Source organism: Oryctolagus cuniculus, chromosome 12, assembly GCF_964237555.1.
Source record: "Oryctolagus cuniculus chromosome 12, mOryCun1.1, whole genome shotgun sequence".
Classification (NCBI taxonomy): Eukaryota; Metazoa; Chordata; class Mammalia; order Lagomorpha; family Leporidae; genus Oryctolagus; species Oryctolagus cuniculus.
The window spans coordinates 117,188,418-117,249,365 of NC_091443.1; the positions used below are offsets into that span (position 1 = coordinate 117,188,418).

At 45.9% G+C, this 60,948-nt stretch overlaps 1 protein-coding gene and 1 long non-coding RNA gene across 9 annotated transcripts; one reads left to right on the forward strand and one right to left on the reverse strand.

Moving 5' to 3' along the window:
• Nucleotides 1-5,031: 5,031 nt before the first annotated feature.
• LOC127489700 (golgin subfamily A member 2-like) lies at nt 5,032-17,626 on the reverse strand. 5 transcript variants are annotated; one of them, XM_070054823.1, is made up of 14 exons: nt 17,480-17,626; nt 16,039-16,161; nt 11,560-11,667; nt 11,240-11,283; nt 11,056-11,119; nt 10,431-10,487; nt 10,188-10,268; nt 9,301-9,339; nt 9,136-9,194; nt 8,687-8,828; nt 8,079-8,145; nt 7,397-7,725; nt 7,035-7,112; nt 5,032-6,530 (listed from the first exon to the last, which is right to left on the reverse strand). In XM_070054823.1, the coding sequence occupies exons 1-14, from the start codon at nt 17,564-17,566 to the stop codon at nt 6,273-6,275; spliced, it is 1,536 nt and encodes a 511-aa protein (XP_069910924.1). In that variant the 5' UTR covers nt 17,567-17,626; the 3' UTR covers nt 5,032-6,272. The 5 variants fall into 5 exon arrangements, with proteins under 5 accessions (XP_069910924.1, XP_069910923.1, XP_069910925.1 ...); XM_070054822.1 differs by having other exon boundaries at nt 7,035-7,148; XM_070054824.1 differs by lacking the exon at nt 17,480-17,626 and adding an exon at nt 16,470-17,460 and having other exon boundaries at nt 7,035-7,148.
• A 2-nt stretch (nt 17,627-17,628) lies between these two features.
• LOC127485349 (uncharacterized) lies at nt 17,629-53,153 on the forward strand. Of its 4 annotated transcripts, none has more exons than XR_011381178.1 (8): nt 17,629-17,933; nt 18,248-19,448; nt 19,628-19,844; nt 21,927-22,052; nt 47,281-47,993; nt 49,072-49,150; nt 51,365-51,397; nt 52,470-53,133. It is a non-coding gene; the product is annotated as an uncharacterized lncRNA (long non-coding RNA). The 4 variants fall into 4 exon arrangements; XR_011381180.1 differs by having other exon boundaries at nt 17,631-17,933; nt 18,248-18,293; nt 49,113-49,150; XR_011381177.1 differs by having other exon boundaries at nt 17,631-17,933; nt 18,248-18,293; nt 52,470-53,132.
• Nucleotides 53,154-60,948: the final 7,795 nt, after the last annotated feature.

The window sequence follows — 60,948 nt, forward strand, 5'->3', positions numbered from 1 at the left end:
GTCTGTGTTAAGTGGACTGCCTGCTGTTGGAGGAGCCTTGGAGGCTTGAGATGGGTGCAGCCTGAGAGCTCTGCCTGGTTCTTCCTGGTTAAGGGTGTGCAAAGGTGACACCCTCAGGTTATGCGTGGTAAATCTCTCTCTTTTTATTTATTTATGTATTTTATTTATTCAGGGGGTAAGTAACACCGCACGGCACGGCTGTGCAGAATTGATGGTATTTCGCTTTCAGTCTTTGGCTTCTACCCGCAGAGTCCCAGAGTCCCTTTAGTCTCCTCTGGACTCCCACTGGGTTGCCTAGGCTACTGAATTGTAGTGACTCAGTTCCTTAGCTCTCCCCCATTGATATGTAAATCCAGAGAGGGGGCCTGCTCTTTGTCTCTTGGGAATTCTTCAAGCCTTGCAGCCTTGCAACCTTTGCAAGGTTAGGGGGAAGAGAAACCCCGAAGCTTTTTTTTCCTTCTTTCCGGTAGTGAGTTTGCTGCACTTTCCGGCCCCCCTCTAGATTCTGACCCCCGTTTCCCCACCAATGTCTCGGGTTATTGAGCTCACCTCCCCTTCCAGCGCCGATGTGTGGACTCAGAGCCCTGAGCGTCCCAAGTCTCCCCGCTGTTGTCTGTGTGGCATGCACTCCCCTTCGAGCACTGGCGTGCAGACCCTGGGGCTTCCGCGGCTGGGTCCCGCAGCTTGGCTTCCGCGCGGTGGGCGACCTTGTTCTCCCAGTAGGTCCTCCGATTCACGGCCACTGGATCCAGAAGAGTTTCCCCTGCAGTATTTTCCTGGTTCTTTTTTCTGCGGCTACCGTAACTCCCCTTTTATTAAACTAAATTTTCCCAGACTATCGGTGCGTGCCCTCACTATTCCGCCATCTTCCCCTTTTTGTTTATTTTCGAGCAACAGGAGGCATGATTCTTGGCCATACCATTGTTGACCCCGTTTCCATGTGGTCTCCGTTCATGGCTGTGCCTGTCTTAGGTTGTCCGCCAGGGGATCTTACCCGTCATTGACTAACCAGCACTCAAAACGGGAGACCATAGGAGTGCTTGCTCAGATGGGGGTAGGAATGAGGAACAATGGTAACCGCATGCAGGCTGTGGGCCATTTGAGTGGCTGACCAGAGCTAGTGGGGGTATAAAACAGTAACAAATATGGCTATGGGCAGTTCCTCAGGGTAGGATGATAGGGCAGTAGCTTGACAATTGGTAGCAGGTGCATCCACTAACAAGGTGGACTCTGTCTTGTTCAGCTAGTTCTGGTTGACTATCAGTTGCAGGCTTGATGTTTCTGGCTGGTACCCAAATGGGCTATCCCACATTCTCTGGATAGACACAAGCATATCCTTGGCCCTTGGTCAGCAAAAGCCTTTCTATGGGTGTTGGAATCCAGGGCCTGAATTCCACATCTGCTGCTACATTTAGGGCAAACATGCAGGTGGGATGGGGTCTAGCAGCTGCTCTGAGAGCCTGGGGTACCTGGGAACTGCCACAAACATGGGGACCCTCACTGGGTGCAGATGGGATGACCTCACATGGGTTATTGCCTCAAGGTCGTCTAAGTTCATCCCATGGGTATCTGGGGGGTGTCTAACTAGGCATTGCTGCGTTGTCTGCTGACACGTCATTTTCACTGTCAGAGCGCTCTCTCCCTAAGTCATCAACTGATGTCTGTGAGACAGGGACCTGCAGTGACAGGCTCTCATCACTCACAGATTCATTATGTTTGGTCATCTGTGTGGGTTTCTGAGAGGGGGTATCTTTCCCATGTTTGAGTGCTTAAGAGCAGAACGGCACGCCAACTCTAGCCAAAGGAAAGACACGCACAGCACTGCTGCCATAACAAAACAAATTCCTAGCACCTCAGTGGTTGATGGCATTATGCAGGGGTTCCCTACGTTAGACAGACAGACAGTGGTGTATCAGGTCGTACGTTTGTCCTGTGCTTAGTGGGAGACTTCCTTGATTCGTTAGGTCAAGGCCATATGCTCACACGGTGTCTCCGGAGCGTCAACTCTCTCAAGGGAGGGTAGATGACTTGGTTCCAAATTCTGGGATGATCAGTCCCTTATGTGAATTCACCAGGTGAACTGAAAGTAAGAGGAGCTGAGAAGCGGCGTACACTTCTGGGAGATGTGTGCTTAACCTGGGATCACTTAGACCGAGAACAAGGACAAGGAAAGGGGCGTAGGAGGGGGTTTTGTGCTCACCCTCACAGAACCGAACAGCACACAAAACACCGAGGGGCCTACTTGCCAAAATCAAGGGAGGACCTCACCGAGTCCGACACACTGTCTCTCTCTCAGTCACATTGGTGCCAGATGTTGCTGTGGATTCATTCTGAGAGGAGGAGCGTGGTGGGGGCAAGAGGCACGGAGTCACCACACAGATCCCAGGAGTTGGGTGAAAGTGGGTGAGAGGCGAGCAGCCTGCAGACTTGTCTATTTCAGTTGGTACAACAGCTTATATAGTCGAAGCAGCCAATCCAGTCAAGGGGCGGTTTATGCCCTGACCAATCACAGCCTGTTGCCAGGCAGGCTCCATTGCCAGGTGGTTTCCCAGGGAGTTTCTGAAGCAATTCCTGAGTAACTGATGCTTTCTTGCCAGCAGCCATCTTGGCATGGCCTTCTCATTATACCACACGATCCCTTAAGGGTGCAGGGGCCCCGACATGTGGTGCCAGTGCCCCCCGAGCCATGAGGGTGCCAGCATCCCCAGCCCCATGAGTGTGCCTGAACTACCAACCCCATGAGGGTGGCTGCTGCCCCTGACCCTGTGAGGATGGCTGCCACCTGACCTGGTCAGGGTGGCTGTGGCCACCGACCCTGTGATGGTGCCCATGCCCCCTGACCTGTGAGGGTGCCTCTGTCCCCCGACCCATGAGGTTGCCAGTGCCCGCCAACCCCTGTGGTGCCAATGTCCTCCATCCCCCATGAGGATTTCTGAGCCCACCCAATGGGGAGAGGTTGTCTACATGCCCCCCCACACAGTGGCAGTCACAGCTACCCCCAGCCCTCCCCCACCCCAACCACAGCCCACAGTTGGGCCTTCCTCAGTCTTCCTGGGCAGACAGAACTCCAGGAGGCTCCCGAGCTGTCTTTCAGAATCCCTCTCAGTGCCCCCTGAGGAGAGTCAGCCAAGGTAGGCACCTGCCACTCTACCTGCCTCAGGACCGCATCTGCCCCACTGCACCAGCCCCACACTGGGGGGCGCCCCTGTGACCTCAGGGCCAGGCCCCTCCCTCTCCCTGCAGCTCCAGACTCCCTCTTTCCTGTTTCTGTCCTTGGGCCAGCTGGCTCTCTCCTCTCCCTTCCCAGGCAGCCTCGGGACTCAGTGTTGCTGCCCAGGGCCTCCGTGGCTGAGCCTGGGGGTTCTCGGGACAGGATCCACACCACTGGCAGAGAGGCCAGGGAGCTTGTGGTTGATGGTGTAGGGGCTGGGAACTTGGGGGGTGTTGTTGTGGAACAGCCAGAGGTCTTTGAACTTCCTCCTGGGCGTGCCACACCTGCCCCAATCTGAGTTGTGCTGCTGGGGGCAGGGGGCAGGGAGTACTAAGCCCCCCAGCCTGGGAGCCCCAGCACAGGCCAGGGTGAAAGGCTGGGGGTCACCTCGTCCCTTGGGTGTGCAGTTGAGAGTGGCCGGGGGTGAAGCCTTCGGTTGCTTGATGACCTCAAAGCCTGAGAATCCTCTGCACCCATCAGCCCAGGTGAGGCGGGGACACACAGCCTCCTGCCTCCCATCTGGGCATTGTCACACCTGCTACTGGCTGAAGGCAGGGTCCTCAGCCCCAGATGAAGCCCCGTAGCCAGGGCAGGTCAGCTACTCTGAGTTCCGCCTGGCCGGGCCGCAGAGTTGGCCTAGGGCCCCACCTACCACTCTTTGCTGGCCTCTGACTCTCCCTCTTCTGCTTTTCCCCAGCAGGGAGGGCCCAAACTCGCCTCCACGACCTGCAGCCCCCAGACCAGCCGAGGCTCCCTCTTAGATTTATGAGTCTGTGGCCCCCTGCCCGCCCTGCCTCCTCAGGGTCCCCTCAGAGGACTCCTGGGGTTTTTGAGTACCCGAGGGGCCTCCAGCACCCCCTCCAGCCATCTGTTTTAGCTGCACGCTCCTGGTTCAAGCAGGGTTCTTCCTCCTGTCTTTCTCCATCAGGCCTGCTGGCTGCCACGTGAGCCTCCCAGGCTAGTGCTGGCCCTGGCCAGTGGGTCCAAAGGCAGGGCCATCAGTGAGGAGGGAAGCCCGAGAGGGCCAGGCAGTGTCAGGACTGTGGCACTGCTGCCTGGGAGGTGAGTGAGAGGTGGCATGAGTGGCAGGGGAGGCCCTCTCCAGCCTCGACTCCCCGGAAATTCTGGTCATCTACTCCAGCTCCTCCTCCCATCTTTCTTCCCCTTCCTGTCCATGGCCTTTTCCAGAAAGCTCACCCACATGCCCACCTGCTGCTGCTTCCCACCTCCGCCCTGCCCACCAGTGCCATGGCCTGGCTGCTCTTGCCTTACCACCTGTCTCCCTCCTCTCTCTCTACTGTTCTCTCTGCTTTCTCTCCCACTGCCAGCCGATTGGGTCAGGCAAGGCCGTCCCATCCTGAGAGCCCCAGGCCCCCCTTTGACATCTAACCAGATCCTTTCTCTTCCTCGGAGACCTCCCTTTGCCAGTCTGTCCAGAGAGCTGTTCTGTGACTTGACAGTGGTCCCTCAGCCCCTAAGCCTCCCCCTCATCTGTGACTTTCTGTTGTCTGGTGAGCTCACACCTCCAGGCATGACCTTGGTGAAAATTTGTGCCCCTCTGCGGTCCTACTCCTGCCCTGTTCTATAAATATAAATACTCATAAATACACACACACACACACACACACACACACGTGGCAGTGCCCCTGGAGTTGCAGTGTAAGGAGACCAGCCTGGAAGAGGCCTCTTCACCCCACTGAACGCTCAGCACAGCACAGAGGCTGCCCACTGCTGGCAGGCCCTGCTGCCCTGTGCAGTGCCCACCCGCAGCAAAGAAAACCCTGGGCCCTGTGACAAAGCTGCTACACATGGGCCAAGCAGTATGGCTCTATCTCTTTATTTCAAGATAATAACAGGAGCCACATCACCATGGTGCCACAACCCTATCTCCGCCTCTTTCCTGGGCCATAGACTGTCAATAAATAAGTTTCCCAGCCCCAAATAATTATTATGACCTCCTCCTCATTTGCGAGCTCCAGCCTCAGCTATGATACAGGGGAGGCCCTACCCCCAGCATATACAAAATATACACAAGTACAATATGTACGTGGGGGTGGGGGTGGGGAGGCCCACTGGAGGCAGCCTCTTCCCCTCATCAGGCCTAGAGTTAGCCCCAACTGTCCTAGGGCCTGACAGAATGCTGCCTACTGCCCTGCCCCAAAGTGCCTCCAAAGAAAAGGGAGTCCCCTGAATGCCTGCCTAGCCTGCCTCGGCCCTGCCTGGCTGGTGTGCCTCTCTTAGTAAGGGGACAGGCGCCCCTGCATCGCCTGCTCCAGCCTACCCTTTGAGGGCTGTTGACCGTGCCTCCCAGCTGGCCTGCCTGGGGGCACAGGCACGGAGTAAAGAGCTGGACCACGCCTGGCCTACCATGAGCGCCACCTGTGGTAAGCACCCGGCCTCCCATTAGCCTCAGCTTGCCCAGGCCACCCTGCAATTTGGGACCAGGAGCCCAGAGAGGACCCTCATCCTATTGTGCCCTCCTCGCCCATATACCCTTACCCATGATGCCCTGGCCCAGAAGTGACCCTTACCCATGATGCCCCTGGCCTGGAAGTGACCCTTGCCCATGATGATGCCCCTGCCCCGGAAGTGACCCCTGCCCAGCGATGCCCTTGCCTGGGTGCCCCCGCCCAGCAATGACCCTCAATCAGATGCCCTCCTCGCCTGATGCCCTCATGTCCATGCCTGCTGATGCCCCCATGTGATGTTCCTGGCCAGATTATGCCGGCCAGGCTGACACTTAGCCCCAAGAGGGGCGATGAAAACTGCCTGGCTGACTTGCCCAAGTGGTTGAGCATCCCCTGTTCTTGGCTGTTCTGGGGGCCACACAAATGCTGCCTGTGTTGGTCATGGCCTCTAAAGATGGAGCTGGAAATGAGGGGGCCCCAGGAGCCCCCGGGGTCCTCCAGAGAGGCAGCCTAAAGAGGCCTTTCTCTCCCCATCAGGGGTTCTGGCTAAGGAGGGAAGGGAACTGGGAAGGAACGGCAGGGGATAGGGTGGCTAGCAGGGGTGGAGTGGCAAGGATGGGGTTGGGGCTCTCCGGGCTGACGGCATCTGGTGTTTAGACGATAATTTCGTCATGCTCGTCAGCCTGGTAGAAGAAGGGGATGCAGTGGTTGGTGCCCAAGCCTGGGCGCTCCCAGGGGTTCTGCATCTCCTGTGGCTGCTTCCTGAGCTGCTGCACAATAGGGTTCTGCTTGTGCAGCGCCTTCTTCTCAGAGTGCAGCTGTTTGTAGGCGGCAACGTGCTGCTGCAGGTGGAACAGGCACTGGTCGCGCTGTTGGTGCAGACCCTGAGCCTTCTGGCTCTTCAGCTCCATCTGCGGAAGACCAAGGCGGGTGGGGGGAGCATGAGGGCAGGTGGTGGCTTGCTAACTGATTCCACTGGTTGCAGGGGAGTGGCGCAGAGCCCTGCGTCTCCTGCACCCAGCCTCACACCTCATCCCCTTCTTTCCCATCACTTTAATTTGAGGCCACACACGAGAGGGAAGGCATCATCTTTAGGGGAACACTTGTGCCTAATACTTTACATGCACAATCTCAGCTCATCCTCAACACCTGTGTAAGGAAAAAATGCTAAGTTCCTTTGTCAGGAATCTGAGGCTTAGCAAAGGGTAGCTAAGGTGGGTGAAACGCCTCTCGTGGGACAATGATGTCCAGGCCTGGGAGGATCCCGGGGCTACCAGCCCTAAGAGAGGCAGGACAGTCGATATGGAGGTCACCTGTCACTCCAGACTGGAGCGGCCTCCCTCCTGGGCCTAGCACTGCCCTCCCCAGAGACTTGTCCCCATGGCCCAGTCCTTCACAGTCAGGCTGAGCATTACCGTTTCCTTCAGCTCCCCCAGCTTCTCCTGCAGCTGGCCGAGTTCCCTGGCCAGCTCGTTCTTGATGTGCTGCTCTGCCTGCAGCGAGAGGGTGAGCCGCATGTTGTCATTGCTCTGCACAGAGAGAAGCAATCCGTTGCCACCCAAAGCGGCTGCATCCGGATCCCAGCACCAGGTGTCCGCCTCCCATAGTGCCTGGAGGGCTGGAAGCTCAGCCCCTCTCCTCCGACAGACATTTGAGCAGGGTCCTGGCTCACAGGGCACCTGCCTAGGTCATCACCGTCCCCTTTGGTGGGGGGGGAGTGAAGGCCCAGAGGGAAGTGTTTTGTGCCAGAGGCCTTGCCCAGGGAGGCCGAACGCACCAGTCTCACGAAGCCATCCTGCAGCTCAGCCAGCTGCTCCTTGAGCTCCCAGTTCTGCAGGAGCACGCGGCTGATAGTCACGCGGTCGCTCTGCTTGCGCTCCTCGGCCTGGCTGCCCCACAGCTCCACCTCCCGCTCCAGCTGCAGCAGCCGCTGTTCCTGCTGCTGGTTCAGGCGACTCAGGCCTGCGTTGTCCTGCACCTGGGCCTGCAGCTGTCCCGCCAGGCTCTCCAGCTCCTTCTGCAGCTGCTCAGCCTGCGCCTGCAGCTGCTGTTCTGCCTCCGACGGCCCCATGGGGGAAGCTGGGGACTCTGGGGTGGGAGGCTCAGCTGAGAAAGGAAGCAGCCATCAGGGGCCCTGGCCTCTGGGTTTTCAAAAAGCTCCTGTCTTGGTCCTTAGCTCCTCAGGCCAACTTCTTGCCCCCACCCCGGTGCTGGCTTTTTGGCTAACAACTTTCCATATTCAGATGGTCATTACCCTTCCAAGCCAGGACACAGAGTGCTTGACCGTGCATGGTGGACAGTGGGTACACCACCCCTATTTACAGATGAGGTCACCTATGCTCAAAGAGATAACAAGACTTGCCATCCACCGGCACAGACCTGCTTCCCTCTGCCACAACACCCCTCGCCGGGGCACCTGACACCCATCCGGCTCCCAGGCCACCTCTGCCCCTGCTTACCCATCTGGCTCTTGAGCTCGACCACGGTGGTCTCCAGCTCCTGCTTCTCCTCCCTCAGCGTGCAGAGCTGCCCAGAGCACAGGGAAAAGAGCCATGAGCAGGGGCCACTGCCTCCCTCTGCACCGACGCTGCCCCCAAAACCCAAACACGCAGCCACCTCTGGCTGCAGGCCTCAGCAGGTGCACTTGCTGTACTGTGCAACTTAGGAAGCAGCAGGGGACGGCCTCCTGGGATCCCGACACCCACACAGGAGGTCTGGATTGAGTTTCAATCTCCTGGCTTCAGCCCTGGCTGTTGAAGGCATTTGGAAAATGAACTAGTGGATGGAAGATCTCCCTCCATCTCTGTCTGCCTGCCTCTGCCTTTCCAACGGAAACCGAGATGCTTAAATACACATTTTTGAAAAGCTGTATCACTGAGATTCTGATTGTGTAGGTCCAGGCAGGGACTCTCTCTGCAGAATTCTAGCAATTTCTGGAGGATTCTAGGGCAGGACCAGAATAAGGATTCAGAATTTCCATCTCTTGGCTGGGGGCCTCCCTGACAGTCCCTGGGGATGGTGGCCCCCGCGGGCTAGGGCTGGGGCTCCGTGGGCTGCAGCCTCTTACTTGTTGCAGCAGCAGCTCAGACATTTCCAGCTTCTTCTGCAGCTCCTCCGTGCCCAGCTGCAGGGTCTTCTTTTCGGTCATGAGGACTCGAAGCCTCTCTTGGAGCTCAGAGTTCTGCTGCTTCAGGTCCTCATTGTTTTTGCTGTAGTGAGAGGAATGAGCAAACAGAGTGGACCACTTTGGTGACCAACCCACCTTTTGCTGCACCTGCCAAGAACCTTGGTGTTGGAGGGGTCCCCAACAATCAGGTCACTCCCGTGGCAGGCCAGAGAGAGGACCTGAGCTGCCTGAGGCCATCGCATGAGCTGGTGGCACAGCTGGGACCAGAGCTTGGCTCTGCACACGTCCCAGCCTGTACAGCCACTTCCTCCTCATGCTCCCCGGCACCCCTCCCCTCGTCACCTGTACTAAGGTCCCCCAAACTCCTCCCGCCACCTTCCCCTTCTTACTTGTTCTTGTATAACAGCAGTTTCAGAGCATCTCGCTCTTTGGTCAACTCCTTGGTGTGCTGCAAACACAGAAAAGCTACGTCAGATCTCAGGGACCCTGGAGGGGGAGGGGGTGGGGTGCAGACACAGCAGCCGTGCCATGAGCAGACACAGAAATCACATTACTTTTTCCGCTTGCTCCATAGTTTCTTGGTTCTGTTGTTTCTGTGGGGAGAGTCAAAGAAGGGAAGGTGACTAAGGATGTCCCCTCTACTCCACTCCCAGAGCAAGAGGGGGTGGGCAGGGGGCCAGGGCGGGATGGGCATGTTCTCAGACCCTATGGGCACAGGACCTGTCCCGAGGCTCCCAAGGAAAGAGCATGTGGGTCTTTGCTGGTTTTTGCTCACAGCTGTGGAACCGCGTCTGAATCGGGATTCTTCTTAGGGGACAGTAAGGTGAGCCTCCAGAAACGGAATGTGAGAAAAGACGGGCCTTCCACTAGGTTTGGATTTACAGGGGTGTGCGCATCGTTCGACGGCTCAGCACATGTTACATAGGGGTTGGGGCTGCTCTTAACAGCGGGGATACAGGAATGAAAAGCACAGGTAAGATCCCTTCTCGCCCTAAGGTTGACGTCCCAGGGAGCCTGGAAATCTTGGATTCTTAGAGCTAAAAGAGACCTTTGACAACTGCCATTTCAACCTCCTTGGGAAACTCAAGCCCAGGGTGGAGAGGCGCTTGTCCAAACTCAAAGCTCAAGTCAGGGCCTGAGTCAGGGCAGGGACATGAGGCTCGTGGCCAGCGCTGAACGAGAGGCCACAATCCCAGGGCCAGTGTGGCCAGGGTGCAAGCAGGGGTGTCTGGAGAAGAGAGGAGGCGGAGAGGGCAGTGACAGGACGAGAGCCATGCTGCATGCTCCATGCTCTGGGGTCCCTCCAGCTGAGACCTGGCCCACCCAGCACCCCACTCTCCCTCGGCACCAGGGGGCCCCCAGCCCCTTTCTTCAGAGCCCATGGGGAAGCGGAAGCCCAGGGTGGGCAGCATGGAATCAGGGGACCCCACTGGGCTCTTACCAATTCCTCTATGGTGTTACTGAGCTGTTTGTTTGTTAGATAGCTGGAGTCCAGGGCTACTGCCAGCTCTTGGTACCGGCTCTGAGGCGCATGCAGAGAGGAGGAGTTGCAGGAGGGTTGGGGGAGAGGTAGAGAGAGCAGTCATTAGGGCTGGTGGGGGGGCATGGGCTATCTCAGCTGGCAGTGGGGCACTCAGCCCCCGCTGTGGGAGAAGGGGGGGGCTGGCCCTGCAGAGCCACTCACCTCCAGATCCTTCATGTAGGAAGATGTGAGGCCCTCTCCACCGATGTAGGACGTTGACTAGAACAGACAAGAGCTCCCATGGAGACGCTACGTCCTCTACCGCCAAGTCCCTACCCTTGGACTACTTCTCTACCCCACCTCCACCTGGCAACTCCTCTGCCCAGCTTGGCCTCTTCCTCTCATCACCCTCTATGCCTACCCTCAGACTACCTCTCCACCCCACCTCCACCTGGCAACTCCTCTGCCCAGCTTGGCCTCTTCCTCTCATCACCTTCTATGCCTACCCTCAGACTACCTCCCCCCCCACACCTGGCAACTCCTCTGCCCAGCTGGGCCTCTTCCTCTCATCACCCTCTATGCCAGCTTCTCCTGGGTCTCATCACCATCCCCCTCCCTTCCCTAGTGATGCTCTCCCTATGCTTCCTGCGCTGAGATACATTGTCACCGTTCTCATGGCCATGTCCTTCATCTGTATGGCTTCCAAGAAGAAGCCATCACCCAGCCTGCCCAACACGGCCCAGCAGGTCAGTCTATTCCAGGATCTCCCCATCTCTCAGGAATCCCAGCCTCCATTTCTGTCCTTTCCTCTCTCTCCTCCCTTCCTGAGTCCCAGTGTCTGGGGTACCTCGGAGACAAGACCATTGAGCTGCTGAGCAGGTTGACGCAGGCTCTCCGTGGAGGACAATGTCCTAGGGACAGACACACAGAGGTTAGGGGTGCAGGGGCTTGATGCAAAAGAGGTCCTTGGGCCGTGGCCTGCCCTCACTCCCATGGCTTAGGGACTGCTGCCCGCACAGGAAGACACTCACTTGGTCTCATCTATGAGGACAGGGCCATAGTCAGCATCATGGATCTGAGGGAGAAGAAAGAAACAGTGATCACCTGATTTCCAGTAAGAACCACCCAGGGGTGGCAGGGGCCCAGCTCCTTCCAGCAACCTGCCACTGCCACAAGCTCAAGAGAAAGCCCCGCCTTGGCCTCCCCCACCCCAGTGCCGGGAAGGGTGCCTGGCATTGGGAACCAAGCTGCGGGAAGAAAGGAGAAGAGAAGGCACAGCAGGCGCAGTCCTCTGGGAAGGGAGATGGTGCAAGCATACGGGGGTAGCAGGCACAAGGACAGAGGCACAAACCTGAGTTGGTGCCATGCTAGTTAGACTAGCGCCAGGGGACGCTACACCTCCAGGTAACACGGTGGCATCAGCAGAGGGTGGTGCAGGAGCAGCGCGGTCTTTGGGCGCCTGTCAGGGAACAGAGCAGGGGGTTAGGGGGCCATGCAGGAGAGGAGGTGCCTCGCTGCCATGGACACAAGGGCGCAGGGCAGGTAGGAAGATGTTGTAGCAGTCAGAGTGACAGTCACACATGCTGGGAACCACAGGGGTTGTGGGAATGGCTTGCCCAGGCTTGGGGACACGTGGCATCTTTTCAGGTGGCCAAAGCTCAAAGGAAGGGGGGGCTACGACCTCCATGGACACGAGGCCCTGGTTCTCCCTGGACCTCTGCAAGGGCTCTGACCTCCGGCAGCCACAGCAGGCAGAAGGAACGGGCACCAACATCAGGGAACACGGCAGTGTTCTTCTAGAAAGCCAGTCTCTGCCGCACAGTGACCCTAACTCTAGGCCCCTGCTGGGCCGAGGCTGCTGGTGGTGACGGGGCTCCCTCCAGGTAGCTCTCTGCCGCTGCCCTCTCCTGCTCTCCGCCCTTTCTCCCTGCCCTCCTCTCTGCCTCAACCATCAGCTGCATTTCTCTGATTCAGGCCTTTCCAAGGAGAAATGTTGCCCAAGAAGCCCCTCCCTGCTTTCTGGAGATAAAATCAACCACAGCCGCCTCATGGGCATACCTCTCAGCCCAATCCCGCAGCTCCAGAAACACCTACTCTACCAAAAGAAGCCAGGAAATCACAGGTAAGACATCTGCTCTTTGACTTGGCACATGGAGGTCATGGCGCCTCATTGCCAGAAAAACTACTAGGGAACAATGTGGGGATCTAGCACTTGGAGCCATGGAGAAGCCTCTCCTCCTTCTCCCGCAGCGGGACCCCCTCCCTCGGCCAGCCCCATCCAGCTTCTTCCCAGGCTCAGGCCTAACTCTCGGTCCAAGCATCTGGCTCTAGAGACCACCTCATGTCAGCAGGCCAGATGGCCTCACACAGCCAAGATGGCTGAACAAGTGACAGTAGCCAGAGGAGCTGAGTGGAGGCAGGCAGTTGCTGGCTGCTCTCTGGACCCTTCAGCCCTGGCCTCTGAAAACCCCAATCGGCTGCCTCCTTAGAGTCCAGGCTGCAAAGCCTACAGATGAGGATGAGGCGTGCTGAGTCTGCAGTTTTACCGTGACCATGGCCTGGAACCCACCGCCCACAGCGATTGTTGTCCTCAGAACCCACTGTTGCCTTGACAACGTCTGTGACTGCATCTATCAGGTAAGAGCAGCGGGCCAGGCATGAGACTTTAGAGAGGCTGCACTCCCAGCCATGGACCCAGGTCCCTCTTAGCATCTTAGTTCCCACTGAGCTCTATTTTAGACACAGAAACAACAGGGGAGTGAGGAGAGCACTTCTCTGAGCAGTTTCCTTGACTTGTTAGGTTTATTTTATTTATTGGAAAGGCAGAGTGACAGAGAGAAAGGGAACTCAGAGAGAATCTTCCATCCACTGGTTCACTCCTCAAACGGGCACCATGGGCCAGACTGGGCCAGGCCAAGCCAAAGCCCAAGAGTCAGAAACACCAATCAGATCTCCCACATGGGTGCAGGGGCCCAAGCACTTGGGCTACCTTGTGCTGATTTCTCAGGCACATTAGCGGGGAAGTGGATCAGAAATGGAGCAGCTGGGACTCAAGCACTCATATGGATGCCAGTATCATAGGAAGTAGCTCAACCCACTGTGCCACAACACCAGCTCCTCTGAGCAATTTTAAATATAGGTACCGTGGCCAGTGCTGTAGTTTAGCAGGTAAAGCCACCGCCTGCAGTGCCAGCATCCCATATGGGCACCAGTTCAAGTCTCGGCTGCTCCTCTTCTGATCCAGCTCTCTGCTATAGACTGTGAAGGGAGCAGATGGCGGCCCAGGTCCTTGGGCCCCTGAACCCATGTGGGAGACCTGGATGAAGCTCCAGGCTCCTGGCTTCCGATCAGCCTAGCTCCGGCCGGCGCAGCCCTTTGGAGAGTGGACAGCAGATGGAACACTTCTCTCTCTCTCTCTCTCTCTCTCTCTCTCTCTCTCTCTCTCTCCTCTGTAACTCTGCTTTTCAAATACATAAATAAGTAAATAAAAATTGAATCTATGTATCGTGATTATTTTGTGAACAACCAATTCACAATTCTAAGTCTTAAGGTGGGAGCTTAGCCTAGGTGTCGGGATACCAGATGAGAAGGCTACACCTCACTTCAGAGTGCCCGAGCCTGATGCCTAGCTCCAGCTCTAACTCCAGCTTCCTGCTCATGCCAACCTAGGGAGACACGGTGATGGCTCAAGTACACTGAGCTCCTAGAAGTCATATACACAGCTGTCAGGACTTCTCCGTGCCTGGGCCCTGCCCAGACTATGCCACTTGGTGTCTCCTCTGAGGCCATAGAGTGAGTCACGGCCCCTGGCCAGACCTAACTGGGTGGGAGCAGCCATGATGGTTGACCAGCCACCTGTCCCTTTCCCCAGGCCCATCTCTGGATCAGCCCTGCTACACTGGCTTGGCTGAAGGCCCTGGGGCAGTTAGACAGGAAGTGCCAACATCATCTGCAGGTTATGGCCTACCTAGCCCCATGTGCCTGTGCCCTGCCCCTCCCCCAACCCAGGCTCCCTGCAGCCCTGAAAGGTGTTCTATGACCTCACAATGCTGCCTATGACCTCTTTGCTCCCTCTGCCTCCCCCACTCACCACGTGGATGAATATTACCCACTTTTAATCTTCACACTGGCCTCAAATGCCACCTCCTCAAGCTGCAAGTCCATTCGGAACCCACCTCCCTCACCTAGCCACGCAGCTGGCCTATTGCCGCCTTTCCCCTGCCCCTCTCAGAGGACTCTGTCACCCCCACGGTGTCTCCTGTCTTGTTCTTCTACTTCCACCACTGTGCAGCCAATGCCTTTGCCGTCCACGGGCCCAGTGAATACGGTTGAGCGTCCCATCTGATTTGTCAAAGAGATGAGGGGCAGGCAGAGTGTCCTAGCACTGGTCTGTCTGGGTAGCCTCACATCCTTGCTGGTTAGTTCCTCTGAAAAGCTGACCTCCATCCTTGCGATTATAAAGCCAATTCATTTTCTCTTAATTCTACCTTCTCACTCTCAAACCAAAATGGAATTCATCAAGTTGAAAAATCACTCACTTCCATCTGGTCTACTTGCCCAGAGGGCAAAATGTAACAGAGTTTGTATTTTTTCAAATATCTCCTGGTCTGACCGCACCGGGCATTCAAAGCCCAAAACCCCACAGACCTGCTCTGAAAGTTATTCCCAAATTACCGAATCTTTGAGGTGTGCCTTACCCTCTCCAAGATGATAAAAGACACGAGGGAAGGGAAAAAATGCAATTAACCAAGCAGGGGAGGAAGCAGACATAAGCAGGCCGAGGGTTAATGGCAGCAACATAAAACAAGCCAGGGGCAGAGGCTCCCCCAAACGAGACAAGCCTCAGGGACATGCACACCTGCGAGGCAGCAAGCCAGAGAGGGGGTCTCGGCACTGCCTCCCCTTCCACTTGTCCTATGGGGCAGCGCTACCCCATCGGAACGGTTAAGGTCAGACACCAGCACCTTCAGTATGGCCTGCATCTAGAGGCGGTGAAAAGGGGAAAACAAGGGCAGGGGAAGACACAGAGACGTGGCTTAGAGAGAGGCGAGGATGTCGGGGAAGGAAGAGGTGGAGTCAGGAAACGGAGGCTGAGGAAGAGCAGAGATCCACACCGTGGCCCCCCAGGCCATCCTCTCAGACTGGCCATTGCTGCCTCACCAGACAGAGGGAAAAGTCCCCAGGCCCCAGAGTCACATGAAGCGCAGTCACTGACCAGCACGGCTCTCAGACCCTCCCCCAGACACGACCCCCACTCTCCATGTTAAAACCAGACTTCTGCAGAAGGGTTCTCTTGAACAAGGGAGGCTACAGCTCAACAATTAGAAGACACTGTTCCAATCCAATAATATCTGACAGCCTGAAACTGAAGCTCAGGGGAGGCTGTGACTTTTCTGAGGTCACCCAGAGCCAAGGCCGAATCCCAGTGCCTGGGGCTTCCTAAGGGGACAGCCTGATGGCCAGGCTGCTCTCGCTGACCTGGCTTTTCCTGAGGCCAGGGATGAGGAAGTCGCAAATACCAGCGACTATGAATGTTACAAGACCCTGTATTCTGGATTAATATGAGAACAGCAAAAACTCTCAAACTTTGTGAGTAAAACATCAGCCCTATCTGTTTCACAGATGTGGAGAGAGAGGCCCAGAAAGCTTGAACAGTTTGCCTTACATCATATCCCTAGCAGAGGGAAAGGGAGCATTCAAACCCAGAATCCTTGACCAGTAGCTAACACTCCCTTCCACCATCTTCCACTGTCCTCTGGATCCCCAACCCCCCACCCCCCATTGCCCCTTAGCCCCCGAGCCCCCAGCAGCCTGTCCAGCCAAGACTCACATCCTCAGTTGAGTGACAACCCCGAGAAGTGGTTGTCTCAGGGCTACTGCCGTTTTTAAGGTTTTTCTTCTTTTTTCCTCCTGCAGGACCACCAGGCCTGTTCTTCCGCTGATACTCTCTTAACTGTGGAAAGGAAAAGCAGTTGATTCTCTGGAATGCCCTAAGCCCCTGCGGTCACATCCTACTTCACAGTGTTCACAAGAGCTCTCATGTCCACCACTGACTTCATGCCACTGACAACCCTTCAAGGGGCTGGAATGATCAGTTAACGTCTGAAGAACTGACAACATGGCTTCAATAAAAGGGAATGATGGAATTTAAAATCAGCTTCCAACTCTCACTTCTGGGGTTCTGCCAAGAATCAGCAGCTGCTGGGAGCAAAACCAGAGGTAGAGGTAGAAGGTTAAACATTATGGGGTCAGGAATTGTACTTTGTGTGGTTTGGAAACAAGACATTGGGTCCTTTCTTCCATATCAGAACCTCACAGAACTTCGAGGGGCACCCCGAGGAACCCTGGACACCGAGGAGAAAGAGTAGAACCCAGGCATTATTCCAGCCAAGGGCCCATTATGATGTCTTGACAGGTTCCGTCCCAAGCCACAGGATGGCCTCACCAAGCTGCTCCCTCGCTCCTCTGTGGCAGTGCCCTCACCCAGCTTCAAAAACTCCCCTGGGGAGGGTTCAGGCTATAAAGTTTAGTCTCCCAAGGTCTGTTTCACAGACGGTCACACAGCTGTCACTCCAGAGAGCCTGAGTGTGGGGCACTCTGCTCCCAGGGTCAGGGAAATTGAATGGGAGCCTGAGAACTCGCACACCCCCCAAAGTCTCTGGAGAGTAGAAACCTGGGGGAAAACCAAACCAGTTTTCCCGCGGTCACCCAGAAACACTGCCCACACTTCCAGCTCCCCGGGAACGGGACACATCTCACTGTCAGTGTCCGAGCTGAGGAAGGGGGTCCCCAAGTCCCCAGTCCCCTTGCAGGCGGAAGCCGAAAGGGGGTGAGGACTTAGGGGACTGGGGCGGGAGATCAAAGCCCGAGCTGGAGGTAATGCCAGTCCCCAGGGGGATTTGACCTCACTACATCCCACTCTGCCCTACCCACGCTCTGCGCAGGGGGAGGTGGGGCACAGGGTAGGGACCCGAGTCCTTGGAGACTGAGCCCACAGACCCCAAGGAGGTCCGGCTTCGGGAGGCCAGAGGTGAGGTCTGAGGCTGGGCCGAGGAGCCCCAGGAGCCAATGGCCCAAAGTCACCCAGGGGCGACAAGCCAGGGCGGGGGCTGGGTGCTGAGGGGGTGGTGCTGGCTGAGAGGACTTGGGTGGGGGAAGCCAAGGGGCGCTCGGGCTCGACCCGAGTGTCTGAGGAGCCGCACAGACCCCGCCACGGACCGACAATCAGACGGGCAGTGGGCTGGGCCGGGGGGCGCGACCCGATGTTTTACCTTTTTCTTGGCCGCAGCCAGTTTGCTCTGTCGAGTTTCCTCCGACACCGCGGGGCGGGGAGGGGTCGGGGGGAGGGGGGGCCACATCACCACGATCCCGGCAACCAATGCGAATTGCTCCCAGCAGCTACCGCGCAGATGTGTGACTGAGCCAGGAGACGCCCGTTCAGGGCAGAACTAGGCGGGGCTGGGTGGGCGTGGTCGCCACACTTCAAGCCCATTGGTCAGTGAGAAAGATGAAACAAAGAAGGGCGTGGTCCGAGGCGTCAAAATGGGAGCTGCGCGTGCAGCTGTCACCGCCCACTCTGGGGGCGGGGCGATTTCCCTTGGGTGCGCGCGCAGCTTTCTCTAGTTAGTCTGCGGACCCCAGAGGCCGCTCTCCGGCCCGCGCCCTGGACCCCCTTTCTCCACAGGCGCCCCCGAACCGGGGCCTTCGGAACCCAGGGCTCAGGAGGTGGGCGGAGCGCAGAGCAGGGGACACTGCATCAGTTCACGAGCCCTTTCTGACTCCTCCCAGATGTGCCCCAGACGTTCTCGTTTCAGAAATCCCCTCGGGGGTCCCTTTCACGTCCTCCATACACTGCCCCTCTCACACCCAGCCCTTCCTCGAGGGGCCCCACACTGATCCCGAAAGCGCGTCTGTCCCCGCCCAGCTGGATCCAGTCGGGCGCGCCCAGTTCCCGGCGGCTCCTCCTCCCGCGCCCCCACGGGCTCCCTTTCCCCTCAGAGCAGCTCCGGGGCCTCAGCCTCTCCCACGCTTCCCTCCAGGGCTGAGCAGACCCGGCCGCAGCTGCCGCGGGGCCTTCCGGTCACGGTGAGTAGCCCGCGCCCCCCCGACCCTGTGCGTGTGCCTGCGCCCCCCGACCCGTGAGGAAGTCTGTGCCCCCGACCCATCCGTGTGCCTGCGCCCCCCGACCCGTGTGGATGGTTGCAGACCCCATCCCGTGAGGTTGTCTGTGCCCCCCGACCCGTGTGTGTGCCTGCACCGCCCAACCCCATGAGTGTGCCTGCGCCCCCCTATCCGTGAGGATGTTTGCGCTCCCGAACCGTGAGCATGGCTACGGACCCAGACCCCGTGAGGATGCCAGCACCTCCCGACCCCGTCATGGTGGCTGCACCCCCCCGATCCGTGAGGAAGTCTGTGCCCCCAGGTCTCTTGCGTGTGCCTGCGTTCCCAGATCCGCGCGGATGTCTGCGCCCCCAACCAGTGAGGGTGCCTGCGCCCCCTGACTCCGTGCATGTGCCGGAGCCCCCAGACCCTGTGAGGATTTCTGTGCCTCCCGGACCGTGAGGGGGCCTGCGCCCCCCGACCTGTGAGGAAGTCTGCGCCCCCCAACCCCATGAGTGTGCCTGAGCCCCCCGACCAGTGAGGATGTCCAGGCCACCGAGCCGTGAGCATGGTTGCGGACCCCGACCCCGTGCGGGGGGCTGCAGTAGACATCAACCCGTGAGGGTGCCAGCGCCTCCCAACCCCGTGAGGGTGCCAGCGCCTCCCAACCCCATGAGGGTGGCTGCACCCCCGACCTCTTGAGGTTGCCTGGGCCCCTCGACCCGTGAGAGTGCCAGCGCCCACCGACCAGAGAAGATGCCAGCACCCCGACCCTGTGAGTGTGCCTGGGCCCCCAACACTGTGAGAATGTCCGTGCCCCCCGACCTGTGAGGGTGCCCGTGCCCCCTGACCCGTGAAGTTGCCAGCGGCCTCCAATCCGTGAGTGTGCCAGCACCCCCGATTCTGTGTGGGTGCCAACGCCCTCCATCCCGTGAGGATTTCTGAGCCCACCCAATGTGGGGAGGATGTCTATGTGCCCCCCCACACAGTGGCAGTCACAGCTACCCCCAGCCCTCCCCCACTCCAACCACAGCCCACAGGTGGGCCTTCCTCAGTCTTCCTGGGCAGACAAAACTCCGGGAGGCTCCCGAGCTGTCTTTCAGAATCCCTCTCAGTGGTCCCTGAGGAGCGTCAGCCAAGGTAGGTACCTGCCACTCTGCCTGCCTCAGGACCACATCTGCCCCACTGCACCAGACCCACACTGGAGGGCACCCCTGGGATCTCAGGGCCAGGCCCCTCCCTCTCCCTACTGCAGCTCCAGATTCCCTCTTTCCTGTTTCTGTCCTTGGGCCAGCTGGCTCTCTCCTCTCCCTTCCCAGGCAGCCTCGGGACTCAGTGCAGCTGCCCAGGGCCTCCGTGGCTGAGCCTGGGGGTTCTCTGGACAGGATCCGAACCACTGGCAGATGTGGGTGCCTGTTGCTGTTGATTTCTCAACAATGTTGCAGTGGATTCATTTCTGAGAGGAACAGCGTGGTGGGGGCAAGAGGCGCGGAGTCACTACACAGACCCCGGGAGTCCAGTGAAAGCAGGCTTGAGGTGAGCAGCCGGCAGACTTGTTTATTTCAGTTGAAACTACCTCTTATATAGCCAAGACAAGCCAATATGGTCAAGGGGCAGTCTATGCCCCATCCAATCACAGCCTGCCAGGCAGTTTCCAAAGCCATCCAATCACAGCCTGCCAGCAGCTTCCAAAGCCATCCAGTCACAGCCTGTTGCCAGGCAGTTTCCAAAGCCATTCAATCACAGCCTGTTGCCAGGTGGGTTTCAAAGCCATTCCTGAGTAACTGATGCTCCCTTGCCAGTGGCCACCTTGGCATGGCCCTCTCATTCCACCACACCAAGCCATAACAAAGAGCTGGATCAAAAGTGGAGCAGCTGGGACTCAAACCGGTGCCCATATGGAATGCTGGCACTGCAGACAGTGGCTTTACCTGCTACACTACTGTGCCAGCCCCAGAACAAGCATGTATAACACAGCAAGTTAGAATATTGGATTTTGAATATGAATTCACATTAGGATATGCTTTATATTGTAGGAGTTTATGGATAGAGGTTATGGGCAAACACAAGACTTGTGTAGGTAAGTTTTACATAGATACTTAGGCATGAAGATAAATTTTTCATTACCTACACAATCATATTATTGAAAAATAAAAATAGAGATAAAGGATGGAAAAAGAAAGCAGAGGAGTCATATGTGATTTTTTTTCAGGGCCCATATAAATAGTGACACTTTGGCAAGGGATTTTTCATGAGATTGTTTTAAGGAAGAAATTTTTCTGAAAAGGAAACTCAAATGTAGCACACACTTATTTTCTATGATATTTCTGCTTAAGCAAAGTGCTTATGCATGTATTACTTTCTTGTAAATTCAAAATTACCGGACAGTTCATCGGGAAAAACAACAGGAGAAAGTCAAAAAATTGATTTAGAGTTCACTTTTCTTTTACAATGTAGACTGACAAAATATTTTTAAAATAAATGTAACCCTTGATATTGTAGAAATATTGCCATATTGCAAATGTGTGAAATATGGGAAATACTTATAAATAGTAAAAACACAAAAAGACACACACACACACATAAACTGTACACATACTAGGGTCTATTCTTATCTTTAGGGGGAAAGGACTCAAAGATAAATGTCTCCCCAGTTTTTTAACTCAGAACTACTCTCAGTGGTTCACACATTTTACTGATGAGTAAACTTGCTTCAAGTTTTCCATGAATAGAAATTGAGAAATTTGTCAATTGTACTCTATGGAGCATGTAAGTGACCATACCATAAACTCTCAAATGCAATGGTGTGTTGGAGTTCTTTCCTGGATATTGTTCCTGACCTTGTGGGCAGTGAGAGCCACAGGAGAGTCAAAGGTACTTCAACTGACAGATCTGTTACTTGGAGGCTCCACAAGGAATCAATGACATCTTTGTGCAACTTGAGGGCTTGGCTGCTCCTCTTCTGATTCAGCTCTCTGCTATGGCCTGGGATAGCAGTAGAAGATGGCCCAAGTCCTTGGGCCCCTGCACCATGTGGGAGACCTGGAAGAAGCTCCTGGCTCCTGGCTTCGGATTGGTACAGCTCCAGCTGTTGTGGCCAATTGGGGAGTGAACCATCAGATGGAAGATCTGTCTCTTTCTCTCTCTCTCTCTCTCTCTCTCTCTCTCTCTCTCTCTGCCTCTCCTCTCTCTGTAATTGAGACTTTCAAATAAATAAATAAATCTTTTTAAAAAACTGTCAAATAACCCAGCTTACAGGTCTTAAGAGTACCTGAAGATGTAGAAAGAGAGAATGGAATAGAAGGCCTATTTTTGTGAAATAATCACAGAAAACTCCCCCAATTTGGAGAAAGAAAAGGATGCCAAGTACAGGAAGCACATAGAACACATAAGAAACATGACCTGAAAGGATCTTCACCATGACACATTGTAGTCAAACTTTCCACAGTAAGGCATAAAGAAACATGTTCGTATGTGTTTTCTGCTGTAATCAATTTCTAAAGTGTATACACTGACAAGAAGAACTACACAGAGTACGGTCATCGAACAAGGTATATCTCCTGAGAGGGGCTCCAGGCGGCTCAGCCAGTGCTACTGTTTGTGTTTCCCACACCGCAGGAGCCCTCAGGAGGATGCTAGGACTCCGGTATGCAGTGGGCTGGCCGTCAGGACCACGGGGTGGTGTGCAGTCCCCGCCTGCAGCTTCTTTGAACCCTGGGGCATCAGCTTTCCAATCTCTGTGTGGTGAGGAAGAACTTGAACTTACTGTATGACCCGATTTCCTTGAGTGAGGCAGCAGATCTCAAGCAGGCCTCTCGGCGTAGGGGTCTGGGTCAGTTTTCTTGTTGCTAATCGTGCAGCAGCACAGGCTCGGTGTGTGAGAAGGAAGCAGTATTATTGACCTCATGGTTTTGGTGCAGGGTCTAGGGGCAGCATCCGGTGATGATCTTCTTGCTGGTAGAGTCCTGGGGTGGCACAGAGACCAGCGGACAGACAGAAGGGGTGCAGAGGGGGCCAATCCAAAGTGGTCTATGTTGCGGTCCCCTAGGGATAAGGCGTTAATCCATGAACACATGAATGGATTTATCCTGATCACTTCCTGCAGGGCCTCACCTGTTCTCACTGCTGAATTTCTCATCACTGGATTAACTGCGCCCATGAGTTTCAGAGGGGATAAACCATGTTTAATAGAGAGCATGCAGGCTTGCAGGAGGTCCCTAAATTTCCAGGTCTCCTCCCACCACCTAGTTTTGAGATTTAGTGCTTCTGCCCCTCATGTGGAAGAAGGCACCCTTTCTTAGGGCTTTCAAGGAAAGAAGGAAAGGACTTCAAGCTTTTCTTCCTACTAGGATCACCTATTATTTTCATTGCTTGCAACCTCATCTGATTTTCTGAATCACGAACATGATTATTGCCTGAGTATTACCAAGAAAATCTTACAAGTTGTCATGTGACATGCTAGAAAGGACCCGTGTGTGTTGAATGTCCTTATGTACTTCTGTTGCCATGTCAGGGATTTTGTGCCTCAAAAAATGTTCCCAAGGTCGTATGTTTATATTTGTTTTTGACAGGCAGAGTTAGACCTCGAGAGACAGAGAGAAAGGTCTTCCATCCATTGGTTCACCCCCCAAATGGCTGCTATGGCTGGCATGCTGCGCTGATCCAAAGCCAGGAGCCAGGTGCTTCCTCCTGGTCTCCCATGCGGGTGCAGGGCCCAAGCACTTGGGCCATCCTCCTGCCTTCCTGGGCAGCAGCAGAGAGCTGGACTGGAAGAGGAGCAACTGGGAATAGAACTTGGGGCCCCAACCGGGACTAGAACCCAGGGTACTGGCACTGCAGGCAGAGGATCAGCCAAGTAAGTCATGGCGCCAGCCTATGTACTTTTTTTAAGCAGTTCATAGTGAACAACATTTTCATTATTTTCAGTTCAGGAGAGCCAAAGTGTTATCTTGTAGTTTTTTTTTTTTTTTTTTAAGAATAAGCTAAGAAAAATCCTGTAGTACTTATAATATACAAATGAACTATACTATTAGATATAAATTAAATGTTATATTTTTATGAAGATAAATGCCTAGTAATAAAAGCAAATTTTAAGTTTATTGATTTATAGAATTTCTCTTTTGGAAGGGAACCTTCAATATCAGCCATTTTCATTCAAATTATAATATTTTTTCACTTTTAAGCAATCTCTGGTGTTATTAAGATTTCTTCACTAAACTTACACATTAATAGAATTATCTTAAAATACATTATTAATTACTTAAATACATTAATATAACACATCGGAAAACAAGTCTTACTACCTGCTATTGATTATAGTTATCAGAAGTATTAAGATGTTGTCACAAATTTGAAACAAATAATTGTTTTTTCTCTGAAGTGATTTTTCAGGAATAATGAATAATGGAAATCTATAAGAGATGTTTGGATAACATCTGCCTCATGGACAATTCATAGAAATATAGTTATTTATCTCTAGTTGTAGGCTTAATTTTGAAGTTATCATTTTTATGGCAATTGTGATAATACAAATGACCACAAACCAAATAATAAAATAATTGAAATTCCTATACTTTGAGAAAATGGATAGCTTCTGTTAATGTACCAAACATAATTTTTCTATACTAATTTATTAGAAACATTTCAAAAATATTTCTTTCAATTTGGGGAGAGGTAAAATAATGAAAAAAATCAAAATTTCTGAAAATTAAAGTATTTGCATTTAATTTGTTCATTTTCTGCCTCATCACCAATGTAGTTCTTTAATTGGATAGAAAAAAAGTAGATTCAGAATCTACATTTGTTGACCACTAATAACAGAGTAGGGCAGTGAAGCATCATTAGCCCAATGAAACTTACAGGATTTCAGTGGTGGGGAAATCAGGACTCTTTCTGAATTTTGTTAGGGAAATGTGTTCTCATTTTATGTGGAGCTGTCTACTTTTGGTATTTTTATTTTAATATATATTTTAAAGTTTCAGCAGAACTCAGCACTAGGAGTGTCTACCTTATTTTTTGGGGAAAAATCTGACTAATTTTTAAGAATGGGGCATCAATATTGTTTCATTTTCTCAGTTTTGAATATAGTGTGTCATTCTGTGAAAACCACCTTGCCAGTGTGCTTTTTGTTTAGTTTGCTTTTTAAGTGCAAACTTGAAAGTTTTACTTATAAAAAGTGACCTTTATGTTTTTCCATATGATTGACAGAGCTTTTACCCAGTTATCTTCATTGTATGACAATAAATCTATTCAATAAAGATTAACAAATGCATTAAAAGTGCAAATAATCACTATGGTATGCTTGCTGGTTTTATTTATGATGATGTATTGATCATCTCTGTCAGGTACTGTGATAGATATGTCTATTGGAAAATATAATTTCATTTCCCAAAAAGGCAAGCAAGTTAAAACCCTTCTGCAATTATGAAGTCATCCTCTGATAACTTACTGATTCATTTCTTGGTGTCAAAATCAAGAACCAATTATCTGTTTGACTTGGAGATATTAGGTCCCTGTGGTACTATGAAGAAAATTATTTAGTGCCTTTCAGCTAGTGAAATGATGATTGGTGGGTCTGTTTGTTGAACAAAAAGGGGGAGGGGAAGAGCACACATTAGCTATAAGGCTGTAGCTATCTCATTGGAGGTAGTCATTTCAGTCTTTGGAATTAATTCTAGAATTTAATGATAACTTTAAGTTTGTGTAAAAAGTGGTTAGTAAAAAATTTATTTACCTCATTATATAAACATAAGACTATGTTTTAAAACCTTCTTTCCCAGCCAAGATACTAATTTTAATACAAAATGGGAAAATATTCAATACAGTGTCTCCTTTTGGAGGCTTCCTACAAGTGAAAGCAGATTTGTGGGGGATGATTGAGTTTTGAGCAACTTCCTTGCTTCCAAGACAAAACCCACATTGCCTTCGTCTGTCCCTAAAGTGCCAGACCCAAGCTACTTTTAAGAAGCTACTGTACTCCACCTGCCTTGGATGAAGCAAGCAGCCCCTTTGCTACCAGAATTCCCCAGAAACAGCATGGGCATTTTCCATGGTAGAGACAGCCCTTGTGAATTCTGCAACTGCAGGAGCTCTGGAGCTCTACTTGCTTGCTCTGTACAATATAGAGAAATTCTCACGGCCTCATATGGCCGTGAGAACCAGTAGCATCTCATACAGAATTCCAGAGTACCAGAACTAAAGAGGCCTCTTCTGAAACTCTTGGCACATGGTGCTGGAAGGCAGGACAGTGCATCATTTTTGCATGCCTTGTAGGCACAAAGGAAAGTTCTCTCCACTATCTGAAGCTCTAGGATTGCTGCTGCTTGTGTTATAAACCCTGGAATAACACTCATCTGTGGGAGTGATACAATCCTATCTTTGTATGCTTCAGGCTGGAATTCAACCCTGGAATAATTGGCAGTCAACCTGAGAGACCTGGATAAGGACCCCACTGTATCCCGTATCTCCAGGGCTGTCACTCTGTGTACTGTATTTCAGAGAGTCATGTAAATACACCTAGACCCTAGGGAATGGAGCCTATAAGCATTCCAGTGCTCCAGACCCAGACCTGCTGATACACAACCCTCAGCATAAACTGTATTCACCCTGTAGGACTCAGGGAATGTCTCCTTAACATTTCCCAGCTTGGGACTTGAACTCATGATGCTAAATTTCTGGGTATTAGTCAGGCTAACATATCAGGATCTGGGGAATGTCTTATCCACATAGTATAGTAAAAAGGCCATAAATTTTGCTGCCACAAACTCCAGAAATATTCATATTTGCCTGGTAGAAAAGGGTAGCATGACCAGAAATGTGGATACGGACATCACAAACCCCAGTATGGCTGACAACTCTAGGGACTAAGAACCTATGGAAGCTCATGCCACTTCAAAGTCATACTGTAACATCCACAAAAGGCTGAAGAACGGAAACCTGTGGCACATGTAGACAATGCTGACACTGATTACTAATGAAGAAATCAAGTCTCAAAAACTTCAAAAGATTGAAATCATACCATGCGCCTACCTTCTCAGACTGAAATCAATCTAACTAGACATCAATAATAATAAAAAAGGGCACTGGAAAGTTCACAGGTACATGAAAATTAAACAACATGATGACCAATGCATCATTTTAAAAAATTAAAAAGAGGTCAGAAAATTTCTTAAAACAAATGAATATGAAAACACAACATATCAAAGCATAGAACACAGCAAAAGCAGTATTAAGAGGAAATTTTATAATGACAAGTGCTTACATTTAAATTTGAAAGATCTTAAATAAATGGTCTAATGCTGCATCTCAAAAACCCAGAAAAAGTGGCCAGCACTGTGGTGCAGTGCTGCTCCTCCGCACGCGGAGGAGCCGCACCGGACCGGGCGCTTGTTGTTCCCTTTTTTTACAAGTCCTTTCTATAGTAAAGTAAGAATAAGTAAACAGCAAACTCCCAAAGCAAGAATGAGTAGAGAGAAATGAGAAAGAACGAAGTAACGAACTTCCCCGCGAACTCTCCAACGCACTCTCCAACCAACCCACACCACCATGCCGTCTCTCTCCTCCCATATAGTCCTCTCCACCAATCCCAACTCGGCTGCCCACACGCCGAGCACGCCGCTCTCCTCCAATCAGGAGCAGCTCCCGCAGCCTGTCAAGTTGGTGAGAGGCAGCTGGGTAGAAGCCGCCTACTTCTCTCCCAGCGCCATATTGTGGGAGAGCAGATGCACAGAATAAATCTTAATTCCAGTAACAGTATAGTCCGAATTGCTCCCCACAGATCCCCCTTTCTTTTTATTTTTTGGCGTTGATACGCGCCTGTGTAAAGTTCAGTGTGATCTTCATGCTATTGACTCTTGTTTGTCGTGCTACTTCAGAGTTTGTTGAAAAATGTCCCGTATTCCAAAGATCCCAGGGATTGGTTATTCATTGTTTTCTTCCTCAAATGGAGTTTTCTTCTTCTAGATCTTCTGCTGGCAGGTTTATCAACCGAATTCTTCTCTCAGGGGTCCATATTGGTTGTGCCGCACCCTGTGGAAAAAAACAAACGGCGCCTCGTACTCTTCTGAGTAAGGGGAACGGGCCTTTCCATTGGTTGTCCTGTAAATCCTTCCACATTACCCACTGTATTGATTCCTTATCAACTGATTGAGTATGCATTTCTGCAGGTGTTTTACCGTTCTTTTTCTTGTTCAAAAAATTAATTGTATAAAGAGCTAGGGCCAAGACATCCTTGTTGGATGTGGCCATTTCCCCTATTCCCCCTTTTTGTTTAATTATTAAATTTTTTAAATATAAGTGAGCGCGTTCTACCACAGCTTGCCCCTGTGGATTGTATGGAATACCGGTAATATGGGAGATTCCGAATTCTTTCAAAAATGCAGCAAAACGATTTGATGTATACGCTGGGCCGTTATCCGTTTTGATCACATGAGGAACTCCCCAGGCTGCAAAAGCCTGCAAGCAGTGTTGGATTACTTGTTGTACTCCTTCTTTATTCATGGCTGTGGCCATAATTACACCTGAGTATGTATCTACAGTGACGTGAACACAGCTTTGTCGCCCAAAAGAGGGGATATGTGTAACGTCCATCTGCCAGATATGTCCTGGTTTAAGGCCACGGGGATTGGCTCCCGCAGGAATCTTTGGAACTATGGTAACAACGCACTTTTCACAGGATCTAATGATATCTTCTGCTTGCTTGCGGGGAATATTAAATTTAAAACTTAAAGTGTGGGTGTTAACATGCCATTTAGAGTGATATTCTTTAGCTTGTTCCAAAGCGGTGCATGCAAGCAAGAATCTTGAATAGTGATCTGCCATCATGTTTCCTCGAGTAAGTGGGCCAGGTAAATTAGAATGAGCTCTTATGTGGCCTATGTAAATAGCATGCTCTCTTTGATTTAATAACCCCTGAATTTCACTTAGATAAGAATAGACTGAGGAGGATTTAAGAATAAGGCACTGTGTAGCGAGCATCTGAACTGCATTCACCACATATGCACTATCAGACAAAATATTCATGGGTGCACTCTCTTTGCGTAATACTGTTGCGATAATAGCTAATTCTGCATGTTGTGGAGAAGGGGATGCTGTTAAAACGAAATATCGTTGATTGTTAAATATAGCTGCTCCTGTTCCGCCTTTAGCTCCATCCGTAAATACGGTAACTGCCCCTTGAATTGGATCCCTTCGCACCTTCTGCACCCGTTTTATTGAAACCTGTGTGCAGAAGTTAACAAATGGATGGCGAGGGTAGTGATTGTCAATCTCTATTTGTAGAATGAGAACTATGTATGCCCATTGCCAGCATTCCCTTGTAAAGGCTTCTACTGCCTCTTGAGCAAAGGGAACTACACATCGCTTTGGAGTCTTCCCCGCCATTTCTGTCGCCTTTTTTATTGCTGTTAATATTAAATCGGCCACCGCAATGCCTTGGGTGTATAGTACACGCGGTGCATGTGAATGTGGGTATACAAACAACAAGGGTCCTCCTTGCCAAATGACTGCGAAGGGATACAGCTGTTCCATAAAAATTAATATTTCTAGGGCTTGTTGTGGATCACATCTTTCCATCTGCATTGCTTTAATTTGTTTTTCAATTTTCTGTAACGCCAAGCGGGCTTCTATTGTCAGTCTACGAGGGGAATCAAGCTGGGCATCTCCTTCTAAAATATTGAATAATGGCATCATATCTTCGGTAGTTAATTTACAATAGGGCCTCAACCAATTTAAATTGCCACATAATTTTTGGAAGTCATTAAGGGTCTGTAACCCATCTATTGCAATTTCAAATTCTAATGGGGTTACCTTTTCAGAAGTTACTTTAAGTCCTAAGTACTGTACTACTTCCCCTTTTTGTATCTTCTCTGGCGCTACTTGTAACCCAACTTTTTCCAAATATAATAGCAGCAGCTTATATGCTTCCATTAGGTGACTTTCACTTTCAGCCGTTATTAACAAGTCATCCATGTAGTGTAAAATTTGTACTTTTGGGCACTGTTGTCGAACCGGCTCTACTGCCTGGTCAACATATAGCTGGCATATGGCAGGACTGTTAGTCATTCCTTGGGGAAGCACCTTCCATTCATATCTTTTGTCGGGACCTTGATGATTAATGGAAGGTACGGTGAAAGCAAACCTCTGAGTGTCTTGTTCATGTAGAGGTATGCTAAAAAAGCAGTCCTTCAGATCGAGTACTATTAGTGGCCAATGCTTTGGGATCATAGTAGGAACCGGGAGTCCGGGTTGCAATGCCCCCATGGGTTGCATCTGCTGATTAACAGCCCGTAAATCATGCAACAACCGGTATTTCCCTGATTTTTTCTTTATCACGAATATTGGCGTATTCCATGGGGAGGTTGATGGTTGCAAATGGCCTGCCTCTAATTGTTGTGATACTATATCATTTACCGCAGCCAACTTTTCCTGGGTAAGGGGCCACTGTGGTATCCACTTTGGCTTGTTGTCCAGCCATGACAATGGCAGCGGCTGCATCTCAGTGGCCCCCACGAAAAACCCGTGTCCTGTCTTTTAAAATCGCCTATGGGCTGGGCTAGGTCCCTTCTGCCTTCTCTGGAGCCTAATCCTCTCTCCTGATATCCCTTTTTATACATAATACGCCGTCCTGTAGAACTCTCCAATTGATCCTCATTTGTTAACGTCAGTCCCAATTGTTCTAAAATGTCTCTTCCCCATAATGTGATGGGGAGTGCACTAACATAAGGTTGCACATTTCCCTTGTTCCCTTCTTGATCCTGCCAATGAAGCACCTGAGCACTCCTTGATGGTGTCATGGCCGCACCTAGGCCTACTAAAGTATTATCTCCTGGCTGAAGGGGCCATGACTTCGGCCAATCATTTTCCGAAATTATACTTACATCCGCACCTGTGTCTAGCAGGCCCTGAATCGACTTTCCTCTAATGGTTAAGGTCCACAGAGGTCGATCTGCTAGAGATAGGGACAAGGCTGCAAATTTCTCCCCTTGGGGTCCATGAACGTCCTGCGCTCCAATCATGATTAGTATTTGAGCCACAGGTTCTTCTGGTTTGATTTGAATAATACCCTTTGTAGATTGTATTAGCACTTTTAACTTATCAAAAGGTAACTGAATGACTCCGGTGATGACCATTAGGCCTCTCAAAGCATTTGTTTCTTTTCCTATGATTATTCCAAGTCCGTTATGCTCCGCTGAAATTGCTTCTGCCCTCACCTCTATGGCTTGTGGCCCCATTTGAGGTGTCAGTACCGAATATTCGGTGGCTCGTAACTCTGCGCGGTAAATATTTGGTTTTGGGACCGTGGCACCCACCGATTGTTTTGGCCCCGGGGTGCAGGGGCCCACATTCCGTTTTTTTGCTGTTGACCATATACACCTGATCTTCTTATGGGGCCCGGCTCATTTGGCATCCTCTGGGGATTGCCTGCGCTGTTTATTTTAAAGTAACATTCACTGACCCAATGATTTCCTCTTCTACAGCGTGGGCAAAGGCCTGGTCTTCTCGAGTTCTCTATGCCCTGCCGATCTCGGGCTGGAAATCTGGCCCTACATTCCCTCATTAGATGCCCTTCTCGACCACATCTAAAGCATATACGTCCCCTCATGTTCTGTCTAAATTGTCGGGTTACTGCTACTGCAGCATGTGATCCAGAAACTACATCATCCATGACATCCCTACAGATTTTCAAAAAGGTAGGGATGTCCTTATGCTGCCATGGTCTAAGAGCTTCCCGACATGTTTTATTGGCCTGTTCATACGCCAATCTTTTGACTAAGGGCATTGCTTCTTCCACGGTTTCGAAAATGTTTCCTGCTGCTTCCATTAATCGGTTCACGAAATCAGCGTAAGGTTCGGTAGGGCCCTGTACTATCTTAGTTAGGCTGTGTCTTACTTCTCCTTTTCTGGGTATCACCTTCCAGGCTCTTCTTGCTATCTCTCTCACCTGTAAGAGGACAGCTGTTGGTAATCGGGCCTGCTCATCGGGACAGGCAAATCGCCCTTCTCCATTTAACATTTCCTCATCCCATGCTTGATTCCCTGTTTGATAGTTCTGCTTTGAATATTCTCGCGCAAATTCTTTATAGGCAGCTAGCCACAAGAGGAAGTCACCCCCGCCTAACACCGCCTTTACTAAGTTTCTCCAATCCTCAGGTATTAGGCCTTGCTGCCCGATGTTATCAAGGATTGCCTGAGTGTAACTTGCATGGGGCCCATACAATTGTACTGATTGCTGCAACTCTTTAAGTAATTTATGGTCAAGAGGCGTCCATCCCCTGTTTCCCTGTGGATCCTGAATTACAGGAAACACCTGGCCTGGTTCCTGGTACTGCTCCCAAGCAGGTTTTCTATAAACAGCTCCCCTTTGCTTGTTTTCGGTTCTTGGCCTTTCTAGCTCCTCCTGCATACCTACTCCCTCCATCACTCCTTCTTCCTCCCACTCTTCTTCAATCTCATGGGGAAAAAAGGGGCTTTTCTTTACAGGAGGAAACTTTGGTAGTACCAATGGGCGATACCGGGGTGGTGATTCATCCTTTATGGTTGAATTTGCCAACCTTGTATGGCCAGGCATCTCTCTCAGGGGCGAGGTTCCCTCCTCAGCTTCCTTCTCCCCCCCATAAGCTTCCTGGCTCTCTAAATCCTTCTTTGATTTTCTTCTCACTTGTTCGTTACAATAGTTGCTCGCCTGGCTGTCCTGCCATAATTCTTCCTGCATTTCACTCCCCTCATTAAGCAACAACTCGATCCCTTCCGTGGGGTTCTGAAGCACCTGATCAACGAGTTGCCACAGCTTCAGCACTTCTATCGGTTCCCCAGCCTCGCGCATTTTCCGTCCCACCTGCCTCCACTGCTGTGGAAACCAGGGGGACGTCTCTACGATTGCTCTTACGAATGCATGAATTTTCCTCCCCCCTCGTTTCCCTTGCTTAGAGGAAAAGCTGCGACGAGGTGGGGAGTAGGAAGAGAGAGAGAGAGAAACCATATTTAGCCCATAGATGATCTTTAGGGAGAAACAGAGGATGGTGCCCAGGAGGAGGAAGAGGTAGCCAGTGGGCAAAGAGTAGCCAAAGAACTCCATTGTCTGTACCGTCTGTGACATGTTGGAGCAGTGAGCGTAATGGAAGACCGAGTCTCCCAGACGTTCCCAGTTAATACCTCCTTCCTAGCTTCTAATTTTCTTCCCCCGCGGCTTTTTTCCTAGGTTCTGACTAGCTTTTCACCGGCACTCTTTCCGTCCGGCCTTCCCCTAGGCTCTTTGCTAGTCTCTCTCTCCAGTAATTTCCCACTTCTTCCCGGTCTTTCCCTCCTAGGTTTCCTATCCGAGTCACGGCACCACTTGCTGCTCCTCCGCACGTGGAGGAGCCGCACCGGACCGGGCGCTTGTTGTTCCCTTTTTTTACAAGTCCTTTCTATAGTAAAGTAAGAATAAGTAAACAGCAAACTCCCAAAGCAAGAATGAGTAGAGAGAAATGAGAAAGAACGAAGTAACGAACTTCCCCGCGAACTCTCCAACGCACTCTCCAACCAACCCACACCACCATGCCGTCTCTCTCCTCCCATATAGTCCTCTCCACCAATCCCAACTCGGCTGCCCACACGCCGAGCACGCCGCTCTCCTCCAATCAGGAGCAGCTCCCGCAGCCTGTCAAGTTGGTGAGAGGCAGCTGGGTAGAAGCCGCCTACTTCTCTCCCAGCGCCATATTGTGGGAGAGCAGATGCACAGAATAAATCTTAATTCCAGTAACAGTATAGTCCGAATTGCTCCCCACAGTGCAGTGGTTTAACACCCTGGCCTGAAGTGCTGGCATCCCATATGGGCACCGGTTGGAGACCCGGCTGCTCCACTTTCTATCCAGCTCTTCTTCTTCTTCTTTTTTTTTTTTTTCTTTTTGGACAGGCAGAGTTAGACAGTAAGAGAGAGAGAGAGAGAGATAGAGACAGTTATAGACAGTGAAAGAGAGAGACAGAAGGGTCTTCCTTCTGTTGGTTCACTCCCCTATTGGCTGCCACAACTGGCACTGTGCCAATCTGAAGCCAGGAGCCAGATGCTTCCTCCCAGTCTCCCATGTGGGTGCAGGGACCCAAGCACTTGGGTCATTCTCCATTACCCTCCCGAGCCACAGCAGAGAGATGGACTAGAAGAGGAGCAACTGGGACTAGTACCCGGTGCCCCAACCAGGACTAGAACCTGAGGTGCCAGCGCCACAGGTGGAGGATGAGCCAAGTGAGCCATGGTGCCGGCCTCTATCCAGCTCTTTGCTATGGCCTGGGAAAGCAGTGGAATATGGCCCAAGTCCTTGGGAACCTGCACCTGTGTGGGAGACCTGGAAGAAGCTCCTGGCGTCAGATCGGCACAGCACTGGTCGTTATGGCCAATTGGGGAGTGAACCAGTGAATGGAAGACCTCTCTCTCTGCCTCTTCTCTCTGACTTTCAAAAAAAAAAACCAAAAAACTCTGACTTTCAAAAAAATATATAAATCTTTAAAACAAAACACAGAAAAAGAAAAACAAGCCATAGGCAAAAATTAGCAGGGCACAAGAAAAAATAAATATAAGAACAGTCATAAATGAAATTGAAACTAAAAGAATATTAGAGATATAAAACAAATAGCTGGTTCTTTAAGAAGATAAACAAAATAGAAAAGCCTTTATCCAGAGTAACAAAAGAAAGAAGAAAAAAACCTCAATAAATAAAATTTGAGAAGAAAAGTAGATGTTACAGTTGATACTACAGAATATGATGGGTCATAAAAAGCTGCTATGAACTGTGTGTTAACAAATTAAAAGCCTCAAGTAAATTCCTGAATATGTGTAACATATTAAGATTAAACAAGGAAGATATAGAAAATATAAATAGGCCATAGGAAGAAATACTACTGAAGTAGTAATTAATAAAAGTTTCCCAACAAAGAAAACCCTAAATTCTATAAAACATTTAAAAAGGAATAACTCAAATACTCTTCAAATTATTGCAAAATATTTTAGAGTATACAAAACTGTAAGGGGCCAGCACTGTGGCAGAAGCAGGTAAAGCCCTGGCCTGAATGCCAGCATCCCACGTGGGTGCTACTTTGAAAATTTGAAGCCTGGCAGCTCCACTTCAGATCCAGCTCTCTGCTAATGGCTTTGGAAAGCAGTAAAAGATGACCCAAGTCCTTGGACCCCTGCACCCATGAGGAAAACCCAGAAGAAGCTCCTGGCTCCTGTCTTAGGATTGGCTCAGCCCTGGCCATTGCAGCCATTTGGGAAGTAAACCAATGGATGAAAGACTCTTTCTTGCTCACTCTTGCTTTTGCTATTTCTCTTACCCCTCCCCTACCTCTGTGTAACTTCCTTTCAAGTAAATAAATATTTTTTAAAAAGAAAACTATAAAATACTTTTCAGAAAGCTGGCATTACCAATACCAATACCAAAGACACAGCACAAAAAATAAAACTACAGACCAGTATGCTTAATGAACATAAATGCAGAAGTTTTCAACAAAACATTAGTAAACCAAATCCAAAGCTACACCAGTGATTATACATAACAGTAAGTTTGATTTCATCTAAAGATGCAAGGGTGATTCAACATTTGGAAATCAAAAACCTTATAAATCACATCAACAGAATGAGGGAAAAATCATGTGAGCATTTTAAGAGACACAGAAAGCAGTTGATAAAATCGAATATCTCTATAATAAAAAAAACCTCTACAAATTAGAATAAAAAGAACACATCTCAAAATTATAAAGCCTTTATGAGACAGACCAACAGCTACTTTTATACTGAAAAATATAAAGCAGAAATCACTTCTTTTCAAATATGGAATAAGAGAAAAATGTCCATTTTTCACCAGTCTTATTCAGTATACTGTTGGAAGTACTAGCAAGAACATTTTGGAGGGAAAATAAATAAGGTAATTAAAATTGGAAAGTAGTAATTCAAAATCACCATATTTGGGACCAGCTCTGTGGCATCGTGGGTAAAGCCACCGCCTGCAGCATGAGCATCCCATATGGTCACCAGTTGGATTCTTGGATACTCCACTCATGATCCACCTCTCTACTGATGCACCTGGGAAAGCAGCAGAGGACGGACCAAGTGCTTGGGCCCCTGCACCCATGTGGGAGACTTGGATAAATCTCTAGCTCCTGGCTTCAGACTGACCCAGGCCTGGTTGTTGCAGCCATTTGGGGAGTGAACAAATAGATGGAATATTTCTCTTTCTATGCCTTGCCCTCTCTGTAATTGCCTTTCAAATAAATAAACTTTTAAAATTAACATTTGCAAATTTCATGATGTTGTACCTGGATGAAAACCAAGCACTACAGCAAAAAGCTGTTAGAATTTATAAATCAGTTCAGTGAAATCACAGTTACAAAGGGAGCAAACCAAAACAGTAGGATTTTTATGTACCAACAATGATCTCACTGAAAGAGACATCAGGTTTGAAATCCCATTCACAATATCACAAACACAATCCAATATTTAGGAATAAATTTAACCAAAGAAATGAAAGATCTCTACAATAAAATTTATAAAATATTGATGAAAGAAATCATCAAGGACATAAAAATGTGAAGATATTTCTTGCTCATGGATTGTAAGATTTATTGTCATTAAGAATCTATAGCATCTTAAGTATGCATTCCGTGCAATCTCTGTCAATATACCAATGACATTCTTTATAGAAGTAGAAAAACAATCCAAAAATATGTATTAAAATACCCAAAATAGCAAAGTAAACTTGAGCAAAAAAGCAAAAACAAAAATAAAAACATGCTGGACATACACAGAAAGACTAATACCACAGGTTCTCCTTCATATGTGGGAGCTAAAATCACCAAAAAGAAATGCCTGTATATATTTTGATGAAAATACAATGTTTTCTCAAACTTCGTTTAAAATCTTTGTCAAACAAACTGATAGGAATTATGTACTACTGTATATTTTTTTAAATAACACTTGAAGATATTACATAGATTAGTCCTTCCTTGTTTCATTTCTCGTATGGGTATGCATTTTCTAGTCTGTCTGTGTCCTTTAAAATTGTTTCCTATTTGTGTCTTCTTTGCTTTTTTTTTTGGGTGGGGAAGGGTTTTTTTTATTATTTTTTATTTAATGAATATAAATTTCCAAAGTACAGCTTATGGATTACCATGGCTTCCCCCGCATAACGTCCCTCCCACCCACAACCCTCCCCTTTCCCACTCCCTCTCCCCTTCCATTCACATCAAGATTCATTTTCGATTCTCTTTATATACAGATCAGTTTAGCATACATTAAGTAAAGATTTCAACAGTTTGCTCCCACACAGAAACATAAAGTGAAAAATAATAGATGATTTTTTAAATGATGATGAAATCAGATCAGACCTATTGTCATGTTTAATCCCAGTGAGAGACAAGTTGGGAATTCCTAATTTCTTTTCTTTTTTTTTTATTTTACAGAAGATCAGTTTAGTATACATTAAGTAAAGATTTCAACAGTTTGCACCCCCATAGAAACACAAAGTGAAATATACTGTTTGAGTACTCGTTATAGCATTAAATCTCAGTGTACAGCACATTAAGGACAGAGATCCTACATGAGGAGTAAGTGCACAGTGACTCCTGTTGTTGACTTTACAAATTGACACTCCTGTCTATGGCATCAGTAATCTCCCTATGCTCCAGTCATGAGTTTCCAAGGCTATGGAAGCCCTCTGAGTTCTCCGACTCTTATCTTGTTTAGACAAGGTCATAGTCAAAGTGGAGGTTCTCTCCTCCCTTCAGAGAAAGGTACCTCCTTCTTTGAAGACCTGTTTTTTCCACTGGGATCTCACTCACAGAGATCTTTCATTTAGGTTTTTTTTTTTTTTTTTTTTTGCCAGAGTGTCTTGGCTTTCCATGCCTGAAATACTCTCATGGACTTTTCAGCCAGATCGGAATGCCTTTAGGGCTGATTCTGAGGCCAGAGTGCTGTTTGGGACATCTGCCATTCTATGAGTCTGCTGTGTATCTCGCTTCTCATGTTGGATCACTCTCCCCTTTATTTATTCTATTGGTTAGTATTAGCAGGTACTAGACTTGTTTATGTGATCCCTTTAACTCTTAGTCCTTTCATTATGATCAATTGTGAAATGAAATTGATCACTTGGAACAGTGAGATGGCATTGGCACATGCCACCTTGATGGGATTGAATTGGAGTCCCCTGGTATGTTTCTAACTCTACCATTTGGGGCAAGTCAGCTTGAGCATGTCCCAAATTGTACATCTCTTCCCTCTCTTATTCCCACTCTTCTGTTTAACAGGGATCACATTTCAGTTAAATTTCAACACATAAGAATAACTGTGTATTAATTACAGAATTAAACCAGTCATATTAAGTAGAACAGACAAAAAATACTGAGAGGGATAATGTATTAAGTTGTTCATTAACAGTCAGGGCTATGCTGATCAAGTCACTGTTTCTCATAGCGTCCATTTCACTTCAACAGGTTTCCTTTTTGGTGTTCAGTCAGTTGTCACCGATCAGGGAGAACATATGGTATTTGTCCCTTTGGGACTGGCTTATTTCACTCAGCATGATGAGTTCCAGATTCCTCCAATTTGTTGCAAATGACTGGATTTCGTTGTTTCTTACTGCGGTATAGTATTCTAAAGAGTACATATCCCATAATTTCTTTATCCAGTCTACCGTTGATGGGCATTTAGGTTGGTTCCAGGTCTTGGCTATTGTGAATTGTGCTGCAATAAACATTAGGGTGCAGACCGCTTTTTTGTTTGCCAATTTAAATTCCTTTGGGTAAATTCCCAGGAGTGGGATGGCTGGGTCGAATGGTAGGGTTATCTTCAGGTTTCTGAGGAATCTCCAGACTGACTTCCATAGTGGCTTGACAGTTTGCATTCCCACCAACAGTGGGTTAGTGTCCCTTTTTCCCCACATCCTCTCCAGCATCTGTTGTTGGTAGATTTCTGTATGTGAGCCATTCTAACCGGGGTGAGGTGAAACCTCATTGTGGTTTTGATTTGCATTTCCCTGATTGCTAGTGATCTTGAACATTTTTTCATGTGCCTGTTGGCCATTTGGATTTCCTCTTTTGAAAAATGTCTATTGAGGTCCTTAGCCCATCCCTTAAGTGGGTTGTTTGTTTTGTTGTTGTGGAGTTTCTTGATCTCTTTGTAGATTCTGGTTATTAACCCTTTATCTTTGCATAGTTTGCAAATATTTTTTCCCATTCTGTCGGTTGTCTCTTCACTCTCCTGACTGTTTCTTTTGAAGTACAGAAACTTCTCAATTTGATGCAATCCCAATAGTTGATTTTGGCTTTGATTGCCTGTGCCTCCCGGGTCTTTTCTAGAAACTCTTTGCCTGTGCCAATATCTTGAAGGGTTTCTCCAATGTTCTCTAATAACTTGATGGTGTCAGGTCGTAGATTTAGGTCTTTAATCCATGTTGAGTGGATTTTTGTGTAAGGTGTAAGGTAGGGGTCTTGCTTCATGCTTCTGCACGTGGAAATCCAATTTTCCCAGCACCATTTATTGAATAGACTGTCCTTGCTCCAGGAATTGGTTTTAGATCCTTGATCAAATGTAAGTTTGTTGTAGAAGTTTGGGTTGGTTGCTGGTGTTTCTATTCTGTTCCATTGGTCTATCCATCTGTTTCTGTGCCAGAACCATGCTGTTTTGATTACAACTGCCCTTTAGTATGTCCTGAATCTGGTATTGTGATGCCTCTGGCTTTGTTTTTGTTGTACAAGATTGCTTTAGCAATTCGAGGTCTCTTGTGCCTCCATATGAATTTCAGCATCATTTTTTCTAGATCTGAGAAGAAGGTCTTTGGTATCCTGACTGGAATTGCATTGAATCTATAAATTGCTTTTGGGAGAATGGACATTTTGATGATGTTGATTCTTCCAATCCATGAGCATGGAATATTTTTCCATTTCTTGGTATCCTCTTCTATTTCTTTCTTTAAGATTTTGTAATTCTCATCGTAGAGATCTTTAACGTCCTTGGTTAAGTTTATTCCAAGGTATTTGATTGTTTTTGTAGCTATTGTGAATGGGATTGATCTTAGCAGTTCTTTCTCAGCCATGGCATTGCTTGTGTATACAAAGGCTGTTGATTTTTGTGCATTGATTTTATATCCTGCCACTTTGCCAAACTCCTCTATGAGTTCCCATAGTCTCTTGGTAGAGTTCTTAGGATCCTCTAAGTAAAGAATCATATCATCTGCAAAGAGGGATAGTTTGACTTCTTCCTTCTCAATTTGTATTCCTTTAATTTCTTTTTCTTGTCTGATGGCTCTGGCTAAAACTTCCACAACTATGTTAAATAGCAATGGTGAGAGTGGGCATCCCTGTCTGGTGCCAGATCTCAGTGGAAATGCTTCCAACTCTTCCCCATTCAATAGGATGCTGGCCGTGGGTTTTTCATAAATTGCTTTGATTATATTGAGGAATGTTCCTTCTATACCAATTTGCTTAGAGTTTTCATTATGAAAGGGTGTTGAATTTTATCGAATGCTTTCTCTGCATCTATTGAGAAAATCATATGGTTTTTCTTCTGCAATCTGTTAATGTGGTGAATCACATTGATTGATTTGAAATGTTGAACCATCCCTGCATACCAGAGATAAATAATCCCACTTGGTCTGGGTGGATGATTTTCCTGATGTGTTGTTGTATTCTATTAGCCAGAATTTTATTGAGGATTTTTGCGTCTATGTTCATCAGGGATATTGGTCTATAATTTTCTTTCAGTGCTGCATCTTTCTCTGGCTTAGGGATTAAGGTGATGCTGGCTTCATAGAAAGAATTTGGGAGGATTCCCTCTTTTTCGATTGTTCTGAATAGTTTGAGAAGAAATGGGATTAGTTCTTCTTTAAATGTCTGGTAGAATTCAGCAGTGAATCCATCTGGTCCTGGGCTTTTCTTTGTTGGGAGGGCCTTTATTACTGTTTCAATTTCTGTTTCAGTTATGGGTCTATTTAGGTTTTCTCTGTCTTCATGGTTCAATTTTGGTAGATTGCATGTGTCCAGGAATCTATCCATTTCTGATAGGTTTCCCTGTTTGCTGGCATACAAGTCCTTGTAGTAATTTCTGATGATTCTTTTTATTTCTGTGGTGTCTGTTGTTACGTTTCCTTTTTCATCTCTGATTTTATTGATTTGGGTCTTTTCTTTGTTTAGTTAGTTGGGCCAATGGGGTGTCAATTTTGTTTATTTTTTCAAAAAACCAGCTCCTCGTTTGGCTGATTTTTTGTAATTTTTTTTTGGATTCAATCATGTTAATTTCTTCTCTGATTTTAATTATTTCTCTTCTTCTACTAGATTTGGGTTTGGTTTGCTGCAGTTTTTCTAGGTCCTTGAGATGCGCTGAAAGCTCATTTATTTGGTACCTTTCCAATTTCTTGATATAGGCACCTACGGCTATAAACTTGCCTCTCAATACTGCTTTTGCTGTATCCCATAAGTTTTGATATGTTGTGTTGTTATCCTCATTTACTTCCAGAAGGTTTTTGATTTCTCTTTTGATTTCTTGAATGACCCAGTGTTCATTCAGGAGCATGTTGTTCAGTCTCCATGTGTTTGCATACTCCCTGGGGTTTTCTGAGTTGCTAATTTCCCACTTCATTCCTTTATGGTCTGAGAAGCTGCATGGCATGAATCTAATTCTTTTAAATTTGCTGAGACTTGCTTTATGGCCTCGTATGTGATCAATCCTAGAGAAGGTTCCATGCACTGCTGAGAAGAATGTAAAATCTTTAGATGTAGGATTGAAAGTTCTGTAGATATCTGTTAGATCCATTTGGGCAATAGTGTCAATTAAATCTGCTGTTTCCTTGTTGATCTTCTGTCCGGATGATCTGTCTATTTCTGAGAGTGGAGTATTGAAGTCCCCCAGTACTATTGTATTGGAATCTAAGTCTCCCTTTAAGTCCCTTAACATATCTTTTAAATAGACCGGAGTCCTGTAATTAGGTCCATATGCATTTATAATAGTTACATTTTCCTGTTGAATTGAACCCTTAATCATTATATAGTGCCCCTCTTTGTCTCTCTTAACAGTTTTTGTATTAAAGTTTATTTTGTCTGATATTAATATGGCTACACCTGCTTTTTTTTGGTTTCTGTTGGCATGGAATATCTTTTTCCAACCTTTCACTTTCAGTCTGCATGCATCTTTGTTAGAGAGATGTGTTTCTTGTAGGCAACAAATAGTTGGGTTGTGTTCCTTGAGCCTATCAGCCAATTGGTGTTTTTTAACTGAAGAGTTAAGACCATTTAATGTTCAATGTGACTATTGATACATAGTGACTTTGCCCTGCCATTTTCCCGGAGATATTTTCTAGTAGATGCTTTGAGCTTCCCATTCTCTTTTACTGGTGGTTTTTCTTCCTTTCCCTTCTTTCATATTGATGGCCGTGTTTCTGTGTTTCTGAGTGTAGCACATCTTTAAGTATCTTTTGCAGGGCTGGATGAGTGGCGGCAAACTCTTTCAATTTCCATTTGCTATGAAAGGTCTTTATTTCACCTTCATTCACAAATGAGAGCTTAGCAGGATATAATATTCTGGGCTGGCAATTTTTCTCTCTTAGCACCTGTGCTATGTCTTGCCATTCCCTCCTAGCCTGTAGTGTTTCTGATGAGAAGTCTGCTGTGAGTCTGATTGGAGATCCTCTGAGAGTAATCTGATGTTTCTCTCTTGCACATTTTAGGATCTTTTCTTTATGTTTCACTGTGGTAAGTTTAATTGCCACTTTTCGTGGTGAGGATCTCTTTTGGTCATGTTTATTGGGGGTTCTATGAGCTTCCTGTACTAGGATGTCACTGTCCTTCTCCAAACCTGGGAAATTTTCTGCTAGTATCTCACTAAAAAGGCCTTCTAATCCTTTCTCCCTCTCCATGCCTTCAGGAACTCCTAGAACCCGAATGTTGGGTTTTTTAATAGTATCCTGAAGATTCCCGACAATATGTTTTAGATTCCTAATTTCCTCTTCTTTTCCTTGGTCTGACTGTATCCTTTCCTGTTCTCTCTTCTAAGTCCGATATTCTCTCTTCTGCTTCACCCATTCTGTTTGTAAGGCTCTCTATTGTGTTTTTCATTTGATCTATTGAATTCTTCACTTCAGTCACTATCACAGTTTTCTGTTGTACTAGTTGTTTCATTTCATTTTGATTCCTCCTTAATATTTCATTTTCACTAGAGAGATTTTCTTTTTTTTTTTTTTTTTAATTTTTTTATTTTTTTTTTTGACAGGCAGAGTGGACAGTGAGAGAGAGAGACAGAGAGAAAGGTCTTCCTTTTGCCGTTGGTTCACCCTCCAATGGCCGCCGCGGCCGGCGCGCTGCTGCCGGCGCACCGCGCTGATCCGATGGCAGGAGCCAGGAGCCAGGTGCTTTTCCTGGTCTCCCATGGGGTGCAGGGCCCAAGCACTTGGGCCATCCTCCACTGCACTCCCTGGCCACAGCAGAGAGCTGGCCTGGAAGAGGGGCAACCGGGACAGAATCCGGCTCCCCGACCGGGACTAGAACCCGGTGTGCCGGCGCCGCTAGGCGGAGGATTAGCCTAGTGAGCCGCGGCGCCGGCCACAAGAGAGATTTTCTATCTTGTCCATTAAGGATTTCTGTAGTTCAAGAATTTGTTTTTGAGAACTTCTTAATGTTCTTATCAATTTTTTGAGATCTGCTTCTTGCATTTCTTCTATGTCATCATCTTCATAATCTTGAATTGGGGTGTCTTTTTCATTTGGGGGCGTCATGGTGACTTCCTTGTTTTTATTACCTCGGTTTTTGCGTTTGTTATTTGGCATATTGGAGATATTTGGTTTCTTCACTGTGGTGCTTTTTCTTGTTATACTAAGACTCTAGATTAAGTGGACTGTCTGTTTTTGATGGAGCCTTAGAGGCTTGAGATGGTTGTGGCCTGAGAGCTCTGTTTGGTGTGCCAAAGGTGATACTCCCAGGTTAGGCATGGTAGATCTCTCTCTCTCTCTCTTTCTTTTTTTGATTCAAAAGGGAAGTAATTCCGCACAGCTGAACAAAGTTGGAGGTAGTTAGCAGGCTAATGATATACCCACAGGAGCCAGAGATTGGAAGCTCTTTCCCGAGGACCACACAGGGAATCTGTTCTGCCCTCAGGGTGGGCTCAGATTCTCTTTCAGTCTCCCACTGGGTTGCCAAAGTTACGGAATTGTAGCATCTCTGGAGAGTACTCATGTGAATTCTGTGGGTTCTCTCCCCCACCGTCTCTTTTTTCATAGTCTCAGTTCAGTAGCACCACAAATTTACTAGGTCCTAATCTCCTGTTAATTCGCCCCACCCAGAGTCAGGTTTTTCTGCTAGGCTCAGGGCCGATGCAGACCTGAGGTCGCTCTGCTTATGACGTAAGTCCAAGATGGCGCCTGCTCTTTGTCTTACTCGCCCTTGAGAGGTGAGCAGAGAGAGAGAAACCTGTGTCCGTACCAGTCACCTTTTTTTTTTCTCTCTCTCTCTCTCTTCCAGTTAGCCTGGTGAACTTTTCCCCCCCAGGGGTCGTTCCCTCTAGTCTCCTCTCCCGGCTTGCCTGCCAGTGTCTCGGGTTATTGAGGTTCGGCTCACCTCGCATTCCAGCGCTGGTCTGTTGAGTCTGCCACTGGTGTCCCGAACTGTGGGCTCCCACGCTCTCCATGCAGGTCCACTGTGAATCACACGTTCCGGAAGAGTTTCTTCTGCTGTTTCTTCCCCTACTCTTCCTTGAATCTGCAGTATCTCCACTTTTATTAAACTGTCTCTACCCGGACTATCAGTGTGCTCCCTTCCTATTCCACCATCTTTCCTGTACTACATTTTTTATTTCATCTTAAACTATTACCCTTTTTCTGCTTTTTATTGTTTGTATTATTTTCCTATCTATTTCTGTTATTATTTTGAGCTTGGATCAGGAACATATTTTTAGGCTATTAACACCGCTTAAAACCAGGAATGTTGGTTTTAAATTAAAAAAATCTAAGAATTTTTAAAGCACTATTAGATAATGAATTTTCAGAAAGCCTGAAGCCTTCCCCCAAATATACATTGTGTGTGTGTGTGTGTGTGTGTGTGTGTCTGCATGTATGTATGTATGCTGATATTTGACTTTTCATTCTAGTTTGAAATGTGTTCCTCTAACAATGGGAAATTGTAAGCAAATCAGTCACTGTAGTAGCCTTCCAGACTAAAATGATTTGATAGTTTCAGTGTGAACCACAGCATTTCAGTGTTTTTTTTTTTTCAGTTTTTTGCCTAAGAGGTAGAAATATTTTCATGTAATTACTACTTATCAAAGATGCCATTCCAGCATTTAGAATATAATCATAAATCTCTGTTATGTTGTCATTATTCTGACCTTTTTTTACTGGGTTTAATGTTATAAAATAATATGATGATGCTTGCTTTCATTCTATTTAGGATTTCAAAAGGTAGATTTTGTTTGTCATGTTCTTGTGGTAGCTGATCATCTTCCTTTGTCTTGGTTAAAAGAAATATCAGAATTGGCATTAACTGAAAAGTGCAAATATTTTTAAACTAAAAGATTAGTATGCTTCAGGGATAGCAGTTTTATTGATTTCATGATGTCATCATAGTAAAATATACCATTATTGTTTCAAATACAAAAAATCAAAAGCCTTTCAATGATGGCATGCCACCATTTGCTAGCACATCCTAATGTCAGAAATATAGGAGAAGTACACATCTTAGACTGCAAATATGTTAATTTGTATTGAAATGTCATGAAACCTTGAATGATAATGATGTAGCATTTATGGGGATTTTAAGCATGAACGTATGAAAGTGGAATGTTTTTGCTTGCTCTGAGTTTGGATATAACTCTGGTTTTAATTATCCATGTCCTATTGTTTGCTGGAGTTTATGTGTAATTCTTTCATTAATATATCTCAACAAACCATGCTTTTTTCTCCCAAACTTTTCTCTACTCATCGTTTCAGTTAATTTCATTCCTGTTCTTTATGATCTCTTTTTTTCAACTGTTAAAACTGACCCTTGGCAGGCGCCATGGCTCAATAGGCTAATCCGCCACCTTGCGGTGCCGGCACACTGGGTTCTAGTCCCAGTCGGGGCACCGGATTCTGTCCCAGTTGCCCCTCTTCCAGGCCAGCTCTCTGCTGTGGCCCAGGAGTGCAGTGGAGGATGGCCCAAGTGCTTGGGCCCTGCACCCCATGGGAGACCAGGATAAGCTCCTGGCTCCTGCCTTCGGATCAGCACGGTGCGCCAGCTGCAGCGCGCTGGCTTCGGCAGCCATTGGAGGGTGGACCAACGGCAAAGGAAGACGTTTCTCTCTGTCTCTCTCTCTCACTGTCCACTCTGCCTGTCAAAAAAATAAAAAATAAATAAATAAAACTGACCCACCTTTTCTCTGTAGGTCGTATTTCCCCCTTTTATACTCTCAGTGTCACTATGCTAGTTGAGGTAACAATTTTCCATCCCTTTTGTGTGTTGCCACAGTAATTTTTAAATAGTGTTTCTCTCTTCTGATTTCTAAAAAAATTAACTGTCTTCTCTGTTTAGATATTTTTAATCACTTATGTTATATATATATGCTGCCTCCTGCCCGCCCCCTCCAGCCCCTCCTGGTTCCAGGCGCCCCTCCTGTGCTTGTGTCCATGCACGTGAAAGCACGCGTGTCCCTCTCCCCCTTGCTCACGGGTTGGTCTGGTGGCAGGGGCCCTGAGGGAGGTGGAGACACTTAGAGGATGGAAAGCATAGTCTGGGCGTGCAGAAGGCTAACAAGGGAGGCAGAGCTGGCTTTGACCTGTAACGGGGAGGCACGAGCCAGTTCCCAAACGGGCTTCCATTTTCCGTGGAGGCAAGTGCAGGTGACAGCCGCTGGCCCCTTGGTCTGTTTATGTGAAACCAGTTCCCGCAGCCCTTGTGGTCTCTCTCTATTGTTACTACAGTTTTTCTTTTCGTTGTTATTTGGGGTTCCTTGTGTTCTGTCTCTCTCTCCGACTCTCCACGCCAGACCCGCAGTGCTGTGGGGAGGAGCCGTGACTAACCAGGCTGCGGTGAGATGTAGCAGGAATCGCTCCCAGCAAGCCGCGGGGCCGGGGCTGCCGCCGCAGTAATCGCTATGGAGTTAAAGCTTTATTTAGCCTTGATCTGTGCCCCCGCCCCCGTAGTAAGGTCTTGCCACATTTTATTAGTGAGGTTGAGAGATGTATTACTTGTTTGTTGTTCTCGTCCCCTCCCCGAGTATTAAACTGTGAAGTTTGTGATTTGTTTAAACTCTGGGTGAATCGTAGCTTACTTTGCATGTCCAGCTAATTTGTTTCCATACATTTTGTTTGATTATTCTCTCTCTCCTTCTCTCAAGGCTTTTACAAAAAAAAATATATATATATATATATATATGTGTGTATATATATGGATCTTCTGAAAAGTTTTTTGAGGTGCAAGTTTTTTTTTGTTTTTTTTTTTTTGTTTGTTTGTTTTTTGTTTTTTGTTTTTTCTCTCTGATTAATGGACACGATGCTGAGAGTCAATCACTACAGGAGGAAGCGTCTGGCTGTGAGAGCGAAGTCCCCAGGGCGGTCTCGCACGCAGCTCGGTTGCCCATTCAGAAAGATTCGTCAGACGTTCGTCTCTTTCCTCTCCCCTCTCTCTTCAAGAAGGAAGTTGATCCTATTGATTTCAGCCCATGCATTAAACAGGAAACAATAATAAATGTGTAGAATTCATATTTTTCTAAAGAGAACTTAAAAAACTGCTGCTACACGTTATGTACAAAACTGGTTTATGCCACATGAACAGAGAATCACAAGTTTGGTTTTGGTACTTTTTGTTCCTCTTTGTATTCAGTTGTATAGAACTTCCAGATTCAGAATGAAAAGAAAGCTGTTCTGTATCAAACCATCTAAAGCAATAAATGTTATATTTTAAAAACGGAAAAAAAAAGGTTAAAATTCCTTACACTGCCATGAGGTTTTTTTATATTATAATTTTTTGTTTGTTTTTGTTTGTTTTACAGGCAGAGTGGACATTGTGAGAGAGAGAGAGACAGACAGAAAGGACTTCCTTTTTGCCGTTGGTTCACCCTCCAACAGCCGCCGCAGCCAGCGCACTGCGGCCGGCGCACCACACTGATCCGAAGCCAGGAGCCAGGTGCTTCTCCTGGTCTCCCATGCAGGTGCAGGGCCCAAGGGCTTGGGTGATCCTCCACTGCACTCCCGGGCCACAGCAGAGAACTGGACTGGAAGAGGTGCAAGCAGGACAGAAATCCAGCTCCTGGACCGGGACTAGATCCCCGTGTGCTGGCACCACAGGTGGAGAATTAGCCTATTGAGCCGCAGTGCCGGCCTTATATTCTAATTTTATATTTGCTCTATTTCATTGTTATTTCAGGAACTGTGAAGGGAGTGCATGGTGATTTTTTCTATTTTTTATTTTCTGGGATTTTTTCTTAGCTCTGGTGTCTTATTGACTCACTTTTCTTGAGCATTGTGGTTATCTTCTCCTTAGTTATCAAAGATAGCAATAGCCCTGATCTCTTTTTAAGCAAGAAAAGAAAAGCATTAAAAGACAGAGCATGTAGTTCACTTGGTCAGATGACTTTCCTGACCTCCTGTGGTTTGTCTTGGTCTTTGCTGTACAATTCTCTTTCCTCATTAATTTCTTCATCTTCCCATTACTCAGCAAAAGAGTGATTCCACAGCCATTTTCCTGTATTGATTGGGACTCAGAGTAAGTAAGACGAAAAGTGGAGGGGTTCAAGAAGCTAATGTTAAATGCTGTGTAGGTAAAAGATTCTGGGAAATTCTCTAAACAAGCAGATTATTCCATATGTAAAGTTACTGGGACTGTAAGTAACTGTAGAATCTTCTGCACAGTATATCAGGTGCTGTACTATCATGATCTGTATGATAAGATGTAAAAGCACTTATTTTCTGTGTGTCTGTATATCAATAAATTCTGATGGATCAATTAAAATTCACATATTTTACAGAATTACTTCATCCATTTCTTTTAATTTAAAGAAACATCATTTTGGAGGGTTGGCGCTGTGGCTCAATGGGTTGACACCCTGGCCTGGAGCGCCGACATCCCATATAGGCATAGGTTCTAGTCCCAGCTTCTCTTCTTCTGATCCAGCTCTCTGCTGTGGCCTGAGATGGCAGTGGAGGATGGTCCAAGTCCTTAGGCCCCTGTACCCACATGGGAGACCCGTAGGAGGCTCCTGTCTCCTGGCTTTGGATTGGCACAGCTCTGGCCATTGTGGTCATCTGGGGAGTGAGCCAACGGATGGAAGACCTCTCTCTCTGTCTCTACCTCTCTCTGTGTCCCTGTCTTTCAAATAAATAGAATAAATCTTAAAAGAAAGAGAAATATCATTTTCACTTTTATGGAAAGGGGAATAACTGCTGTACAATGAAAAGGAAATTCCCTCATCAATAAAACTTAAAAATATTCAGAAATCATTTACTGGAATATAGTATGTTCTTATGTGTTTGATTATAGATGACACAAATACACTATCTATATTCTGTTTTGGTTAAAATTTCTGCATGTGTGACTTCATTTTTTCCTTATAACCCCAATTCTTTTAGTATCATAAGATGGAAAATGAGTTCTATATAGGCCTCAATATAGGTTATTATTGGCAAGGACTTGTTTAGTTTTCCTGCTCTAAATATTCAAATGTTATAACTTTAGAAAGAAATATATTTATTTACTATACTAATGCCTTTCTAAAAATTTTGTAAATCTCTATCTTCCTTTGTATATACTGATAATACTTCTGTTACGCTGCTGGAATTTACAGTTGTGTGTAATGCTGAAGAACTGAAACTGTCTTGTTCACAGCTTACAGGACTGAGCATGGCAACTTTACTGGAAGCAAGGTATATACCCTACATACATTATATGACTCTTGCAAAAGCATATATTGATACATAAAAGTCAAGTAAGTGTAAATTATGATGCTTTCTTAGGTGAAAAGAAGTCAATAAATGCTAATGATTTAAGAGTCACAGGCATTTAGAATTAGAGGGATCTTATAATACAGCAATACACAATTCTTCTTAAGTGCTGAAACTTAACTAAAAAGTGATCGCTGTTAAATATAAGAGTGGGAATAAGAGAGGAAAGAGATGTGCAATTCGGGACATGCTCAAGCTGACTTACCTCAAACAGTAGAGTTAGAAACATACCAGGGGATTCGAATTCAATCCCATCGAGGTGGCATGTACCAATGCCATCTCACTAGTCCCACTGATCAATTTCTGTTCACAATTGATCATAATGATAGGACTAAGAACCAAAGGGATCACATAAACAAGAATAGTGTCTGCAAATACTAGCTGATAGAATCAAAAAGGGAGAGAATGGTCCAACATGGGAAGTGAGATACACAGCAGACCCATAGAATGGCAAATGTCCTAACAGCACTCTGGCCTCAGAATCAGCCCTTAAGGCATGCGGATCCGGCTGAAATGCCTATGAGAGTATTTCAGGCATGGAAAGCTAAGACACTCTGGGGGAAAAAAAAACCTAAATGAAAGATCTCCGTGAGTGAGATCCCAGTGGAAAGAATGGGTCATCAAAGAAGGAGGTACCTTTCTCTGAAGGGAGGAGAGAACTTCCACTTTGACCATGGCCTTGTCTAAATATGATCAGAGTCAGTGAACTCAGGGGGCTTCCATAGCCTTGGCAGCTCATGACAAGAGCCTAGGGTGATTACTGAGGCCATAAACAAGAGTGTCAATTTGTTAAGTCAACAACAGGAGTCACTGTGCACTTACTCCTCATGTAGGATCTTTGTCCTTAGTGTGCTGTACATTGAGATTTAATGCTATAACTAGTACTCAAACAGTATTTTTCACTTTATGTTTCTGTGTGGGAGCAAACTGTTGAAATCTTTACTTAATGTATGCTAAACTGATCTTCTGTATATAAAGAGAATCGAAAATGAATCTTGATGTGAATGGAAGGGGAGAGGGATTGGATAAGGGGAGGGTTGCGGTTTGGAGGGACGTTATGGGGGGGAAGCCATTGTCATCCATATTCTGTACTTTGGAAATTTATATTCATCAAATAAAAGTTAAAAAAGAAAACAAAACAAAACAAAAAATAATAACATTTATACATTTATTTTTAATATGAGGTCAAAATATTTTATTGAGTATAAAGTTAATGGTAAGAAAATTTAGAGTATTTTCATGAACATATAAATTTCATATTAGACTTCTTAATGTCAGTTTGCATTTTAAAGCTTATTGCCTAGTTTATTTCTATAAATAATGTACTTGGTCCCCTGTGCACAGAAGAAGCTGCTGGCTCCTAGCTTCAGACAGGCCCAGCTCTGTCCATTGAAGCTATTTGGGTAATGAACCAGTAGATGGAGTCTCTCTCTCTCTCTCTCTCTAATAAAATTAAAAATAAAAAGTTTTATTCTATCTATTTGAATAGCAGAATGATGGGAAGGGAGGAAGGGAGAGAGAAAAACTGATCATCCATCATCCATCCATCCTCAAATGGCTGCAACAGTTAGGTTGAGCCAGACTGAAAGCAGGAGCCAGAAACTCAATGATCTGGGTCACCCATGGGGTGATAGGAGCAAAAGTATTTAAGTCATTTTCCACTGCTTCCCCAGGCACATTAGCAGGGAGCTGGAATAGAAGTGGAGTAGCTGAGACTTAGAGGTAGTAGCTCACCACACCAGTACCACAGCACTGATCTCATTTTCCTTAGAGATTTATTTAGTTGAAAGGAGGCTGACAGAGAGAAGGAGAGACAGAGTGAGAACTAACAGATTCTTAATCATTTCCAGGGTTCAATATAAAGAAAATTATTTGCAGTTTGGAGCTGACATTGTGGCTCAACATGTTCAACCACTGCCTGTGATGCCAGCACCACATAAACATGCCAATTAATTTGGTTATTTACTTGGCAGTATGAAATATCTGAATATTTGAAAATTTTGAATCGTATTAATTCAATTGGGTTTTAAGATAAGATGTTATATCATATTTTAGCTCTTATAATGTTTTAAGTGATGATATTTTAAAGGCTTTTTCTGTGTTCTATCAATAATGATAATGGTTTGTTTTTTACAGTGACCATAGGATTACCATTTAAGGCAGTATTAGGTAAGAATACTCAACAGAATAATTTCCCAATGAATTATAGTATATTAGGATATTTTTAAATTGAAAAAAATAGGATTTCTTTCAGAGCTCATACATAAGTTATATTCAATATTGAAGATATTTACACTTTTATCACTTTGATTTAATTATTTGGCAAACTAAGTGATAATAATTATATACTATTACAGCTTTTTTAAATTGAAGACATTTAATGATGAAATAATATTTGTTTTAATTTCCGTACTCAAAATCTCAGAGAAAGTATTTCATTATTTATCAAATTCAGGAAAGTGTCATACCTAATATGGAAAAATTAGTGTGTAATAAAATGGAGTTTTTCTCATGTTTTCTTGGAAGTCTCATAGAAAAACTTTTAATTACATCAATCAAAATTTTCTCAGCCTTGTAAATTCTGGAAATCATTAGGTATTCTTTGCTGTTCCTACTTAATATTACCATACATTAGAACCAATGGGATATTTAACTATTTTTTAAAAATAAAATTGAGGATCTGGCATTTGGTATAGCTAGTTAAGCCACCACCTGCAATGCCATCATCCTATATGGATGCTGGTTTGTGCCTCAGCTGCCCCACTTCTGATCCAGATCCCTGACAATGCATCTAGAAAGTAGCAGAAGATGACCCAAGTTCATGAGACCCTGCCACCCATGTGGCACCCAGAAGTTCCTGGCTCTTAGCTTAAGCCTGGCCCAGCCTTGGGTGTTACAGTCATCTAGGAAGTGAATCAGCAGATGGGAGCACTCTCGCTCTCTCTTTTCCTTCTCCTTCTCCTTCTTCTCCTTCTGTAACTCTGCCTTTCAAATAAATAAATCTTTAAACCTAAAGAAAACAAAAATACTTTTTGCAAGTTTTCTTAAATGGCATATTTAATTATAAAGATTCCAGCAATGGATAGAAAAATCATAATATCATAACAAGTCGTGCCAAATATACGTATTTGGAAGCATAAGATGTAGGTATATTTTTGAAAGAATAAATAAATATGGAACAAATTATTCAAAGACTCTGTTTTCTTTCTTTTTTCTGTTTTCTTTCCTCTTCTTTACCCAGCCTCCATCTTTGAAGCCTGACACCATTTTACTGATGCTGGAAGAAGAAATGGGAAATTTCTAACAGAAGTCTGTATTTAATGTCATTAGCTTTGGTAGAACACTACTAAATATATAATTAATATTTTAAGTTATAACAATTGTAAAACATAAAAATAAAAATACTATACCCTTAGGTTAAATGAATTGGGATAAATAAGTGCATTTCCTCTAGCTACCTCCCCTATACCTGTAGAGATTAGCATTAGGACATTTAAGAAGCCATATTGTGCTGGAGCAGAGAGAAGAGGAAAGAAACAAACAGAAGTCAGGAGATGTTAATAGTTTTGGATGTTGGGAGGAACAGCTAAACAGAATTCTATAATTAATTTAGAATGTTTGATCCAAATTTGTGAGGGCTGTGGTGAGTGCTTGGATTTAAGGAGCATAAACTCTTATTCCTTTCAACAACCTTATTCAACAACATGATTGCTGATTCTTCATTCTAACAGAAGATTTAGAGATTTGCTCTCAGGAGAGCTAGACAAAGAAAGTCCTCATAGAGGACTGCACTATCAAAGATGAGACACTATTTTCAACACATTTATCTCCAGAGAATTGGTTTAAATAGATGATGTGACCTATACTGACTGATGTTTGGACATCCTACAACAACGGATCTCAGGTTCTACATAGTCCCCTACAGTGGGTTAGCCATATGACAACCCTACATAGAATTTATAAACAGGTGTGTGTGTGTGTGTGTGTGTGTTCACTTTTAACTGTTTACAGAATCCCTTTCTGCTTGGAAAATAACCTATTAAAGTGAAATTTTGGCATTAACCTTATTTACTATGTCTAGTCAACTCTGCACCTCATTGAAAAGTGCTCTGGAGATCCAGAGGTGTTCTTTTTTATAATTCCCTTTCTAGTATTTTCACCATTTGAAATTTATAGATATCCAACTATAATGAGATCATTTTCAGGTAGAATCACATAGTTGTGCTCCTTATAGATGTTTTATTTTCTCTTTCTATTTAATAGTACTTAATTCTGGAAATTAAGCATTATCTGAAATGCTTTCAAAATTGGCAGCAATATTTCTTGCTCAAGATCATAGTTCATAATAGTATGTGTGTAGATATTTGTAATATTTTACTATTCTAACTAGTTTCCTACTTGTTTGCTACTTTCATAGAAGTTAGGATTAGAAGAATAGCATCTAACTGAGAAGTAGTGAATTTAAGTAATTTGCTTCATGTTATGTGCATAAATATGATTGCATTGTACATTAATTTCTATGGCCTCTGTTTTATCAAAGCGCTGTATTCTATTTACTAAAATTTGTAGTTATTCTCTTGTTTCATCTTTAATTAATTTTCAAAAAAATCACCTTATGTTTGTTTTTACCTACGGAAACTATGCTTAAGAATAAAAAACAAAAACTTAAAGATAATTTACATAAACATTTAGATAGTTCTGTAGCTTATTTCCTTTCAGATATTTTTCATAGTCTACCATGTAAGGTTTAGTTGAAAGTTTTTTATTGTGTATTTGCAGTTCTAATCCTTGATATCTCGATTCTTTATATGATTTATTTAACATGCCTTAATTACTGCCATATGCCATCTGCTGAGGCCACTGAGCAAGAAAATAATCCTCTTGGAGGCTTCAAAACTGATGGTATCTTATGATAAGTACTCAAACATCTTTTTGCTCTTAGAGTACAAAAGAGTCACCCTAACTAGTCTCCGGTCAGGAAAGGCTTCTTAGAAGAAAGTAATGTCTAGACTGGTCTTTAAGAATGAAGTGCAATTCACTAAGAAAAAGATGGACACACTGTGCAAAGTGGGCCATATAGTCCCACACCTCAGGACAGCAGAATGAAGTACACAATCCATGTACATACGGTTCAGCATAGCTCAAGCCACATAGTTCTATGAAAATAGGAGATAGATTAGAAAGAGTAAGATATTAGAGGATCTAGTATGCCAAACTCAGGAATTTGTATTTTAATCTAAATGCTATTGATGGAATTGTAAAGAAGTATGTGACTGGATAAGATTTACCTTTTAAGAAAGAGTTCTCTGCAGTGGCATTGAAGGTTGGAGACTGAAGGTGGGCAAATCATGCCAGAGATCTTGTGATTACCTTAATCCCATGCTATAAGCAAGGTGCTGTTTGTGTGTGTGAGGAAGTTATAATCTGACAGAAGAATACAATGCATTTTATATCTAGGCATTGTGTGAACTTATTTAAAATAAATATTATGTAATTATTTTTAAAATATATTTCCAAAATAATGGAAAATGGTCCATGTCTCTGGGCCCCTGCTACCCCTGTGGGAGACCCATAAGAATCTTTTGGATGCTAGCTTCAGCCTGTCCCAGTCTCAGATATGTAGCCATCTGGGAAGTGAAACAATAGATGGAAGATCTCTGTGTGTCTCTTCTTTCTCTCTGTAGCTCTTTCTGTCTCATAAATAAATAAATCCTGGGGCCGGCACTGTAGCACAGTGGGTTAAAGTCCTGGCCTGAAGCGCCAGCATCCCATATAGGTGCCCATTGTAGTCCTGGCTGCTCCTCTTCCAATCCAGCTCTGTGCTATTGCCTGGGAAAGCAATAGAAGATGGCCCAAGTGCTTGGGCCCCTGTACCCACATGGGAGATCTGGAAGAAGCTCCTGGCTCCTGGCTTTGGATCGGCACAGCTCTAGCCATTGTGGCCATCTGGAGAGTGAACCAGCAGATGTACAACCTCTGTCTCTATTTTTCTCTGTGACTCTGTCTTTCAAGTAAATAAAATAAATCTTTAAAAAAAGAGCAAATAAATAAATCTTTAAAAATAAAAGTGTTAAAAACCTGTTCCAAATCTTTCATAAAAGTAAGATTTCATTCCTTTTTTATTGCTGATTAGTATTCCATTATGTATATATACAATACTTTGTTTATCCAGCATTGGTTGATTCCATAACTAAGCTATTGTGAATTGAGCCGAAATAAACTTTTGGGTACACATAAATTTTTCCATATGCTGATTTCATTTCATTTGGATAATTCCCATAAGTGGGATTGCTAGTCATATAGTAGATCTATTTTCAGATTCTGAGGAATCTCCATAGTGTCTTCCACAATGTCCATACTAGTTTATGTTCCCAAAAATTGTATATTAGGGAACATTTTCCCAACATCCTAACCAGCATTTATGTTTTGTTGATTTCTATGTGGTTGCTATTCTAGCTGGGATGAGGGGAAACTTCATTCTGGTTTTTAATTCACGTTTCCATGATGGCTAGTGATTCTGAGCATTTTTTCATGTATTTGTTGGCCATTTGAATTTTATCTTTAAAAAAAAAGCCTATTCAAGTCCTTTGCACATTTATTAACTGGTTTCTTTGTTTTGTTGTTGAGTTACTTGAAATTAAGATGATTCTGGCCTCATAGGAGTTGGGGAGGATTCCCTCCCTTTCAGTTGTTTTGAATAGTTTGAGCAGAATACAATTAATTCTTTAGAAGTCTGGTAGAATTGAACAGTGAAGTCATTTGGTGCTGGGCTTTTCTTGTTGGGAGGGTTTTTATTACTGATTCAGTCTTCATCTTGGTTTTTGGTCTGCTTAGCTTTTCTATGTCTTTATGTCTCAGTTTGGGTAGATGGTATGTTTCCAGACAGCTATCCATTTCTTCCAGATTTTCCAGTTTGTTGGCATATTTTGTGTTAGTCATTTCTGTGGACTCTTATGGAACTATTGGCATCTGCCTATGAAAGAAGCTACACAAGAATAAACGATGTAAAATATTGTGACACTATATACACCTTTTAAAAAAATGTTGATTGGAAAAGCAGACTTGCAGAGAGAGGAGAGACAGAGACAGACAGAAGAGAGATCTCCCATTCAGTGGTTCAATCCCCAAATTACTACAATGGTCAGGGTTCAGGCAGGCTGAAGCGAGGAGCCATGAGTTTGTCCTGGGTCTCCTATATGGGAGGAAGGGGCTGAAGCACTTGGGGCATCATTTCCAGGCACATTAGTAGGGAGTTGGATTGGAATTGGAACAGATAGAACACAAACAGGCAGCTATATGGGATGCCAACATGTCAGGTGGCACTTTAAGCCATTATGGCATAGTGTCAGCCTCACTATATACAAATATTAAATAAAATTTATTTATAGAGCAATTACTGAAATAGGTTATATGAAAATCCAGTTGTACACTAGATAAAAATTGGCAATGCAAAATGATTTTGATCAAAAATAATTTTAAAATCTATATAGTCTCTTTCCACCACAGTATTTTTTTTTTGACAGGCAGAGTTAGACAGTGAGAGAGAGACAGAGAGAAAGGTCTTCCTTCCATTGGTTCAGCCCCCAAATGGCTGCTACCAAATGAGCCAAACTGAAGCCAGGAGCCAGGTGCTTCTTCCTGGTCTCCCATGTGGGAGCAGGGCCCAAGCACTTGGGCCATCCTCCACTGCCTTTCCAGGCCACAGCAGAGAGCTGGACTACAAGAGGAGCCACCAGGACAGAACTGGCACCCCAACCAGGACTAGCACCTGGAGTACCAGTGCCACAGGCGGAGGATTAGCCTAGTGAGCCATGGCACCAGCCTCCACAGTATTTTTAGTTGGAGTAAGATAACCTGGAATGACTGAATTTTTTTCCCTTATCTAGCAAAATTGACATTAAACTGCAAGGTTTCTGATCTGGTCAGCTCTTGCATTGCATTTTGTACATATCCCTTAACATTTTATTCCATAATTGTTCACCCGTAAAGGATAGAACATGTCTAACTTAAGAGACAGGTAATAATGCATTTTTTCTCTGCCCTAGCATATCTTTTTGATATATTGGAACTATTAGAAATTCATGAAACAATAGAAATATTTTCTTCCTTCTTAGAATCATCTAAATTTCAAGATTATTTTTTAAACTTCAGGTAAAAGTTTGGGATAATTCTTATTCACAGAGGTTGGTACAGGAGATAATTGAGATTTAAAGGAAGATTGAAGGCATATGGTAATTATCTTGCAATAATAAAGGAATTATCCTGACTTTGAAAATACCATTCAAATAACTTCCTTGATCTATTATAATAGCTTTAGCTTTAAGTTATCTGCTGATGTGCTAGTATTATTTAATTTTATTCAAAGTACTTTAATTATAGACACAGTAAATTAAATGACTTATACAAAGGTTCCATTTTATTTTATACTAAAGTCATGGACATTGGTTTTTAAATTATTGCTTCCTATCTTAATTATACAACTTTTATTCATGATATCTTGGTTTACTATTTGGATAAATAGAAATGTAAAATATGAAGCTCACAATGATCAACTTACAGTCAATGATTTGGGCTTGAGAACTGATTAAGACAGAAACTATAGAAGAATGTGAATTGAGAATGCTCGATGATTTCATGTCAGAAGGTTCTATTCTTAGCTATGATATAACTACTAATTAGTATGTACCAAGTATCTGTTAGCTATAAAAAAGTGGGCCTGTTATTACAAATTATTTTGATATTTTCCCCTTCCTACAGGGGAAAGTTAAACCACACATTGCTAACATATCTCCTGTGTATTCTAGTGAAGATATAAAACTGTAGGGAATCACCAGCACTTAAAATAATCTGCACCTTAGCTCATTCCCAGTACCATAATTGATACAATTTTTTCCAGTTGGATTACAGAATCTTTTTTTAGGTAGAATTTCATTTTGTTTTGTATCATTTAGCCTGAGAAGTATTTATTAAATGAAATTTTTAATGATACATATTTTAAAATATATTAATATGCTCATGGATTTATTTTTAAAGATTTATTTAATTATCTGAAAGGCAGAGTAACAGAGAAAGGCAGAGGAAGAGACAGAGAAAGAGATCATCCATTTGTTTCACTCCTGAGATGACCACAATGGCAGGTTCTGGGCCACTCCAAAGCCAGGAACCAGGAATCCCATCTAGTATACACACACATAGAGACTTCAGTTGTGGTTTGTAACAGGTGACAAACTGTTAATTAATTATTCTATTACCATCTGGACCATTTGTATTATGCTATATTTTACACAGTTGAAACAAAGATTATGATTTTCTAGTTTTGTTGTTTCACGGCACAAATGTAGTTTGGAAATACATCTCTCTCATAGTACCGGGTTGAAGATGGCGGAATGGGGAGGGAGCACACCGATGGTCCAGGAAGGGAAGGTTCAAAGAGGGGTGAGAATTTGTAGTTTCAGGGAAAGGGAAGCTCTTCCGAAACTTGGGAGACAGGGTGGACCTGCGAGGAGGACACAGACACCTGAAGCACAGGACACCAGCAGGAGTGTGTATGCACCAGCGCTGGAAGCCGAGGTGAGACAGGGCACTCACCCAGCACCTCTGCAACAGCAGCCGCTGCCTCTCCCCCAACCCACCCTGGGACGGACACTGAGACACGCACGACTGAGTGGGGGAGGAAATAGAAAACGAACAGAGTGAGTAGCGCCTGCGGAAAGAGTGTGTGGTTCAGGGGGACTAATTGAGGGACTAAACAAGCTAGGAACCCTTTCTGCCTCTACCCTCCCCCAAATCGGAGCTGCAGTGGGCAGGAAGCAGCCATCTTGTTTGTTTACATTCGGGCTTAAAGGAGAGCTGCCTCTGCCTCCACATTAACCTTCGGAGGTGAAGCCCAAAGGTGGAGTGGAGCCACAGGACACTCCTCATGCAGGGGCGGGCAGTGAGGGAGGGCTGCCAAAAAATGGAATGCCAAAAAAAAAAAAAAACCCACAATAAGAATATGGAAGAACATATAAACTCGCCAATGGAGTAGGCTAAACGAACCATAACAGAGGCTGAAGAAGAAGAAATTGAAAGCATGTCAGAAAAAGAATTCCAAAAATTAATAATCAGATTACTTAGAAATAATGAGAAACAGTGTCGAGAGCTGAACGAAAAACAAGCCCGAGGATTAGAGATCCTAAAGAGAAGCCAGAATGAAATACTGGAAATGAAAAACTCAATTGACCATATAAAAAACACCATGGAATCCCTCAGAAATCGAACAGATGTAATAGAAGACCGAATATCAGAATGCAAAGACAAACTTCCAGAAATAATACAGTCAGTCAAACACAGGAAGAAGAAATTAAAAAATTAAAAAATATGGTCAGAGACCTACAAGATTCAATCAAATGGTGTAATGTTTGGATAATAGGAGTCCCTGAGGGGGTGGAAAGAGAGATTGGATTGGAAGGTGTTTTCAATGAAATAATATCAGGAGCCAGCACCGCAGCTCACTAGGCTAATCCTCCACCTTGCAGCACCGGCACACTGGGTTCTAGTCCTGGTTGGGGCATCAGATTCTGTCCCAGTTGCCCCTCTTCCAGGCCAGCTCTCTGCTGTGGCCAGGGAGTGCAGTGGAGGATGGCCCAAGTGCTTGGGCCCTGCATCCCATGAGAGACCAGGAGAAGCACCTAGCTCCTGCCATCGGATCAGCATGGTGCGCCGGCCACAGCGTGCCGGCTGTGGTGGCCATTGGAGGGTGAACCAATGGCAAAAGGAAGACCTTTCTCTCTGTCTCTCTCTCTCACTGTCCACTCTGCCTGTCAAGAAAGAAAGAAAGAAAGAAAGAAAGAAAGAAAGAAAGGAAGAAAGACAGACTAGAAAACTTCAAACAAAGGCAGCTGGATAACAACAGGCAAATTCAACAGGTAGCCAGGACTCCGTACAGGGTAGACCAGAAGAGAAATTCACCACGACACATTGTGGCAACACTCAGCTCAGTGACACACAAAGAACAAATCCTAAAATGTGCCAGAGAAAAATGACAAATCACATACAGGGGTAAGTTAATCAGACTCACCCCAGACTTCTCATTGCAAACACTACAGGCAAGGAGATAATGGCATGATATATTTCAAGTTTTAAAAGACAAACAATGCCAACCTAGAATACTCTACCCTGCAAAGCTATCATTTATGAATGAAAGGGAAATAAAGATCTTCCAAGACAAACAGAAACTGAAAGAATTTGTATCCATGCTTCCAACCCTACAACACTTGCTCAAAGATGTGCTGCACACAGAAATACAAAAACAAAAACTTCACTACAAAAAAAGTGAATGTAGAGTAACCTACAAACAAAGTTCAAAATACATAAACAGCTTGTTTAAGGAAACATGAATGAGAAAAGACAGTACTTAACAATAATCACACTGAATGTGAATGGTCTTAATTCTACTACCAAGAGACAGAGACTAACTGTTTGGATCAAGAAAGAGAATCCATCTATACGCTGCCTTCAGGAGACACACCTTATCAGCAAAGATGCACGCAGACTGAAAGTGAAAGGATGGAAAAAGAGACTCCAAGCTAACAGAAATCAAAAAAGAGCTGGTGTGGCCAGCCTAATATCAGATAAAATAGACTTTCACATAAAAACTATTAAAAGAGACAGAGAAGGGCACTATATAATGATTAAAGGATCTACCCAACAAGAAGACATTACTATTATAAATGTATACG

Coding starts and splice junctions, on each gene's coding strand:
- LOC127489700 (XM_070054822.1), bottom strand. CDS start 17,566: ATGTGGCCCCCCCTCCCCCCGACCCCTCCCCGCCCCGCGGTGTCGGAG. Junction 11,668..16,038: donor GTTGTCACTCAACTGAGGAT/GTGAGTCTTGGC, acceptor GTTCCCTGACAG/GCGCCCAAAGACCGCGCTGC. Junction 7,726..8,078: donor CGAGCTCAAGAGCCAGATGG/GTAAGCAGGGGC, acceptor TTCCTTTCTCAG/CTGAGCCTCCCACCCCAGAG.